At 45.8% G+C, this 63,630-nt stretch overlaps 1 protein-coding gene and 2 long non-coding RNA genes across 3 annotated transcripts; all 3 read right to left on the reverse strand.

The window, feature by feature from the left end:
- Positions 1-3,444: 3,444 nt before the first annotated feature.
- Positions 3,445-7,926, reverse strand: LOC142819558 (uncharacterized). The gene is made up of 3 exons (XR_012897463.1): positions 7,893-7,926; positions 4,116-4,148; positions 3,445-3,477 (listed from the first exon to the last, which is right to left on the reverse strand). It is a non-coding gene; the product is annotated as an uncharacterized LOC142819558 (long non-coding RNA).
- A 1,289-nt stretch (positions 7,927-9,215) lies between these two features.
- On the reverse strand, positions 9,216-11,975 carry LOC142819499 (uncharacterized). Its single transcript, XR_012897419.1, has 3 exons — positions 11,942-11,975; positions 10,204-10,236; positions 9,216-9,654 (listed from the first exon to the last, which is right to left on the reverse strand). It is a non-coding gene; the product is annotated as an uncharacterized LOC142819499 (long non-coding RNA).
- Positions 11,976-16,932: 4,957 nt separating this feature from the next.
- Positions 16,933-40,020, reverse strand: LOC102459398 (uncharacterized). The gene is made up of 18 exons (XM_075908241.1): positions 39,993-40,020; positions 39,637-39,666; positions 37,687-37,719; positions 37,049-37,081; positions 36,416-36,448; positions 34,728-34,757; positions 32,607-32,639; positions 32,251-32,280; positions 31,650-31,682; positions 29,980-30,015; positions 29,054-29,089; positions 27,308-27,340; positions 26,732-26,764; positions 24,984-25,016; positions 24,401-24,433; positions 22,653-22,685; positions 17,076-17,234; positions 16,933-16,977 (listed from the first exon to the last, which is right to left on the reverse strand). The coding sequence occupies exons 3-18, from the start codon at positions 37,711-37,713 to the stop codon at positions 16,933-16,935; spliced, it is 660 nt and encodes a 219-aa protein (XP_075764356.1). The 5' UTR covers positions 37,714-37,719; positions 39,637-39,666; positions 39,993-40,020.
- Positions 40,021-63,630: the final 23,610 nt, after the last annotated feature.

Consider the following 63,630-nt stretch of genomic DNA (forward strand, 5'->3'; position numbering starts at 1 on the left):
ATGAAGGAAGTTACTTGATCCTGCCGTTTCTCCCGTATCCTTTATATATTGACAATTCCCTCCCAAGTTGCGCAGTTTAGCTACGGCAAGTCAAAACTTGGAGCCTTCTCAGCGCAGCTGTCGGGGCACTGTGCCAGAACAATTCTATAGGGCACACGTGACTGCAGACAGCTCTGTAACAGGCTGCTCTTCTTTTTCAATGCTAGGATTAATTGCCAGCGCTTGAGGCAATTTATGCATTGCAAAAATTAGAATGAGACTTGGTTGACTGTTTCCAAAGATTCCATTTGAAAAGATGTCTATTTTTCCCGTTTTTTTCCGTTTTGTGTGAAAATCAAAACAGAGAGTGGTTCGCAATTTTCTCATCTAGGATTCCAACCATCTTTTCGAGATTGCCATCCATTTTCCCCTTTTACAAACGCTGTTTGACAAAGTAGTGTTTCAGTCCATTTCCATGCAAAATATCGCAGGGCTTCTACACATTCCAAAATGTTTTAAACTGTTTTTTTTTTATGAAAACTGGAGCATTTCCCCCGTTCCTTAACTTTCACACGGAAAAAAGGAGGCTAGAGCGAGCTGGAGGAGGGTGGGAAGAAAAAGACGTCGAGGATGAAGAGCCAGAATGTTCCTCGTACTTCGGGTTAGTTCTTTTTGATGCAAGATTAGAAAAATTGGAGGCGACTTTAAATACTCACACCAAGAGTGCTTTCAGAGGTGTCCACAAAAGCGTGTTAAAGACAACAAAAATCTCACCATTGCAGTGAACAGCACCCCTGAACGTGTATGACATCAGCATGGAGTTGTTCGTAACGGGATATCAAGAACAGAGCCCTACAGAATCTCAACAAGAGAAGGGGCACTGCAAAGAACATCATTATCAGTGCTGATACTCCCGTTAGAACTTAGAATCCCGTTGATTTGTCCTTTGCCCCGATCCTGCACATCTCTGCAGGCTATACCAATTGAGAAGTGGCTTGGGATTTGGGCTTCTTAAGAACTGCTGCGAGAAGAGAAACCAGCCCAACAACAAATCAGGAATGGAACACTCACCGTAACGACGGTTTCAACCAGGTTGCTCACGGGCTGTAAGAAAAATGAAGGAAGTTACTTGATCCTGCCGTTTTTCCCGTATCTTTTATATATTGCTACTTCCCTCCCAATGACCGTAGTTTTGCTACGGCAAGTCAAAACTTGGAGCCTTCTCAGTGTAGCTCTCCTGGCACTGCGTAGGTGCAGGTAAAGAAAGCGTTTGATGGCCAACCACAGGCCTGTCCTTGCAAGCCATGACCCGGACTTAGAAAACTTGTCATCTAGACCATCCTTAAGAGATGTTTGTCTAACCTTCTCATGTGTAATCCTAATGCAGTGGAGACCGTGTGTCTAAGGGTGGAACGTGATACTGTAATATCCACTGCAACGGTGAGCATTGCAGTTAACTGCACGACCCAACATGTATGACGTTAGCGTGGAGTTGTTCCTAATGGGGTATCAAGAACAGACACCTGCAGAATCTCAACAAGAGAAGGGGCACTGCAAAGAACATCATTATCAGTGCTGATACTCCCGTTAGAACTTAGAAGCCCGTTGATTTGTCCTTTTGCCCGATCCTACACATCTCTGCAGGCTTTCCAATTGAGAACTGGCTTGGCATTTGGGCTTCTTAAGAACCGCTGCGAGAAGAGAAACCAGCCCGACAACGAATCATGCATGGAACACTCACCGTAGCGACGTTTTCAACCAGGTTGCTCACGGGCTGTAAGAAAAATGAAGGAAGTTACTTGATCCTGCCGTTTCTCCCATATCCTTTATATGTTGCTACTTCCCTTCCAATGTCCGTAGTTTAGCTACGGCAAGTCAAAGCTTGGAGCCTTATCAGCGCAGCTATCCCGGCACACGTGAGTGCAAACAACTCTGTAACAGGATGCTCGTCTTTTTCAAAGCTAGGATTAATTGCCAGCGTTTGAGGCAATGTATGCGTTGCAAAAATTAGAATGAGACTTAGTTGAGTGTTTCCAAAAAATCCATTTGAAAAGATGTCTATTTTTCCTGTTTTTTCCATTTTGTGTGAAAATCAAAACAGAGAGTGGTTCGCAATTTTCTCATCTAGGATTCCAACCATCTTTTCTAGATAGCCATACCTTTTCCCCTCTTACAAGCACTGTTTGACAAAGTAGTGTTTTGGTCCATTTACGTGCAAAATATTGATGGGCTTTTACACGTTCCAAAATGTTTTAAACTGTTTCCTTTATGAAAACTGGAACGTTCCCGCCCCCCTTGACTTTCTCACGTAAAGAAGGCGTTAGAGCGGGGTGGAGGAGGGTGGGATGAAAAAGACGTCGAGGATGAAGAAGCAGAACGTTCCCCATGCTTCGGTTTAGCTCTTTTTGATGCAAGATTAGAAAAATTGGAAGACGACTTTGAATGCTCACACCAAGAGTGCTTTCAGCAGTGTCCACAAGAGGGTGTTAAAGAAAACAAAAATCTCACAATGACACTACTCTATTTCACAGAGAGTGGAAATGTGAAAGATTTACATATTGGACTGGTCACTTCATTTCTCTGTGTCTCTCCTTTTTCTCTCCGCCTTCCTTCAGTAGGCTGAGCAGTAACACTTCAGTATACCAGAATCAAAGGATCACAGAACTAGAAGTGACCTTCAGAGCTCATGATGTCCAGGCCCACGCGCTCCTGCAAGGGCCAAGCGCCATCCACATTAGAAGTTTGCAAACTCTGAGATGCTCCAGGTCAGGACAAGCCGCTGATAGCACGCGAGACCCTTGGTTTACCTGTTCAGGTATGGGCGATCGTCGCTCCCGCTGACCACAAATCACCGTGACTGGCCAATGGGAGCGGTGGAATGCGGTGTCCCGTTCCGCACCGTATACTGCAATTCCAATGGGCAGCAACAGAGATCCGTGGCCAACTGGAGCTACGAGCGCCCGTACCTGCGTAAGTGCAGGTAAAGAAAGTGTTTGATGGCCAACCACAGGCCTGCCCTTGCAAGCCATGACCTGGACTTAGAAAACTTGTCATCTAGACCATCCTTAAGAGACGTTTGTCTAACCTGCTCACGTCTAATCCTAATGCAGTGGAGACCGTATGTCTCAGGGTCCAAGGTGATACTGAAATATCCACTGCAACGGTGAGCATTGCACTGAACCGCACTCCTGAACGTGTATGACGTCAGCATGGAGTTGTTCTTAACGGGATATCAAGAACAGAGCCCTACAGAATCTCAACAAGAGAAGGGGTACTGCAAAGAACATCATTATCATTGCTGATACTCCCGTTAGAACTTAGAATCCCGTTGATTTGTCCTTTGCCTCGATCCTGCACATCTCTGCAGGCTTTACCAATTGAGAAGTGGTTTGGGATTTGGGCTTCTTTAGAACCGCTGCAAAAAGAGAAACCAGCCTGACAGCAAATCAGGCATGGAACACTCACCGTAACGACCGTTTCAACTATGTTGCTCACGGGCTGTAAGAAAAATGAAGGAAGTTACTTGATCCTGCCGTTTTTCCCGTATCTTTTATATATTGCTACTTCCCTCCCAATGACCGTAGTTTTGCTACGGCAAGTCAAAATTTGGAGCCTTCTCAGTGTAGCTCTCCTGGCACTGCGTAGGTGCAGGTAAAGAAAGTGTTTATTGGCCAACCACAGGCCTGTCCTTGCAAGCCATGACCCGGACTTAGAAAACTTGTCATCTAGACAATCCTTAAGAGATGTTTGTCTAACCTTCTCATGTCTAATCCTAATGCAGAGGAGACCGTATGTCTAAGGGTGGAACGTGATACTGTAATATCCACTGAAATGCTGAGCATTGCAGTTAACTGCACGACCCAACATGTATGACGTTAGCGTGGAGTTGTTCTTAATGGGGTATCAAGAACAGACACCTGCAGAATCTCAACAAGAGAAGGGGCACTGCAAAGAACATCATTATCAGTGCTTATACTCCCGTTAGAACTTAGAATCCCGCTGATTTGTCCTTTTGCCCGATCCTACACATCTCTGCAGGCTATACCAATTGAGAACTGGCTTGGGATTTGGGCTTCTTAAGAACCGCTGCGAGAAGAGAAACCAGCCCGACAACAAATCAGGCATGGAACACTCACCGTAGCGACGTTTTCAACCAGGTTGCTCACGGGCTGTACGAAAAATGAAGGCAGTTACTTGATCCTGCCGTTTCTCCCGTATCCTTTATATATTTACACTTCCCTCCCAAGTTGCGCAGTTTAGCTACGGCATGTCAAAACTTGGAGCCTTATCAGCGCAGCTATCCCGGCACACGTGAGTGCAAACAGCTCTGTAACGGGATGCTCTTCTTTTTCAAAGCTAGGATTAATTGCCAGCGTTTGAGGCAATGTATGCGTTGCAAAAATTAGAATGAGACTTGGTTGAGTGTTTCCAAAGAATCCATTTGAAAATATGTCTATTTTTCCTGTCTTTTTCCGTTTTGTGTGCAAATCAAAACTGAGAGAGGTTTGCAATTTTCTCATCTAGGATTCCAACCATCTTTTCTACATTGCCATACCTTTTCCCCTTTTACAAGAGCTGTTTGACAAAGTAGTTCCGTGCAAAATATCGAGGGGCTTTTACACGTTCCAAAATGTTTTAAACTGTTTCCTTTATGAAAACTGGAACGTTCCGTCCCCCCTTGACTTTCTCACATAAAGAAGGCGTTAGAGTCAGGTGGAGGAGGGTGGGATGAAAAAGACGTGGAGGATGAAGAGCCAGAACGTTCCCCATGCTTTGGTTTAGTTCTTTTTGATGCAAGATTAGAAAAATTGGAGGCGACTTTGAATACTCACACCAAGTGTGCTGTCACCGGTGTCCACAAGAGGGTGTTAAAGAAAACAAAAATCTCACAATGACACTACTCTATTTCACAGCCCGCTAGACCCTTGGTTTACCTGTTCAGGTATGGTCGATCGTCGCTCCCGCTGACCACAAATCACCGTTACTGGCCAATGGGAGCGGTGGAATGCGGTGTCCCATTCCGCACCGTCTCCTGCAATTCCCATGGGCAACAACGGAGATCCGTGGCCAACTGGAGCCTCGAGCGCCCGTAACTGCGTAGGTGCAGGTAAAGAAAGTGTTTGATGGCCAACCACAGGCGTGCACTTGCAAGCTAGAACCTGGACTTAGCAAACTTGTCATCTAGACCATCCTTAAGAGATGTTTGTCTAACATGCTCACATCTAATCCTAATGCAGTGGACACAGTGTGTCTCAGGTCCAAGGTGATACTGTAATATCCACTGCAACGGTGAGCATTGCAGTGAACCTCACGACCCAACATGTATGACATCAGCGTGGAGTTGTTCTTAACGGCGTATCAAGAACAGACCCCTACAGAATCTCAACAAGAGAAGGGATAGTGCAAAGAACATCGTTATCAGTGCTGATACTCCCGTTAGAACTTAGAATCCTGCTGATTTGTCCCTTGGCCCGATTTTGCACATCTCTGCAGGCTTTACCAATTGAGAACTGGCTTGGAATTTGGGCTTCCTAAGAACCGCTGAGAGAAGAGAAACCAGCCGGACAACAAATCAGGCATGGAACACTCACTGTAACGACGTTTCCAACCAGGTTGCTCACGGGCTGTAAGAAAAATGAAGGAAGTTACTTGATCCTGCTCTTTCTCCAGTATCGTTTATATACTGCTACTTCCCTCCCAATCTGCATAGTTTAGCAACAGCAAGTCAGAACTTGGAGCTTTGACTTTGGCAAATGCTGATCTAGACCATTCTTAAGAGATGTTTGTCTGACCTGCCCATGTCTAATCCTAATGAAGTGGAAACCGTGTGTCTCAGGGTCCAAAATGATACTGTAATATCCACTGCAAAAGAGAGCATTGCAGTGAACCGCACCCCCCAACATCTATGAGGTCAGCGTGGGGTTGTTCGTAATGGGGTATCAAGAACAGAGCCCTACAGAATCTCAACAGAGAGAAGGGGCACTGCAAAGAACATCATTATCAGTGCTTATACTCCCGTTAGAACATAGAATCCCGCTGATTTGTCCTTTGCCCCGATCCTGCACATCTCTGCAGGCTTTACCAATTGAGAACTGGCTTGGGATTTGGGCTTCTTAAGAACCGCTGCAAAAAGAGAAACCAGCCTGACAGCAAATCAGGCATGGAACACTCACCGTAACGACGTTTTCTACCAGGTTGCTCACGGGCTGTAAGAAAAATGAAGGAAATTACTTGATCCTGCTGTTTCTCCAGTATCGTTTATATATTCCTACTTCCATCCCAATCTGTGGAATTTAGCTACAGCTAGTCAAATCCTTGGACCTTGTCAGTGCAGCTCTCCCGGCAACCTGCCAGAACAATTCTATAGGGCACACGTGAGTGCAAACAGCTCTGTAACGGGCTGCTCTTCTTTTTCAAAGCTAGGATTAACTGCCGGGGTTTGAGGCAATTTATGTGTTGAAAAAATTAGAATCAGGCTTGGTTGAGTGTTTCCAAACAATCCATTTGAAAAGATGTCTATTTTTCCCATTTTCTCCATTTTTAGTATGCAAATCAAAACTGAGAGAGGTTCGCAATTTTCTCATCAAGGATTCCAACCATCTTTTCTAGATTGCCATACCTTTTCCCCTTTTACAAGCGCTCTTTGAAAAAGTAGTGTTTTGGTCCATTTTCCTGTTAAATGTCCAGGGGCTTTTACATGTTCCAAAATGTTTTAAACCGTTTCCTTTATGAAAACTGGAACATTTCGCCTCCCCCCTTGACTTTCTCACGGAAAAAAGGGCGTTAGAGCGGGATGGAGGAGGGTGGGATGAAAAAGACGTGGAGGATGAAGAGCCAGAACGTTCCCCATGCTTTGGTTTAGTTCTTTTTGATGCAAGATTAGAAAAATTGGAAGACGACTTTGAATGCTCACAGCAAGAGTGCTTTCAGCCGTGTCCTCAAGAGGGTGTTAAAGAAAACAAAAATCTCACAATGACACTACTCTATTTCACAGAGAGCGGAAATGTGAAAGAAGTATTAGAGTGGTCATTGCCCCTCTCTGTGTCTCTCCTTTTTCTCCCCACCTTCCTTCAGTAGGCTGAGCAGTCACACTTTAGTATACCAGAATCAAAGGATCACAGAACTAGAAGTGACCTTCAGAGCTCATGATGTCCAGGCCCACGCGCTCCTACAAGGGCCAAGCGCCATCCAAATTAGAAATTTGCAAACTCTGAGTTGCTCCAGGTCAGGACAAGCTGATAGCCCGTGAGACCCTTGGTTTACCTGTTCAGGTATGAGCGATCGTTGCTCGCGCTGACCACAAATCACCGTTACTGGCCAATGGGAGCAGTGGAATGCGGTGTCCCGTTCCGCAACGTCTCCTGCAATTGCCATGGGCAGCAATGGAGATCCGTGGCCAACTGGAGCCGCGAGCGCCCGTACCTGCGTAGGTGCAGGTAAAGAAAGTGTTTGATGGCCAACCACAGGCCTGTCCTTGCAAGCCATGACCCGGACTTAGAAAACTTGTCATCTAGACCATCCATAAGAGATGTTTGTCTAACATGCTCACGTCTAATCCTAATGCACTGGAGACCGTGTGTCTCAGGTCCAAGGAGATACTGTAATATCTACTGCAACGGTCTGCATTGCAGTGAAGCGCACGACCCAACCTGTATGACATCTGTGTGGAGTTGTTCTAAATGGGGTATCAAGAACAGACACCTGCAGAATCTCAACAAGAGAAGGGGCACTGCAAAGAACATCATTATCAGTGCTGATACTCCAGTTAGAATCCCGCTGATTTCTCCTTTTGCCCGATCCTGCACATCTCTGCAGGCTTTACCAATTGAGATCTGGCTTGGGATTTGGGCTTCTTAAGAACCGCTGCGAGAAGAGAAACCAGCCGGAAGTCAAATCAGGCATGGAACACTCACCGTAACGACGTTTCCAACCAGGTTGCTCACGGGCTGTAAGAAAAATGAAGGAAGTTACTTGATCCTGCCGTTTTTCCCGTATCCTTTATATATTGCTACTTCCCTTCCAATGTCTGTAGTTTAGCTACGGCAAGTCAAAACTTGGAGCCTTATCAGCGCAGGTATCCCGGCACCGTGCCAGAAGAATTCTATAGGGCACACGTGAGTGCAAACAGCTCTGTAACGGGATGCTCTTCTATTTCAAAGCTAGGATTAATTGCCAGCATTTGAGGCAATGTATGCGTTGCAAAAATTAGAATGAGACTTGGTTGAGTGTTTCCAAAAAATCCATTTGAAAAGATGTCTATTTTTCCTGTTTTTTTCCGTTTTGTGTGAAAATCAAAACTGAGAGTGGTTCGCAATTTTCTCATCTAGGATTCCAACCATCTTTTCTTGATTACCATACCTTTTCCCCTCTTACAAGCACTGTTTGACAAAGTAGTGTTTTGGTCCATTTCCGTGCAAAATATCGATGGGCTGTTACACGTTCCAAAATGTTTTAAACTGTTTCCTTTATGAAAACTGGAACGTTCCCGTCCCCCTTGACTTTCTCACATAAAGAAGGCGTTAGAGTGGGGTGGAGGAGGGTGGGATGAAAAAGACGTGGAGGATGAAGAGCCAGAACGTACCCCATGCTTCGGTTTAGTTCTTTTTGATGCAAGATCAGAAAAATTGGAAGACGACTTTGAATATTCACACCAGGAGTGCTTTCAGCGGTGTCCTCAAGAGGGTGTTAAAGAAAACAAAAATCTCACAATGACACTACTCTATTTCACAGAGAGTGGAAATGTGAAAGATTTACGTATTAGAGTGGTCATAGCCCCTCTCTGTGTCTCTCCTTTTTCTCTCCACCTTCTTTCAGTAGGCTGAGCAGTCACACTTTAGTATACCAGAATCAAAGGATCACAGAACTAGAAGTGACCTTCAGAGCTCATGATGTCCAGGCCCACACGCTCCTACAAGGGCAAAGCACCATCCAAAGTAGAAGTTTCCAAACTCTGAGTTGCTCCAGGTCAGGAGAAACCGCTGATAACCCGTGAGACCCTTGGTTTACCTGTTCAGGTATGGGAGATCGTCGCTCCCGCTGACCACAAATCACCGTTACTGGCCAATTGGAGCGGTGGAATGCGGTGTCCCGTTCCGCACCGTCTCCTGCAATTCCCATGGGCAACAACGGAGATCCGAGGCCAACTGGAGCCGCGAGCGCCCGTAACTGCGTAGGTGCAGGTAAAGAAAGTGTTTGATGGCCAACCACAGGCCTGTCCTTACAAGCCAGGACCCGGACTTAGAAAACTTGTCATCTAGACCATCCTTAAGAGATGTTTTTCTAACATGCTCACGTCTAATCCTAATGCAGTGGAGACCGTGTGTCTCAGGTCCAAGTTGATACTGTAATATCCACTGCAACGGTGAGCATTGCAGTGAACCGCACGACCCAACGTGTATGACATCAGCGTGGAGTTGTTCTTAACAGCGTATCAAGAACAAGAGAAGGGATAGTGCAAAGAACATCGTTATCAGTGCTGATACTCCCGTTAGAACTTAGAATCCTGCTGATTTGTTCCTTGGCCAGATTTTGCACATCTCTGCAGGCTTTACCAGTTGGGAACTGGCTTGGAATTTGGGCTTCTTAAGAACCGCTGAGAGAAGAGAAACCAGCCGGACAACAAATCAGGTATGGAACACTCACCGTAACGACGTTTCCAACCAGGTTGCTCACGGGCTGTAAGAAAAATGAAGGAAGTTACTTGATCCTGCTCTTTCTCCAGTATCGTTTATATACTGCTACTTCCCTCCCAATCTGCATAGTTTAGCAACAGCAAGTCAGAACTTGGAGCTTTGAGTTTGGCAAATGCTGATCTAGACCATTCTTAAGAGATGTTTGTCTGACCTGCCCATGTCTAATCCTAATGAAGTGGAAACCGTGTGTCTCAGGGTCCAAAATGATACTGTAATATCCACTGCAAAAGAGAGCATTGCAGTGAACCGCACCCCCCAACATCTATGAGGTCAGCATGGGGTTGTTCTTAATGGGGTATCAAGAACAGACCCTTACAGAATCTCAACAGAGAGAAGGGGCACTGCAAAGAACATCATTATCAGTGCTTATACTCCCGTTAGAACTTAGAATCCCACTGATTTGTCCTTTGCCCCGATCCTGCACATCTCTGCAGGCTATACCAACTGAGAACTGGCTTGGGATTTGAGCTTCTTAAGAACCGCTGCGAAAAGAGAAACCAGCCCGACAACAAATCAGGCATGGAACACTCACCGTAGCGACGTTTTCAACCAGGTTGCTCACGGGCTGTAAGAAAAATGAAGGAAATTACTTGATCCTGCTGATTCTCCAGTATCGTTTATATATTCCTACTTCCATCCCAATCTGTGGAATTTAGCTACAGCTAGTCAAATCTTGGAGCCTTGTCAGCGCAGCTCTCCCGGCAACCTGCCAGAACAATTCTATAGGGCACACGTGAGTGCAAACAGCTCTGTAACGGGCTGCTCTTCTTTTTCAAAGCTAGGATTAACTGCCGGGGTTTGAGGCAATTTATGTGTTGAAAAAATTAGAATAAGGCTTGGTTGAGTGTTTCCAAACAATCCATTTGAAAAGATGTCTATTTTTCCCATTTTCTCCTTTTAGTATACAAATCAAAACTGAGAGAGGTTTGCAATTTTCTCATCTAGGATTCCAACCATCTTTTCTAGATTGCCATACCTTTTCCCCTTTTACAAGCGCTCTTTGAAAAAGTAGTGTTTTGGTCCATTTTCCTGTTAAATGTCCAGGGGCTTTTACACGTTCCAAAATGTTTTAAACCGTTTCCTTTATGAAAACTGGAACATTTCGCCTCCCCCCTTGACTTTCTCACGGAAAAAAGGGCGTTAGAGCGGGATGGAGGAGGGTGGGATGAAAAAGACGTGGAGGATGAAGAGCCAGAACGTTCCCCATGCTTTGGTTTAGTTCTTTTTGATGCAAGATTAGAAAAATTGGAAGACGACTTTGAATGCTCACAGCAAGAGTGCTTTCAGCCATGTCCTCAAGAGGGTGTTAAAGAAAACAAAAATCTCACAATGACACTACTCTATTTCACAGAGAGCGGAAATGTGAAAGAAGTATTAGAGTGGTCATTGCCCCTCTCTGTGTCTCTCCTTTTTCTCTCCACCTTCCTTCAGTAGGCTGAGCAGTCACACTTTAGTATACCAGAATCAAAGGATCACAGAACTAGAAGTGACCTTCAGAGCTCATGATGTCCAGGCCCACGCGCTCCTACAAGGGCCAAGCGCCATCCAAATTAGAAATTTGCAAACTCTGAGTTGCTCCAGGTCAGGACAAGCTGATAGCCCGTGAGACCCTTGGTTTACCTGTTCAGGTATGAGCGATCGTTGCTCGCGCTGACAACAAATCACCGTTACTGGCCAATGGGAGCAGTGGAATGCGGTGTCCCGTTCCGCAACGTCTCCTGCAATTGCCATGGGCAGCAATGGAGATCCGTGGCCAACTGGAGCCGCGAGCGCCCGTACCTGCGTAGGTGCAGGTAAAGAAAGTGTTTGATGGCCAACCACAGGCCTGTCCTTGCAAGCCATGACCCGGACTTAGAAAACTTGTCATCTAGACCATCCATAAGAGATGTTTGTCTAACATGCTCACGTCTAATCCTAATGCACTGGAGACCGTGTGTCTCAGGTCCAAGGAGATACTGTAATATCTACTGCAACGGTCTGCATTGCAGTGAAGCGCACGACCCAACCTGTATGACATCTGTGTGGAGTTGTTCTAAATGGGGTATCAAGAACAGACACCTGCAGAATCTCAACAAGAGAAGGGGCACTGCAAAGAACATCATTATCAGTGCTGATACTCCAGTTAGAATCCCGCTGATTTCTCCTTTTGCCCGATCCTGCACATCTCTGCAGGCTTTACCAATTGAGATCTGGCTTGGGATTTGGGCTTCTTAAGAACCGCTGCGAGAAGAGAAACCAGCCGGAAGTCAAATCAGGCATGGAACACTCACCGTAACGACGTTTCCAACCAGGTTGCTCACGGGCTGTAAGAAAAATGAAGGAAGTTACTTGATCCTGCCGTTTTTCCCGTATCCTTTATATATTGCTACTTCCCTTCCAATGTCTGTAGTTTAGCTACGGCAAGTCAAAACTTGGAGCCTTATCAGCGCAGGTATCCCGGCACCGTGCCAGAAGAATTCTATAGGGCACACGTGAGTGCAAACAGCTCTGTAACGGGATGCTCTTCTATTTCAAAGCTAGGATTAATTGCCAGCATTTGAGGCAATGTATGCGTTGCAAAAATTAGAATGAGACTTGGTTGAGTGTTTCCAAAAAATCCATTTGAAAAGATGTCTATTTTTCCTGTTTTTTTCCGTTTTGTGTGAAAATCAAAACTGAGAGTGGTTCGCAATTTTCTCATCTAGGATTCCAACCATCTTTTCTTGATTACCATACCTTTTCCCCTCTTACAAGCACTGTTTGACAAAGTAGTGTTTTGGTCCATTTCCGTGCAAAATATCGATGGGCTGTTACACGTTCCAAAATGTTTTAAACTGTTTCCTTTATGAAAACTGGAACGTTCCCGTCCCCCTTGACTTTCTCACATAAAGAAGGCGTTAGAGTGGGGTGGAGGAGGGTGGGATGAAAAAGACGTGGAGGATGAAGAGCCAGAACGTACCCCATGCTTCGGTTTAGTTCTTTTTGATGCAAGATCAGAAAAATTGGAAGACGACTTTGAATATTCACACCAGGAGTGCTTTCAGCGGTGTCCTCAAGAGGGTGTTAAAGAAAACAAAAATCTCACAATGACACTACTCTATTTCACAGAGAGTGGAAATGTGAAAGATTTACGTATTAGAGTGGTCATAGCCCCTCTCTGTGTCTCTCCTTTTTCTCTCCACCTTCTTTCAGTAGGCTGAGCAGTCACACTTTAGTATACCAGAATCAAAGGATCACAGAACTAGAAGTGACCTTCAGAGCTCATGATGTCCAGGCCCACACGCTCCTACAAGGGCAAAGCACCATCCAAAGTAGAAGTTTCCAAACTCTGAGTTGCTCCAGGTCAGGAGAAACCGCTGATAACCCGTGAGACCCTTGGTTTACCTGTTCAGGTATGGGAGATCGTCGCTCCCGCTGACCACAAATCACCGTTACTGGCCAATTGGAGCGGTGGAATGCGGTGTCCCGTTCCGCACCGTCTCCTGCAATTCCCATGGGCAACAACGGAGATCCGAGGCCAACTGGAGCCGCGAGCGCCCGTAACTGCGTAGGTGCAGGTAAAGAAAGTGTTTGATGGCCAACCACAGGCCTGTACTTGCAAGCCAGGACCCGGACTTAGAAAACTTGTCATCTAGACCATCCTTAAGAGATGTTTGTCTAACATGCTCACGTCTAATCCTAATGCAGTGGAGACCGTGTGTCTCAGGTCCAAGTTGATACTGTAATATCCACTACAACGGTGAGCATTGCAGTGAACCGCACGACCCAACGTGTATGACATCAGCGTGGAGTTCTTAACAGCGTATCAAGAACAAGAGAAGGGATAGTGCAAAGAACATCGTTATCAGTGCTGATACTCCCGTTAGAACTTAGAATCCTGCTGATTTGTTCCTTGGCCAGATGTTGCACATCTCTGCAGGCTTTACCAGTTGGGAACTGGCTTGGAATTTGGGCTTCTTAAGAACCGCTGAGAGAAGAGAAACCAGCCGGACAACAAATCAGGTATGGAACACTCACCGTAACGACGTTTCCAACCAGGTTGCTCACGGGCTGTAAGAAAAATGAAGGAAGTTACTTGATCCTGCTCTTTCTCCAGTATCGTTTATATACTGCTACTTCCCTCCCAATCTGCATAGTTTAGCAACAGCAAGTCAGAACTTGGAGCTTTGACTTTGGCAAATGCTGATCTAGACCATTCTTAAGAGATGTTTGTCTGACCTGCCCATGTCTAATCCTAATGAAGTGGAAACCGTGTGTCTCAGGGTCCAAAATGATACTGTAATATCCACTGCAACAGGGAGCATTGCAGTGAACCGCACCCCCCAACATCTATGAGGTCAGCATGGGGTTGTTCTTAATGGGGTATCAAGAACAGACCCGTACAGAATCTCAACAGAGAGAAGGGGCACTGCAAAGAACATCATTATCAGTGCTTATACGCCCGTTAGAACTTAGAATCCCACTGATTTGTCCTTTGCCCCGATCCTGCACATCTCTGCAGGCTATACCAACTGAGAACTGGCTTGAGATTTGGGCTTCTTAAGAACCGCTGCGAAAAGAGAAACCAGCCCGACAACAAATCAGGCATGGAACACTCACCGTAGCGATGTTTTCAACCAGGTTGCTCACGGGCTGTAAGAAAAATGAAGGAAGTTACTTGATCCTGCTGTTTCTCCAGTATCGTTTATATATTCCTACTTCCATCCCAATCTGTGGAATTTAGCTACAGCTAGTCAAATATTGGAGCCTTGTCAGCGCAGCTCTCCCGGCAACCTGCCAGAACAAGTCTATAGGGCACACGTGAGTGCAAACAGCTCTGTAACGGGCTGCTCTTCTTTTTCAAAGCTAGGATTAACTGCCGGGGTTTGAGGCAATTTATGTGTTGAAAAAATTAGAATCAGGCTTGGTTGAGTGTTTCCAAACAATCCATTTGAAAAAATGTCTATTTTTCCCATTTTCTCCTTTTAGTATGCAAATCAAAACTGAGAGAGGTTTGCAATTTTCTCATCTAGGATTCCAACCATCTTTTCTAGATTGCCAGACCTTTTCCCCTTTTACAAGCGCTCTTTGAAAAAGTAGTGTTTTGGTCCATTTTCCTGTTAAATGTCCAGGGGCTTTTACACGTTCCAAAATGTTTTAAACCGTTTCCTTTATGAAAACTGGAACATTTCGCCTCCCCCCTTGATTTTCTCACGGAAAAAAGGGCCTTAGAGCGGGATGGAGGAGGGTGGGATGAAAAAGACGTGGAGGATGAAGAGCCAGAACGTTCCCCATGCTTTGGTTTAGTTCTTTTTGATGCAAGATTAGAAAAATTGGAAGACGACTTTGAATGCTCACAGCAAGAGTGCTTTCAGCCGTGTCCTCAAGAGGGTGTTAAAGAAAACAAAAATCTCACAATGACACTACTCTATTTCACAGAGAGTGGAAATGTGAAAGAAGTATTAGAGTGGTCATTGCCCCTCTCTGTGTCTCTCCTTTTTCTCTCCACCTTCCTTCAGTAGGCTGAGCAGTCACACTTTAGTATACCAGAATCAAAGGATCACAGAACTAGAAGTGACCTTCAGAGCTCATGATGTCCAGGCCCACGCGCTCCTACAAGGGCCAAGCGCAATCCAAATTAGAAATTTGCAAACTCTGAGTTGCTCCAGGTCAGGACAAGCAGATAGACCGTGAGACCCTTGGTTTACCTGTTCAGGTATGAGCGATCGTTGCTCGCGCTGACCACAAATCACCGTTACTGGCAAATGGGAGCAGTGGAATGCGGTGTCCCGTTCCGCAATGTCTCCTGCAATTGCCATGGGCAGCAACGGAGATCCGTGGCCAACTGGAGCCGTGAGCGCCCGTACCTGCGTAGGTGCAGGTAAAGAAAGTGTTTGATGGCCAACCACAGGCCTGTCCTTGCAAGCCATGACCCGGACTTAGAAAACTTGTCATCTAGACCATCCATAAGAGATGTTTGTCTAACATGCTCACGTCTAATCCTAATGCACTGGAGACCGTGTGTCTCAGGTCCAAGGAGATACTGTAATATCTACTGCAACGGTCTGCATTGCAGTGAAGCGCACGACCCAACCTGTATGACATCTGTGTGGAGTTGTTCTAAATGGGGTATCAAGAACAGACACCTGCAGAATCTCAACAAGAGAAGGGGCACTGGAAAGAACATCGTTATGAGTGCTGATACTCCCGTTAGAATCCCGCTGATTTGTCCTTTTGCCTGATCCTGCACATCTCTGCAGGCTTTACCAATTGAGATCTGGCTTGGGATTTGGGCTTCTTAAGAACCGCTGCGACAAGAGAAACCAGCCGGACATCAAATCAGGCATGGAACACTCACCGTAACGACGTTTCCAACCAGGTTGCTCACGGGCTGTAAGAAAAATGAAGGAAGTTACTTGATCCTGCCGTTTCTCCCGTATCCTTTATATATTGCTACTTCCCTTCCAATGTCTGTAGTTTAGCTACGGCAAGTCAAAACTTGGAGCCTTATCAGCGCAGGTATCCCGGCACCGTGCCAGAAGAATTCTATAGGGCACACGTGAGTGGAAACAGCTCTGTAACGGGATGCTCTTCTATTTCAAAGCTAGGATTAATTGCCAGCATTTGAGGCAATGTATGCGTTGCAAAAATTAGAATGAGACTTGGTTGAGTGTTTCCAAAAAATCCATTTGAAAAGATGTCTATTTTTCCTGTTTTTTTCCGTTTTGTGTGAAAATCAAAATTGAGAGTAGTTCGCAATTTTCTCATCTAGGATTCCAACCATCGTTTCTAGATTACCATACCTTTTCCCCTCTTACAAGCACTGTTTGACAAAGTAGTGTTTTGGTCCATTTCCGTTCAAAATATCGATGGGCTGTTACACGTTCCAAAATGTTTTAAACTGTTTCCTTTATGAAAACTGGAACGTTCCCGCCCCCCTTGACTTTCTCACGTAAAGAAGGTGTTAGAGTGGGGTGGAGGAGGGTGGGATGAAAAAGACGTGGAGGATGAAGAGCCAGAACGTTCCCCATGCTTCGGTTTAGTTCTTTTTGATGCAAGATTAGAAAAATTGGAAGACGACTTTGAATGCTCACACCGAGAGTGCTTTCAGCGGTGTCCACAAGAGGGTGTTAAAGAAAACAAAAATCTCACGGTGACACTATTTCACAGAGAGTGGAAATGTGAAAGATTTACGTATTAGAGTGGTCATAGCCCCTCTCTGTGTCTCTCCTTTGTCTCTCCACCTTCTTTCAGTAGGCTGAGCAGTCACACTTTAGTATACCAGAATCAAAGGATCACAGAACTAGAAGTGACCTTCAGAGCTCATGATGTCCAGGCCCACGCGCTCCTACAAGGGCAAAGCGCCATCCAAATTAGAAGTTTCCAAACTCTGAGTTGCTCCAGGTCAGGAGAAGCCGCTGATAGCCCATGAGACCCTTAGTTTACCTGTTCAGATATGGGAGATCGTCGCTCCCGCTGACCACAAATCACCGTTACTGGCCAATAGGAGCGGTGGAATGCGGTGTCCCGTTCCGCACCGTCTCCTGCAATTCCCATGGGCAACAACGGAGATCCGTGGCCAACTGGAGCCGCGAGCGCCCGTAACTGCGTAGGTGCAGGTAAAGAAAGTGTTTGATGGCCAACCACAGGCCTGTCCTTGCAAGCCAGGACCCGGACTTAGAAAACTTGTCATCTAGACCATCCTTAAGAGATGTTTGTCTAACATGCTCACGTCTAATCCTAATGCAGTGGAGACCGTGTGTCTCAGGTCCAAGTTGATACTGTAATATCCACTGCAACGGTGAGCATTGCAGTGAACCGCACGACCCAACGTGTATGACATCAGCGTGGAGTTGTTCTTAACGGCGTATCAAGAACAAGAGAAGTGATAGTGCAAAGAACATCGTTATCAGTGCTGATACTCCCGTTAGAACTTAGAATCCTGCTGATTTGTTCCTTGGCCAGATTTTGCACATCTCTGCAGACTTTACCAATTGAGAACTGGCTTGGAATTTGGGCTTCTTAAGAACCGCTGAGAGAAGAGAAACCAGCCCGACAACAAATCAGGTATGGAACACTCACTGTAACGACGTTTCCAACCAGGTTGCTCACGGGCTGTAAGAAAAATGAAGGAAGTTACTTGATCCTGCTCTTTCTCCAGTATCGTTTATATACTGCTACTTCCCTCCCAATCTGCATAGTTTAGCAACAGCAAGTCAGAACTTGGAGCTTTGACTTTGGCAAATGCTGGTCTAGACCATTCTTAAGAAATGTTTGTCTGACCTGCCCATGTCTAATCCTAAAGAAGTGGAAACCGTGTGTCTCAGGGTCCAAAATGATACTGTGATAACCACTGCAACAGGGAGCATTGCAGTGAACCGCACCCCCCTGTCATGATTATGAGGGTTAGCCAGCAGCCTGGGGATTAAGGGGTTAACTACACCTAGCCAGGTGGAGTGACCAATAAGAATGTAGGTGGGATTTTTCAAACTGGGACAAAGGAATTTGGGTTTTTCCTTTGTCCTTTTGTCTCTCTGAGAGTTCTCTGCAGCTACAGAGAGGGACAAGCATGTCTCTCTCTCTCTCCAAGACACCATTCTTCATTTTCTGTAAGTAGGGTAAAGTTTAGGCAGTTTCGTTAGGTTTTATTGTTTTAAGGATTGGGTATGGGATCTGAGATCTGGCACTGTTTAAAAGATGTTTTGGCTTTTCTTTGTAACTAAGTTCTAGGCCCATGGAGTTTCTCCATGAGTATATTTTGTTACCTTCCTCTCCAGTCATTATACTTGCAACCAGAATATTGTTGTAATAATAAAAGTTCTTTCTTTTCTTTTATTAACCTGGCAGTGGTTAATGGTGTGCCCTGATTTTTGTTTTAGGGGGAAGATTTCCCAAATGATCTTTCCCCTGGTTTCTTTAGCAACATTTGGGTGGTGGCAGCGGAAGTTTTATTCCCAAGATCTAGGTTTTTAAGATCTTGGGGGAAGTTTTATACCAAAGCCTGGTAGATAAGGCTTTGGGGTACACTTGCTGGCCCCCACTTCTGCATTTATCATGCCAGAGTGGGGAAGGAGCCATGACATGGTGGCATAGCGGTGGGATTATTTTGAGAACCCAGGATTTTTAAAAGGACACAATTTTTCTTTTGAGTTGCAAGCTTTGCAGTTTTCCTTTTGTTTTTCTTTTGTTTCTGGGCTGCCTCAGGGAGGGGCAGACCTTAAGCCAGACACAGACCTACCCAAACAGTTTGTTTTTTTTCTAGCTTTCGGGACAACTGGATAGCTAGGCTAGTTAGGACAGGATGTCCAACTCTAGGACAGATTCATTCCCCAAGGAGAGAGCAGGAGCAATGTATAGCAGCGCTTCTCCCCCCTCACCAATGCCTTCTACATGGGAAGTTGCCTGTAAGACCAGCAGGCCTCTAACTGACAAGGAGATGGAGTTTTTCCTACAGCTGGAGGACAGGCGTGCACGAGAGGCCAAAAACAGGCGTGCACGAGAGGCCGAAGACAGGCGTGCACAACGAGAGGTGGAGGAGAAGCGTGCCCAACAAGAACATCTGGAGAGGCTAGCAGCAGCACAGGCGAGGCTAGCAGCAGCACAGGCAAGACTAGCGGAAATAAAGGCCGAGACCAGGCGAATAGAAGTGGAAACACAGGAGAGGATTGCTAAAGCGAAGGCCACATCAACTGACTATCCTGCTCCCATGAATGTTCCAGTCCCTGTTCAATATCCCAGGAAACTCCAGATCCAGGGAGTGGAAGAACAACAGAGACTGTATCCTCAGGGGGGTTCAGTGGAGAACCATGTGGGGATGGGGTGTGATTATGGCATGAATAGTATGTATAATCAGGCGGATACCTTAACCCAGCCCCAGAATATGCATGAGGTTTGGGAAGGGGGTGAGTGTGAATCTGGGAAGTTGTCTGTGGCTAGTCAGTCCTATGGGGAGCCAGGTAAAAGTTTTCCTCAATGTTTGCCTGAGGGAGATAGTTGTGTGTCTGTGAGTGAGGCCTCTACATGTCTGCCTGGAGCCTCAGAGGAGAGGCTGGAGTCAGATTTTTGGGCTCTCTCTGCCCTGTTCCGGGAAAGGGTCCCTCTGGTGCAGTCTGGAGTGGCTGGCCAGAGTGAAAGTTTAGTTGGGGAAAAAGATCAAATTCTGGAGGGTGTTCAGTGTGAGCAACCTGTGTGTGTGGAGCCTGGCAGTTTGGCTGCTGAGGAGGGCAGTATGCATGTGGGGGAAGGGTTTCTGCCTAGTTCTTTGTCTACAGGAGGTGCCTGTCAGCCTGGATGGGCTGAGGAGAGTGCTGTGGGCCCAGATTTAGCTCTGGGGGCAGCTGAAGCCCAGAAAGGAGAGGGGGAGGTCTCTGATCTTTCCCCAGAGGAGTCTGTGTGTTTTCCTGAAGGGGGGTTGTGTGAAGACCTGCCTGTTCAGGGGATAGAGGGATCGCAGGAGGAGTTGGTGGTGGCTCAGCAGGGTGATGCTGCTGTAGAGCCAGGGGAAGATAAATTTTTTCTTGCAGAAAGTCATAAGGAAAAGGATCCTTATGGTGAGGCTGGCCAGCAGGTTGCTGTGCCTGAGGGGGGTAAAAGTGACTTGGGGATAGAAAGATCCTGTGAGGAGCAAAGGAATTCCATAGCCATTGTGAGCAGGGGAGCCACACCCAGCCAGGCCTATGTCTGTGTGGGAGGGAGTTCACAACCTAAACCCACAGGGCATGGGGGAGGGGCAAGACTTGTGTTTGCCCAGGAAGGTTGCAACTTTTTAAATGTAAAAAGCCAGAATTGTCAATGTACAGTTGGGGTGGATGTGTTCCTACTGCTTATGTTAACTTGCATAACCACTGTACTGCTGTTACTAAGAATGGTAACGATGTCCACTATGCATGATTTTGTACCAAAACCCTGGAAACTGTTACAAGATGTACCCAAGGACACACTGGATGTTCAAAAGCTTTGGGACCCTGGTATTTCACTGTTAATACTTGTAATTAGTGTTGAAGCTTCTCACCTGAGAAGGGACATTCCAAAATTGATATGCTGTATGGGAAGGGAAACTGAGGCACGGCAACCTTTTGTGCAAAGGGACCCATGTAAGGTGTCTAATGAAAGCTTGTTCACTGTTGATTCTATGTATGAGACATGTGTACAGGTGTGATGTTTATATATGAAGGTTCTCATTAACAATCTTACTCTCGACATTTTCTTCCTTTCAGTAATGTATCTTTAGAGTTTAGATTCTAAAGGATTGGCCCAGCGTGATCTTGTGGGTAAAATCTAAAGTGAAAATTGGCTTGGGACTGTGGCTGAGTCCTTTGGACCAGGAGGATCTGTTTGGAGTTGGTGAGTGGGTTTTGGTAACCTCTCACCTGTGTATGGAGGCCTAAGTCTGGTGATGGCACCGGGAAGCTGAAGTGTCTAAGGGGTTTTGCTGGAGAGGCTTCCGGCTGACCGGGGAGGCAGCTGAAGTGCTCGGTGTAATTTGAGGGGTGCCTGGGAAAGGACCCCAGTTGAGGGCGGTAAATAGCCCTGGTTTTGTGCTCGGTGTAATTTGAGGGGTGCCTGGGAAAGGACCCCAGTTGAGGGCGGTAAATAGCCCTGGTTTTGTGCTCGGAGTAATTTGAGGGATGCCTGGGAAAGGACCCCAGTTGAGGGTGGTAAATAGCCCTGGTTTTAAGCAATTCGCCCTGAGCTGACACTCTCAGTGGTGCCAAGACCTGGCCTGGTGTATGATAGTGGTGTATTTCGCAAGAGGCACAGAACCTGGTCAATTGAACTTTAGATCAAGACCCCACGCTATTCTAAATTTGATTTTGAGACTGAGAGTTTGATTGGTTAATGAGGCATTTCTGGACTCAACTACTTAATATTCTCTGTATAGCTGTGATGGTACTCTATGGATATGGAAGCCTTTGCTTACTTTTTATATCTTCAAGCGTTTAGTCAAGTGTGCATAATGTATTTACTATGTTTTATCTTAAGACCTACAGGAAGAAATCACAGCCAGTGTGGCCAGAAGCTGTCCAGCCCCGTCTGTGATTTGGTGGGCATGTCATGATTATGAGGGTTAGCCAGCAGCCTGGGGATTAAGGGGTTAACTACACCTAGCCAGGTGGAGTGACCAATAAGAATGTAGGTGGGATTTTTCAAACTGGGACAAAGGAATTTGGGTTTTTCCTTTGTCCTTTTGTCTCTCTGAGAGTTCTCTGCAGCTACAGAGAGGGACAAGCATGTCTCTCTCTCTCTCCAAGACACCATTCTTCATTTTCTGTAAGTAGGGTAAAGTTTAGGCAGTTTCGTTAGGTTTTATTGTTTTAAGGATTGGGTATGGGATCTGAGATCTGGCACTGTTTAAAAGATGTTTTGGCTTTTCTTTGTAACTAAGTTCTAGGCCCATGGAGTTTCTCCATGAGTATATTTTGTTACCTTCCTCTCCAGTCATTATACTTGCAACCAGAATATTGTTGTAATAATAAAAGTTCTTTCTTTTCTTTTATTAACCTGGCAGTGGTTAATGGTGTGCCCTGATTTTTGTTTTAGGGGGAAGATTTCCCAAATGATCTTTCCCCTGGTTTCTTTAGCAACATTTGGGTGGTGGCAGCGGAAGTTTTATTCCCAAGATCTAGGTTTTTAAGATCTTGGGGGAAGTTTTATACCAAAGCCTGGTAGATAAGGCTTTGGGGTACACTTGCTGGCCCCCACTTCTGCATTTATCATGCCAGAGTGGGGAAGGAGCCATGACACCCCCAACATCTATGAGGTCAGCGTGGGGTTGTTCTTAATGGGGTATCAAGAACAGACCCGTAGAGAATCTCAACAGAGAGAAGGGGCACTGCAAAGAACATCATTATCAGTGCTTATACTCCCGTTAGAACTTAGAATCCCGCTGATTTGTCCTTTGCCCCGATCCTGCACATCTCTGCAGGCTTTACCAATTGAGAACTGGCTTGGGATTTGGACTTCTTAAGAACCGCTGCGAGAAGAGAAACCAGCCCGACAACAAATCAGGCATGGAACACTCACCGTAGCGACGTTTTCAACCAGGTTGCTCACGGGCTGTAAGAAAAATGAAGGAAGTTACTTGATCCTGCTGTTTCTCCAGTATCGTTTATATATTCCTACTTCCATCCCAATCTGTGGAATTTAGCTACAGCTAGTCAAATCTTGGAGCCTTGTCAGCGCAGCTCTCCCGGCAACCTGCCAGAACAATTCTATAGGGCACACGTGAGTGCAAACAGCTCTGTAACGGGCTGCTCTTCTTTTTCAAAGCTAGGATTAATTGCCGGGGTTTGAGGCAATTTATGTGTTGAAAAAATTAGAATCAGGCTTGGTTGAGTGTTTCCAAACAATCCATTTGAAAAGATGTCTATTTTTCCCATTTTCTCCTTTTAGTATGCAAATCAAAACTGAGAGAGGTTCGCAATTTTCTCATCTAGGATTCCAACCATCTTTTCTAGATTGCCAGACCTTTTCCCCTTTTACAAGAGCTCTTTGAGAAAGTAGTGTTTTGGTCCATTTCCGTGCAAAATATCGATGGGCTTTTACACGTTCCAAAATGTTTTAAACCGTTTCCTTTATGAAAACTGGAACGTTCCCGCCCCCCTTGACTTTCTCACGTAAAGAAGGCGTTAGAGTGGAGTGGAGGAGGGTGGGATGAAAAAGACGTCGAGGATGAAGAGCCAGAACGTTCCCCATGCTTCGGTTTAGTTCTTTTTGATGCAAGATTAGAAAAATTGGAAGACGACTTTGAATGCTCACACCAAGAGTGCTTTCAGCGGTGTCCACAAGAGGGTGTTAAAGAAAACAAAAATCTCACAATGACACTACTCTATTTCACAGAGAGTGGAAATGTGAAAGATTTACGTATTAGAGTGGTCATTGCCCCCTCTGTGTCTCTCCTTTTTCTCTCCACCTTCTTTCAGTAGGCTGAGCAGTCACACTTTAGTATACCAGAATCAAAGGATCACAGAACTAGAAGTGACCTTCAGAGCTCATGATGTCCAGGCCCACGCGCTCCTGCAAGGGCCAAGCGCCATCCTAATTAGAAGTTTGCAAACTCTGAGTTGCTCCAGGTCAGGACAAGCCGTAGATAGCCCGCGAGACCCTTGGTTTACCTGTTCAGGTATGGGAGATCGTCGCTCCCTCTGACCACAAATCACCGTTACTGGCCAATGGGAGTGGTGGAATGCTGTGTCCCGTTCCGCACCGTCTCCTGCAATTCCCATGGTCAACAACGGAGATCAGTGGCCAACTGGAGCCGCGAGCGCCCGTAACTGCGTAGGTGCAGGTAAAGAAAGTGTTTGATGGCCAACCACAGGCCTGTACTTGCAAGCCAGTACCCGGACTTAGAAAACTTGTCATCTAGACTATCCTTAAGAGATGTTTGTCTAACATGCTCACGTCTAATCCTAATGCAGTGGAGACAGTGTGTCTCAGGTCCAAGGTGATACTGTAATATCCACTGCAACGGTGAGCATTGCAGTGAACTGCACGACCCAACGTGTATGACATCAGCGTGGAGTTGTTCTTAACGGCGTATCAAGAACAGACCCCTACAGAATCTCAACAAGAGAAGGGATAGTGCAAAGAACATCGTTATCAGTGCTGATACTCCCGTTAGAACTTAGAATCCTGCTGATTTGTCCCTTGGCCCGATTTTGCACATCTCTGCAGGCTTTACCAATTGAGAACTGGCTTGGAATTTGGGCTTCCTAAGAACCGCTGAGAGAAGAGAAACCAGCCGGACAACAAATCAGGTATGGAACACTCACCGTAACGACGTTTCCAACCAGGTTGCTCACGGGCTGTAAGAAAAATGAAGGAAGTTACTTGATCCTGCTCTTTCTCCAGTATTGTTTATATACTGCTACTTCCCTCCCAATCTGCATAGTTTAGCAACAGCAAGTCAGAACTTGGAGCTTTGAGTTTGGCAAATGCTGATCTAGACCATTCTTAAGAGATGTTTGTCTGACCTGCCCATGTCTAATCCTAATGAAGTGGAAACCGTGTGTCTCAGGGTCCAAAATGATACTGTAATATCCACTGCAACAGGGAGCATTGCAGTGAACCGCACCCCCCCAGGGTGTATGACGTCAGCGTGGGGTTGTTCTTAATGGGGTATCGAGAACAGACCCGTACAGAATCTTAACAGAGAGAAGGGGCACTGCAAAGAACATCATTATCAGTGCTGATACTCCCGTTAGAACTTAGAATCCCGCTGATTTGTCCTTTGCCCCGATCCTGCACATCTCTGCAGGCTATACCAATTGAGAACTGGCTTGGGATTTGAGCTTCTTAAGAACCGCTGCGAGAAGAGAAACCAGCCCGACAACAAATCAGGCATGGATCACTCACCGTAGCGACGTTTTCAACCAGGTTGCTCACGGGCTGTAAGAAAAATGAAGGAAGTTACTTGATCCTGCTGTTTCTCCAGTATCGTTTATATATTCCTACTTCCATCCCAATCTGTGGAATTTAGCTACAGCTAGTCAAGTCTTGGAACCTTGTCAGCGCAGCTCTCCCGGCAACCTGCCAGAACAATTCTATAGGGCACACGTGAGTGCAAACAGCTCTGTAACGGGCTGCTCTTCTTTTTCAAAGCTAGGATTAATTGCCGGGGTTTGAGGCAATTTATGTGTTGAAAAAATTAGAATCAGGCTTGGTTGAGTGTTTCCAAACAATCCATTTGAAAAGATGTCTATTTTTCCCATTTTCTCCTTTTAGTATGCAAATCAAAACTGAGAGAGGTTCGCAATTTTCTCATCTAGGATTCCAACCATCTTTTCTAGATTGCCAGACCTTTTCCCCTTTTACAAGAGCTCTTTGAGAAAGTAGTGTTTTGGTCCATTTCCGTGCAAAATATCGATGGGCTTTTACACGTTCCAAAATGTTTTAAACCGTTTCCTTTATGAAAACTGGAACGTTCCCGCCCCCCTTGACTTTCTCACGTAAAGAAGGCGTTAGAGTGGGGTGGAGGAGGGTGGGATGAAAAAGACGTCGAGGATGAAGAGCCAGAACGTTCCCCATGCTTCGGTTTAGTTCTTTTTGATGCAAGATTAGAAAAATTGGAAGACGACTTTGAATGCTCACACCAAGAGTGCTTTCAGCGGTGTCCACAAAAGGGTGTTAAAGAAAACAAAAATCTCACAATGACACTACTCTATTTCACAGAGAGTGGAAATGTGAAAGATTTACGTATTAGAGTGGTCATTGCCCCCTCTGTGTCTCTCCTTTTTCTCTCCACCTTCTTTCAGTAGGCTGAGCAGTCACACTTTAGTATACCAGAATCAAAGGATCACAGAACTAGAAGTGACCTTCAGAGCTCATGATGTCCAGGCCCACGCGCTCCTGCAAGGGGCAAGCGCCATCCTAATTAGAAGTTTGCAAACTCTGAGTTGCTCCAGGTCAGGACAAGCCGTAGATAGCCCGCGAGACCCTTGGTTTACCTGTTCAGGTATGGGAGATCGTCGCTCCCTCTGACCACAAATCACCGTTACTGGCCAATGGGAGTGGTGGAATGCTGTGTCCCGTTCCGCACCGTCTCCTGCAATTCCCATGGGCAACAACGGAGATCAGTGGCCAACTAGAGCCGCGAGCGCCCGTAACTGCGTAGGTGCAGGTAAAGAAAGTGTTTGATGGCCAACCACAGGCCTGTACTTGCAAGCCAGTACCCGGACTTAGAAAACTTGTCATCTAGACTATCCTTAAGAGATGTTTGTCTAACATGCTCACGTCTAATCCTAATGCAGTGGAGACAGTGTGTCTCAGGTCCAAGGTGATACTGTAATATCCACTGCAACGGTGAGCATTGCAGTGAACCGCACGACCCAACGTGTATGACATCAGCGTGGAGTTGTTCTTAACGGCGTATCAAGAACAGACCCCTACAGAATCTCAACAAGAGAAGGGATAGTGCAAAGAACATCGTTATCAGTGCTGATACTCCCGTTAGAACTTAGAATCCTGCTGATTTGTCCCTTGGCCCGATTTTGCACATCTCTGCAGGCTTTACCAATTGAGAACTGGCTTGGAATTTGGGCTTCCTAAGAACCGCTGAGAGAAGAGAAACCAGCCGGACAACAAATCAGGTATGGAACACTCACCGTAACGACGTTTCCAACCAGGTTGCTCACGGGCTGTAAGAAAAATGAAGGAAGTTACTTGATCCTGCTCTTTCTCCAGTATTGTTTATATACTGCTACTTCCCTCCCAATCTGCATAGTTTAGCAACAGCAAGTCAGAACTTGGAGCTTTGAGTTTGGCAAATGCTGATCTAGACCATTCTTAAGAGATGTTTGTCTGACCTGCCAATGTCTAATCCTAATGAAGTGGAAACCGTGTGTCTCAGGGTCCAAAATGATACTGTAATATCCACTGCAACAGGGAGCATTGCAGTGAACCGCACCCCCCCAGGGTGTATGACGTCAGCGTGGGGTTGTTCTTAATGGGGTATCGAGAACAGACCCGTACAGAATCTCAACAGAGAGAAGGGGCACTGCAAAGAACATCATTATCAGTGCTTATACTCCCGTTAGAATCCCGCTGATTTATCCTTTTTCCCGATCCTGCACATCTCTGCAGGATATACCAATTGAGAAGTGGCTTGGGATTCGGGCTTCTTACGAACCGCTGCGAGAAGAGAAACCAGCCTGACAACAAATCAGGCATGGAACACTCACCGTAACGACGTTTCCAACCAGGTTGGTCACGGGCTGTAAGAGAAATGAAGGAAGTTACTTGATTCTGCTGTTTCTCCAGTATCATTTATATATTCCTACGTCCCTCCCAATCTGTGTAGTTTAGCTACAGCTAGTCAAATCTTGGAGCCTTGTCAGCGCAGCTATCCTGGCAAAGTGCCAGAACAATTCTATAGGGCACATGTGAGTGCAAAAAGCTCTGTAACGAGCTGCTCTTTTTTTTCAAAGCTAGGATTAATTGCCGGCATTTGAGGCAATTTATGTGCTGAAAAAATTAGAATGAGGCTTGGTTTAGTGTTTCCAAACAAACCATTTGAAAAGATGTCTATTTTTCCCGTTTTCTCCTTTTAGTATGAAAAAGAAAAACTGAGAGAGGTTCGCAATTTTCTCATCTAGGATTCCAACCATCTTTCCTAGATTGCCATACCTTTTCCCCTTTTACAAGCGCTCTTTGAGAAAGTAGTGTTTTGGTCCATTTCCCTGCGAAATGTGCAGGGGCTTTTACACGTTCCAAAATGTTTTAAACCGTTTCCTTTATGAAAACTGGAACATTCCCGCTCCCCCCTTGACTTTCTCACGTAAAGAAGACGTTAGAGTGGCGTGGAGGAGGGTGGGATGAAAAAGACGTTGAGGATGAAGAGCCAGAATGTTCCCCATGCTTCGGTTTAGTTCTTTTTGATGCAAGATTAGAAAAATTGGAAGACGACTTTGAATGCTCACACCAAGAGTGCTTTCAGCGGTGTCCACAAGAGGGTGTTAAAGAAAACAAAAATCTCACAATGACACTACTCTATTTCACAGAGAGTGGAAATGTGAAAGATTTACGTATTAGAGTGGTCATTGCCCCTCTCTGTGTCTCTCCTTTTTCTCTCCACCTTCCTTCAGTAGGCTGAGCAGTCACACTTTAGTATACCAGAATCAAAGCATCACAGAACTAGAAGTGACCTTCAGAGCTCATGTTGTCCAGGCCCATGCTCTCCTGCAAGGGCCAATCGCCATCCAAATTAGAAGTTTGCAAACTCTGAGTTGCTCCAGGTCAGGACAAACCGCTGATACCTCGCGAGACCCTTGGTTTACCTGTTCAGGTATGGGCGATCGTTGCTCCCGCTGACCACAAATCACCGTTCCTTGCCAATGGGAGCGGTGGAATGCGGTGTCCCGGTCAGCACCGTCTCCTGCAATTACCATGGGCAGCAACAGAGATCCGTGGCCAACTGGAGCCGCGAGCGCCCGTACCTGCGTAGGTGCAGGTAAAGAAAGTGTTTATTGGCCAACCACAGGCCTGTCCTTGCAAGCCATGACCCGGACTTAGAAAACTTTTCATCTAGACAATCCTTAAGAGATGTTTGTCTATCCTGCTCACGTCTTATCCTAATGCAGTGGAGACCGTGTGTCTCAGGTCCAAGGTGATACTGTAATATGCAATGCAACATTGCAGTGAACCGCACGACCCAATGTGTATGACGTCAGCGTGGAGTTGTTCTTAATGTGGTATCAAGAACAGACCGCTGCAGAATCTCAAGAAGAGAAAGAGCACTGCAAAGAACATCATTATCAGTGCTGATACTCCCGTTAGAACTTAGAATCCCGCTGAATATGTCCCTTGCCTCGATCCTGCACATCTCTGCAGGCTTTACCAATTGAGAACTGGCTTGGGATTTGGGCTTCTTAAGAACCGCTGCGAGAAGAGAAACCAGCCCGACAGCAAATCAGGTATGGATCACTCACCGGAATGACGGTTACACCTACGTTGCTTACGGGGGTCTGTAAGAAAATGAATGAAGTTACTTGATCATGACCTTTCTTCCGTATCGTTTATATATTACTATTTCCCTCCCAATGTCCGTAGTTTAGCTACAGCAAGTCAAAACTTGGAGCCTTGTCAGCGCAGCTCTCGGGGCACTGTGCCAGAACAGTTCTATAGGGCACACGTGACTGCAGACAGCTCTGTAACGGGCTGCTCTTCTTTTTCAATGCTAGGATTAATTGCTGGCGTTTGAGGCAATTTATGTGTTGCAAAAATTAGAATGAGGCTTGGTTGAGTGTTTCCAAAGAATGCATTTGAAAAGATGTCTCTTTTTCCCTTTTTTTTCCCTTTTTGTGTGAAAATCAAAACTGAGAGAGGTTTGTAATTTTCTCATCTAGGATTCCAACCATCTTTCCTAGATTGCCATACCTTTTCCCCTTAACATGCTCTCTTTGAAAAAGTAGTGGTTCGGTCCATTTCCATGCAAAATATTGATGGGCTTCTACACTTTCCAAAATGTTCTAAACTCTTTCCTTTTTTGAAAACTGGAACATTTCCACCTCCTTGACTTTCTCACGGAAAAAAGGGGGTTAGAGCGGGGTGGAGGAGGGTGGGATGAAAAAGACGTGGAGGATGAAGAGCCAGAACGTTCCACATGCTTCAATTTAGTAATTTTTGATGCAAGATTAAAAAAATTGGAAGGCCGCTTTGAATACTCACACCAAGAGTGCGTTCAGCGGTGTCCTCAAGAGGGTGTTAAAGAAAAGAAAAATCTCACAATGACACTACTCTATTTCACAGAGAGTGGAAATGTGAAAGATTTATGTATTAGAGTGGTCATTGCCCCTCCCTCTGTCTCTCCTTTTTCTCTCTGTCTTCCTTCAGTAGGCTGAGCCGTAACACTCACCGGAACGACGGTTTCACCTAGGTTTTTCACGGTGGTCTGTAAGAAAAATTAAGAAAGTTATTTGATCCTTACCTCTCTCCCTCACCCTTGATATATTGCTACTTCCCTCCCAATGTCCGTAGTTTAGCTCCATCAAGTCAAAGCTTGGAGCCTTGTCAGCATAGATCTCCCGGCACTTTGCCAGAGCAATTCAATCGGGCACACGTGACTTCAGACTGCTCTATAACGGGCTGCTCTTCTTTTTCAAAGCTAGAATTAATTGCCAGTATTTGAGGCATTTTATGTGTTACAAATTAGAATGAGGATCACAGAACTAGAAGTGACTTTCAGAGCTCATGATGTCCAGGCCCATGCTCTCCTGCAGGGGCCAAGTGCCAGCCAGAATAGATATTTGCTAACTCCGAGTTGTTGCAGGTCAGGACAAGCCGCTGATAGGCCGTGAGACCCCATTCTGGTGCACCATGAGGTAAGAAGCTTACAGAGGGAAAAGCAGTTTTGCTGCTATCATTGTCTACATGAGAGGCTTCTGTCAGCTCAGCCAAGTGAGTGTGGGACCAAACACCTTTGCACCCCAGACTGGCATCGCTACAGCATGAGAAATCTGCAGGATAGACAAGACTGCAGAGTCTACATTCCCATTGCTCTTCTTTGTCAGGACTGTTGTTGACCTCCCAATAATGGCAGTTTCTTTGCTACTGAGGACAAATAGAGCTTGTGGAAATATTTCCCTGAATGTGACCTTTCTTAGCCATCCAGTTGATTTCCACGGTCCCTTCTAGTGAAATATCTCCTAGATGGCTGCTTGCATGCTTCACTGGTGCCATGCTAGGAATGTTTTTGTCAAGTGGGACAAATTTTATTGCAGTGTATATTGCCACTACAGGAGACCCTGGTGATTCGTGAGTTCCTCGTGGCTGCCCAGAAGCAGAGATCTCACCACAAATGTGAGGAGCCACAGTGAGTTCTTTCCCAACTCCAGCAGCTGCAGTGAGTTTTCTGGAGCTGCCAGGAACCAAAGTGAGTTTCCCACAGCTGCCAAGAGCCATGGTGTGTTCCCTGTGATACTTGGAAGCTTCAGTGATTTCCCTACAGCTCCTGGCCTCACTGCAGTGAGATCTGCAGCCACAGGGAGCTCATCGTGGGAGTTGGGAGCCCCACCACTCAGTGTTCTCAAATTTTCGCCGTTCCCGATGGAGGCCGGGATGCATGCACTGCGAATGGTGAGCATTTCCTGTACTCTGTTGACATCAGTATAGAAAGGTTGTGGATCTGCTGATCTACTCCTGTGCTTGTGATTGTCTATTGTGATACTATTACCTTAAATCCCTATGGAGTAGTCACAGGATTCCTTGTGGGATGATTCAGTTGGGATTGGTCCTGATTTTTATGTATGACAATTCACAGTATGTGTGACTCCACTGGGAAGTGGTTCTTAAGGGGGTTATGAAGAAGAGGCCCACAGAGATGCAATAAACCAGCTTCAACTATAATAGGAGAAATGAAACTGCAAGAAGTGTCTGGATTAACTCGGATACGCCCCTTTGGGAAATAGAAATTCCTTGCTCTGTCTTTTGTCCCAATCCTTGTATATCTCTCCAGGCTATTCCAACTTTCTATTCCAGGCTTGCTTGACACAGGTGTCTGACAACAATGCAAATTAAAATACTCACCATACAAAGGATCATAGGTTGTCCCTTAGAAATCTGCAAGCAAAATGAGGATAGTTACTTGAGCCTCGTCTTTCTCCAGTACCACCAATATTCACTCTCTTTGACCATAGCCTAATCACACCATGTCTACACTAAGAGCATCTTGTCAGTATAGCTATTCAGGCACTTGTGTGTACAGTATTCTGTCCAAGCCAAATTGCCTAAAAAGCAAATACCCCTCAAGCAGTAGAAACCACGTGTATGATACTCCAGGGTGATGCTATTATCCCCACCCCAAGGGTGACAGCATGGCAACAAACTGCAGCTCCCATGGGTAGGACACCACCAGAAAGTGGATTTTTAACCTAAGTAGAAGGAACAGACCCGATGAATCTTCCCAGACTGTCTACTAATACATTGGAAGAATGGACCCAGCAAAGAACATCAGCATTGATTCTAACACACCCATTCAGATTTAGAATCCGATTGCTTCGTTGTTTGCCCAGACATTGCACATCTCTTCATTCTCTTCCACCTCACCCCCAGCTCGGGCTTCAGGCATGCGAAGAGCCATTGCAAGAACAGAAACCTGCCTGACAAACATTAAACATGGAACACTCACCCTGAGGATTCTGACAGCTGCATTCACAATCTGTAAGGGAAAAGCTGAGAGTTACTTTTTCCTGCATCTTCTCCGGTGTCATCAAAACAGCAGCTACCCTCCCACAGTCAATAGCTTAACCCCTCCACGTCCATGCCTGGCAGTGTAGCTATCGCAGCCTTCTAGTGCGCTTTTGAATGTGAAAACTCTTCTAGCGCATTCAGATATACACATTCTACAGCGGAAATGGCAGTTTTGGTGCTGTCATTGTGTGACAATGTTATACAAGCCCTCATCCAGAAGCTTGTTTCTCTGCCAGGGAAAGCGATCGGGTTCGCTTGACAAGTTTTGTTCCCAATCAGATGTGGAACACTCACCCCAGGCCGGCTCTGAGCTATGTCAGGAAGATTCTGCAAGGAAAATGCTGAGAGTTACTTGATGCTACACTTTCACCAGGATCATCAAAACATAGCTACCTCCCTCCCATTGTCCATAGCTTAACCACACTGTGTCCACACGCAGGGGCGGACATAGGGCAGGGCAAGCGAGACGGCCGCTCCGGGCCCCGCACTTCAAAAAGCCCCGCACATGCGCCGTGGCAAAGGGAGGCCCCGTGAAATTATGCTGCCCTGGGTCCTGCAAAATCGTCATCTGCCCCTGTCCACATGAGGAGCACTTTGTCAGCGTAGCTATCCCAGTATACTAGTGCGCTTTGAATGAACATTATTCTGGTCCACTACGAGGTAAAAAGTTTACAGAGGTGAATGCAGTTTTGCTGCTGTCACTGTCTACATGAGAGGCTTTTGCCAGGTCAGCCATGTGAGCCAGGGACCAAACACCTTTGCACCCAAGACTAGCATCACTACAGGAGGAGAAATCTGTAGGGTAGACAAAACTGCAGAGTCAGCATTCCCACTTCCCTTCTTTGTCAGAGCTGCACTTGACTTCCTTCTTCTGGCAATTTCCTTGCTCCTCAGGACAATTAGAGCTGGTGGAAATATTGCCCTGAATGCGACCTTTCTTAGCCATCCAGTTGATTTCCACAGTCCCTTCCTCTGAAATATCTCCTAGATGGCCGCTTGCATGCTTCACTGGTGCTGTGCTAGGAATGTTTTTGTCAAGTGGAACAAATTCTATTGTAGCGTAAACTGTCACTGCAGGAGCCCCTGGGGATTCATGAATTTCTTGCGGATTCCTGGAAGCGGAGAACTCACCTCAGCTGTGAGGAGCCACAGCGAGTTTTCTCCTGATCCGAGCAGTTGCAGTGAGTTTGCTGCAGCTGCCAGGAACCAAAGCGAGTTTCCCACAGCTTGGGAGCCACAGGGAGCTGGGAGCTGGGAGCCATGGCTTGCAGCATTCTCAAATTTTGCCATTCCTGGTGCAGGCAGGAATACATCCACTGTGAATGGTGAGCGTTTCCTGTACTCTGTTGACCTCAGTATAGAGCGGCTGTGGATCTACTGATCTGCTCCTATGCTTGTGATTATCTGTGGTGATTCCATTATTTTGAGCCCCTTTGGAACAGAGCCACTGGATTCCTAGTGGGATGATTCAGTTGGGATTGATCCTGATTTTTATGAATCACAATCCACAGTATGTGTGACTCCACTGGGGAGTGGTTCTTAAGGGGCTTAGAAAGAAGTGGCCCACAGAGATGCAAGAAATGAGCTACAAGTATAATAGGAGAAATGAAACTGCAAGAAGTGTCTGGATTAACTCGGATACGCCCCTTTGGGATTTAGAAACTCCTTGCTCTGTCTTTTGTCCCAATCCTTTTATATCTCTCCAGGCTCTTCCAACTGACTCCGGGCTCAGAGTCCAGGCTTGTTAAGGCAGGCTGGGTAACATAAGACTGCCTGACAACAAAGCAAATTATAATGCTCATGTTACAAAGGATTACAGGTAGACTCCTAGAAGTCTACAAGGAAATTGAGGGTAGTTAGTTGACCATGGTCTTTCTCCAGTACCAACAAAATTCCCTCCCCTTGTTCATAGCTTAACCACACCATGTCTACACTAAGAGCATCTTGTCATTATATCTATTCTGGGATATTAGTACACACTTGTATGTGTACCGTATTCTAGCTCTGTCCAAGCCAAATTACCTAAAAAGCAAATACCCTTCAAGCAGTAGAAACCACGTGTACAATGCTCCAAGGTGATGCAATTATCCCCACTCCGAAGGTGACAGCATGGCAATGAACCACAGCTCCCATGGGCAGGACACCACTAGGGAATGGATTTTTAACCTGGGTAAAGGAACAGGCCCGAAGATTCTCCCCAATATGTCTACTAATATGTTAAAATAATGGACCCAGCAAAGAACATCAGCATTGATTTTGACACACCCATTCGGATTTAGAATCCCATTGCTTCATCTTTTGCCCATACATCTTTCTAGGCTACTCCAACTGACCTCCGGCTCGGGCTTCAGGCATGGTAAGAGCCGCTGCAAGAATAGAAACATGCCCCACAAACATTAAACATGGAACACTCACCCCAAGCAGTCTGCCAGCTGCATTCACAATCTGTAAGGGAAAAGCTGAGAGTTACTTTTTCCTGCATTTTCTCCAGTGTCATCAAAACAGCAGCTACCCTCCCACAGTCAATAGCTTAACCCCTCCACGTCCATGCTTGGCAGTGTAGCTATCCCAGCCTTTTAGTGCACTTTGTAGTGCAATTTTGCTGCCAAAACTTTGTCTCTACACTTGGGGTTTTTGCCAACACAGTCATATCAGCCAAGGTCCAATCATCTTTATATGCGCAACTAACACCGCTATGCCAGGGGAAATCTGTAGCGTTGAACTGGCTTGGACAGTTCTGTGCTGGATAACTTTGCCACGGCTCTTCTTTATTACCACTTGGATTAACCTCCAGAGTTTGGGAGATTACTTTCTGAGTCTGATTCCACAAGAGAAGAATTAGAGATGGTTAGAAAATTTCCAAATTATTTTTTTGAGAAATCTTGGTGGGGGGAGGGGGCTTAAGTTTTTTCACTTTCTGGAAAAAATGTAGAAATAAAATGTTTTGCAGGATTTTCACTTATATTGCCACCTCCCTTCTTCTCATTACGTACATTCCTTATTTCATTTTTCTGTAGAAGTTGTTTAATACTAATATTTGCTTGAGGGAAAATTACAGGTGTCAAATTATTCACAATTTTTTGAAAGAAAAAAATTGAAAATGCTTCTTTTGCTTTTCTAATGATAAAGGGGAAATGGAAGGGTAGTTTTGAAGAAGAGCCGAGTTCAAAAGCTGAATCTTTTTCCTCTTTTGATCTTTATTCTTTTTGTTAAAAATACAGAAAAATATTTTCTCTTAAAATCTTCATTTTAAACAAAAAATATTTTTGTCTTAGTGAAGCTGCGTACAATTTTTTTCATCAACATGAATTTTAAGTCGAAAAACAGATTTTTAACCAAAGTCAAACATTTTCAAGAAAATTATTTAGGATCTGATTTTGGGGGGGGGGGGGGGGGGACAGGACGGGATGGAGAATGTTGCTGTTTTTGTTTTTCCAAAAGAATATATTTATATTGAAAAACCTCATAAATTTAATCACAAGGGTTTTGGTTTTTTTCAATTTTTCCTGCAATGGGAAATTTCCCACTATCCAGTCAATTTACACTGACCCTTCCATGGAAGTATCTGGCAAATCTCCGCTTGCATACTTCATTATCTGCCATGCTAGAAAATTATTTTGTGTGTGGCCCAAGTTCTAGTCTGGTGTAAGCTGCCATACCCTGTTGACTTCCGTGAACAGAGGCTAATGTATACAAACTGGGCATGTGTTCTATTGTACAATTAAGCGTGTGTTTGTGCTTGTCCATGGTGATGCTATTATCCTAAGCCCTCATGGAGCAGAGCCACAGGATTCCCAGTGAATCACAGTTCACAGTATGTGTGACTCAACTGGGAAGTGGTTCTTAAGGGGGTGATAAAGAAGAGGTCCATAGAGATGCAAGAAACCAGCTACAAGTATAATAGGAGAAATGAAACTGCAAAAAGTGTCTGGATTAACTCAGATTCACCCCTTCGGGATTTAGAAACCCATTGCTCTGTCTTTTGTCCCAATCCTTGCACATCTATCCAGGTTATTCCAGCTGACCCCTTGCTCAGGGTCCAGGCTTGCTAAGGCAGGCTGGGTAACGTGACACTGTCTAACAAAGGAAATTATAAAACTCACCTTACAAAGCTTTCTAGGCAGCATCGCAGGAACCTGCAAGAGAATTGAGGGTAATTACTTGATTCTGGTCTTTCTCCAATACCCTCAAAATGCCTCCATTATCCATAGGTTAACCCCACCACGCCTAAGCTAAGAGCACCTTGACTGTATCGCTATTACAGCGTGCTAGTGCACCTCCACCTGTGTCCTTTCTTCTAGCTTTGGCCGAGTGAAATCGTCTATATGGCGAATGCATGATGTTGTTGCTATAAGTGTATTAGTGTTAGGGACTTTTGCTGGCACAGTTATGTCAGTTAGACGTCAAACATGGTCAGTCCCCAGACCCACACCTTCTCCAGAACCTTAGCAATGGGCAACACCCCACTGTCCTTCTTCCTCAGTGCTGAGACGCTACCAGAGTTTGGAGTTTCCTGCCTCCTCAGGATAAGAGTTAGAGACGGTTGAAGTTTTTTCCCAAATGAATATTTTGAAATTTTTTCCCCCTCTTTGGCCAAAACGAGAAATGACTGTGGTTTGCAGTTCCCACTGCTTTGACCCCAATCCTGCACATCTCTCCCAACTGGCTTGGGATGTGGGCTTGTTAAGAACCGCTGCGAGAAGAGAAGCCAGCCACATCAGATGTGGAACACTCACCACAGGAAATCTTCCAGCTACGTTCTCCAAAGTCTGTAAGAAAAAATGCTGAAAGTTACTTGATCCTACAATATCGTTTATCTATTGCTACGTCCCTCCCATTGTCCATAGGTTACACATACCAAGTCAAAACTTGGAGCCTTGTCAGCATAGCTACCCCAGCACTATGCCAAAGAAGGTCTCTAGTATACATGAGTCCAGACAGCACTTTAATGGCCTGCCCTTGAAACTAAGATTAACTGCCAGAGTCTGAGGGTTTCCTAAGTGCTCTGAATAAAAATTAAGAGTTTCTTGAGTATTTCCAAACAATCCTTTGAAAAAAATGTATATTTTTTCTATTTTTTTCCTCTTTGTGTGACTCCACTGGGAAGTGGATGTTAAGGTGCTTATAAAGAAGATGCCCACAGAAATTCAAGAAACGAGCTACAAGTATAATAGGAGAAATGAACCTGCAAAAAGTGACCGGATTTACTTGGATAAGACTCTGGGATTTAGAAACCCATTGTTCTGTCTTTTGTCCCAGTCCTTCCACATATGTCTAGGCTATGTCAGCTGACCCCTTGCTCAGGGTCCAGGTTTGCTAAGGCAGTTCAGGCAATGTCAGAGTGTCTGACAACAATACAAACTATAATACTCACCTTACAAAGGATTACAGGTATTTTCATAGACGTCTGTAAGGAAATTGAGGGCAGTTATTTGATCATGGTCTTTCTCCAGTACCACCATAATTCCCTCTCCTTGTCCATAGCTTAATGACAACACGTCTACACTAAGAGCATCTTGTCAGTTTAGCTACTCCAGCGTACTAGTACACACCTGTCTGCGTACCTTACTTTAACTTTGTCTAAGCAAAATTGTCTACTGCAAATGCACGATGTTGTTAGTATACATGTATCTATACTAGGGACTGTTGTTGGCACAGTCAAGTCCGTTAGATGTCAGACTTCTTCAATCCCCAGACTCATACCATTTTCAGACAGCTCTGTGATGAGCAACTTTCTCACCATCCTTTCTCAGTGCTGGGACTCATTTCCCGAGTTTGGGAGTTTCCTCACTCTGCCGGATAGAAATTGGAGCTGGTTGAAATTTTTCCAAATGAGATTTTGTGAAAAATTTTGATTGTTTTTCAAACGTTTCCTCTTTTTGGACACAATCAGAAATAGTTTGTAATTTTCTCATGTATGTTTCCAGGGCCTTTTCTTAGATTGTTCAAAATAGTTGAGTCGATTTTTTTAATGAGAAACTGAATATTTCCCCCTTTGTTCTCCCTCTGAAAAGGGGAGGTGAAAATGTGGGCAGATGGGAGTGGAGGGGGGGGACACGAGGGAGCAGGAGGCTCAAAAACAAAAATATTCCTCATATTTTGGAGATGGTGGTAAGATCCCAGAAAAACTGGAAGGCAACTATGAATGCTCACACCAAGAATGTCTTTGCCTATGTACTCAACAGCCTGTAAGGAAAAATGTAGGAGTCATTTGATCTGATCTTAACCTCAGAACATAGCTGATTCTCTTACAATGTCAGTACTCTATTTTAGAGAGGGAAGTCAGATGATTTCAACATTAGAGAAGTCATTCCCCCTCTCAGGGCCTCTCTTTCTTCACTAACATATACCTATCTCATAGGTATATGAGCTGGAAGGGACCTTGAGAGGTCATCAAGTCCAGACCCTTGTCCTTAGGGTAGGACCAAGTACCATCCCTGACAGATTTGCCACACATCCCTAAATGGTCTCTTCAAGGAGTGAGCTCACAACCCTGGATTTAGAAAGCTAATGAGCAAAGTACTGAGCTATGTGATCAGCCACTGTTTAAACTGCCAGAATTGCTTCAGAGCCTCAAAGCCAGCTGTGTTTGGCGTGCGGCACTATTAGAGCTCAGTGTGCCCCCAAGCCACTAGAAAGAAAAAGTCAGGAATGTTGAATGTTGTTGATTCTTTAGTCTCATTGAAATGATGCGGGTTTCCTCATAGCGGCAGTGGCAAGACAGGCAGTTCCTGGGGATGAGACACCTCCCAGATAACTATTTGATTTCCATCCTCCCTCCCACGGGAACAACTCCTATATTCTGATTTGCATGCTTCATTATTGGCTATGTTAGTTAATCCCCTTTTAAATGGGCCAAGAGCTACACTGATGTAAGCCAGCATTACTCAATTGATTGCAGTGGTATGAGGATGATTTATAACTCCCACATGAGCTTCCCTAGCCTGCAGTAGAAACCACATGTATGATGCTCTCAGGTGATACTATTATCCCCATCTCAAAGATGACAGCATGGCAACGAACCACAGCTCCCATGGGTACGACACCACCAGGGGAGTGGTTTTTAATCTGGTATAAGGAACAGACCCAATGATTCTCCCCAGACTGTCTATTAATACAATGAAAGAATGGACCCAGCAAAGAACATCAGCATTGATTCTGACACACCCATTTAGATTTAGAATCCCATTGCTTCGTTGTTTGCCCAGACCCTGCATCTCTCTCCAGGCTGTTCCACCTCACCCCCGGCTCGGGCTTCAGGCATGCGAAGAGCCACTGAAAGAACAGAAACCTGCCTGACAAACATTAAACATGGAACACTCACCTTAAGGACTCTTCCAGCTGCATTCACAATCTGTAAGGGAAAAGCTGAGAGTTACTTTTTCCTGCATCTTCTCCGGTGTCATCAAAACAGCAGCTACCCTCCCACAGTCAATAGCTTAACCCCTCCACGTCCATGCTTGGCAGTGTAGCTATCGCAGCCTTCTAGTGCGCTTTTGATTGTGCAAACTCTTCTAGCGCATTCAGATATTCACATTCTACAGCGGAAATGGCAGTTTTGCTGCTTTCACTGTGTGACAAAGTAATACAAACAATCATCCAGAAGCTTGTTTCTCTGCCAGGGAAAGCGATTGGGTTGGTTTGACAAGTTTTATTCCCAATCAGATGTGGAACACTGACCTCAGAAATGCTCTGAGCGGCACCCGGAACAATCTGCGAGGAAAATGCTGAGAGTTACTTGGTGCTACATTTTCACCAATTTCAACAAAATATAGCTACTTCCATTATCCATAGCTTAACCACAGCGTGTCCACACAAGGAGCACCGTGTCAGCGTAACTATCCCAGCATACTAGTGCGTTTTGAATGTGAACACTATTCTGGTGCTGTACGAGGTAAGAAGCTTACAGAGGGAAAAGCAGTTTTGCTGTTATCACTGTCTACACAAGAGGCTTTTGCCAGCTCAGCCAAGTGAGCCTGGGACCAAACACTTTTGCACCCTACGGCAGGAGAAATCTGTAGGGTAGACAAGACAGCAGAGTTCACATTCCCACTTCCCTTCTTTGTCAGGGCTGCTGTTGACCTCTGAATTCTCGCTGTTTCCTTGCTCCTCAGGACAATTAGAGCTGGTGGAAATATTGCCCTCAATGTGACGTTTCTTAGCCATCCAGTTGATTTCCACTGTCCCTTCCACTGACATATCTCCTAGATGGCCGCTTGCATGCTTCACTGGTGCCATGCTAGGAATGTTTTTTGTCAAGGAGGAGAAATTCTATTGCAATGTAAACTGCCACTACAGGAGATCCTGTTGATTCGTGAGTTCCCCGCGGCTGCCTGGAAGCGGGGAATTCACCGCAGCTGTGAGGCACCACTGCGAGTTCTCTCCCGATCCCAGCAGCTGCAGTGTGTTTGCTGCAGCTGCCAGGAGCCAAGGCGAGTTTCCTGCAGCTGCCAGGAGCTATGGTGAGTTCCCCGTGGTACCTGGCAGCAGCAGTGATCATAGAATCAAGCCTGGAAGAGGCCTCAAGAGGTCATTGAGTCTTGCCCCCTGCCCAAAGCAGGACCAATCCCAACTAAATCAATTTTGCCACAGCTCCCAGCCACTCCCCGCAGTAAGAGCGGGAGCCACGGGAAGCTCATTGTGGAGCCAGAAGCCACCACTCGCAGTATTCTCCAGGAATGCATCCACTGCGAATAGCTGTTTCCTGTACTCGGTTGACATCAGGATAGAGAGGCTGTGGATCTGCTGATCTGCTCCTGTGCTTGTGATTGTCTATGGTGCTACTGTTATGTTAAGCCCCTTTGGAGCAAAGCCACAGGATTCCCAGTGAATCACAGTTCGTAGCATGTGCGACTCCACTGGAAAGTGGTTCTTAAAGTGGTTATATAGAAGAGGCCCACAGAGATGTAACAAACCAGCTACAAGTATAATAGGAGAAATGAAACTGCAAAAAGTGTCTGGATTAACTCAATTCGCCCGTTTGGGATTTAGAAACCCATTGCTCTGTCTTTTGTCCCAATCCTTGCACATCTATCCAGGTTATTCCAGCTGACCCCTTGCTCAGGGTCCAGGCTTGCTAAGGGAGGCTGAGTAGAATCATAGAATGTAAGACTATCTGACAACAAAGCAAATTATAATCCATGTTACAAAGGATTACAAGTGGTCCCCTAGGAGCCTGCAAGGAAATTGAAGGTAGTTACTTGACCCTGGTCTTTCTCCAATGCCACCAAAATTCTCTCCCCTTGTCCGTAGCTTAATCACACCACACTACACGAAAAGCATCTTGACAGTTTAGCTATTCCAGAGTACTAGTCCACACCTGTCTGTGCACCTTATTTTAGCTTTGTCTAAGCAAAATTGTCTACTGCAAATGCACAATGTTGTTGGTATAAATGTATCTATGCTAAGGACTATTGTTGTCACAATCAAGTCGGATTGATGTCAGACGTCTTCAGTCCCCAGACTCACACCATTTTCAGACAGCTCTGTGATGAGAAACTTTCCCACGGTCATTTCTCAGTGCTGGGACTCACATCCTGAGTTTGGGAGTTTCCTCACTCCGCCGGATAGAAATTAGAGCAGGTTGAAAATTTTCCAAATGAGATTTTGTAAAAAATTATGACTGTTTTTCAAATGTTTCCCCTTTTTGGACAAAATCAGAAATGGAAATAGTTTGTAATTTTCTCATTTATGATTCTAGAGAGTTTTCTTAGATTGTTCCAAGTAGTTGATACTTTTTTTAAAAAATGAGAAACTAAAGATTTCCCCTTTGTTCCCCCTCCGAAAAGGGGAGCTGAAAAATGGGGGAGGGGAGGGAGAGAGAGCAGAAGAATGAAACACTAAAATATTCCCCATATTTTGGAGGGGGTGGTGAAATACTAGAAAAACTGGAAAGCATCTATGAATGCTCACTCCATGAATGTCTTTGCCCATGTACTCAACAGCCTGTAAGGAAAAATGTAGGAGTCATTTGATCTGATCTTAACCTCAGAATGTAGCTGATTCTCTCACAATGTCAGTACTCTGTTTTGGAAAGGGGATTGGGTTGATTTCGACTTTAGAGAAGTCATTTCCCTCTCTGTGTCGGTCTTTCCTCTTCTCCTTGCCTTTCTCCATTAGCCTGACCAGTCCCTGTTTAATCAGCCAGAATTCCTTCAGAACATTAAAGCCAACTGTGTTTGGTGTATTTGTGGCTACAGCGCCACTACCAGAGCTCAGTGTGCCCCCAAGCCACTACAAGGAAAAAAGCAGAAGTTATTGAATGCTGTTCGTTCTTCAGTCTCATTGAAATGATGCTGGTTTCTTCATAGCGGTAGTGGCAAGACAGGCAGCTCCTGGGGGTAAGACACCTCCCAGATATCCTTTTGATTTCCACCCTCCCTCCCACCAGAACAACTCCTGCATCCTGATTTGCATGCTTCATTATCGGCCATATTCGGTAATCCCCCGTTTAAATGGGCCAAGTGCTACACTGATGTAAACCAGCGTTAATCGATTGATTTCAGTGGTACAACGATGATTTACATCTGCTACATGAGCAGCCTCCTCATGCAGTAGAAACCACATGCATGATGCTCCAAGGTGATACTATAATCCCCACCCCAAAAGTGAACAAGCATGGCAACGAACCACAGCTCCTATGAGTATGACACCACCAGGGAGCAGTTTTTAGCCTGTGTATAGGGAACAGAACCGAAGAGTCTCCCCAAAATGTCTACTAATACAATGAAAGAATGGACCCAGCAAAGAACATCAGCATTGATTTTGACATACCCATTCAGATTTAGAATCCCATTGCTTCGTTGTTTGCCCAGACCCTGCACCTCTCTCCAGGCTATTTCAACTGACCCCCGGCTCGGGCTTCAGGCATGCAAAGACCCACTGAAAGAACAGAAACCTGCCTGACAAACATTAAACATGGAACACTCACCCCAAGGATGCTGCCAGCTGCATTCACAATCTGTAAGGGAAAAGCTGAGAGTTACTTTTTCCGCATCTTCTCCGGTGTCATCAAAACAGCAGCTACCCTCCTATGGTCAATAGCTTAACCCCTCCACGTCCATGCCTGGCAGTGTAGCTATCACAGCCTTCTAGTGCGCTTTTCAATGGACAAACTTTTCTAGCACATTCAGATATACAAATTCTATAGCGGAAAAATACAATTTTGCTGCTATAACCTTGTCTCTACACTTGGGGTTTTCGCCAACACAGTCACGTTAGCCAAGGTCCAATCATCTTTATATGCGCAACTAACACAACTATGCCAGGAGAAATCTGTAGTGTTGAAATGCCTTGGACAGTTCTGTGCTGGGTAACTTTGCCACGGCCCTTCTTTATTATCACTTGGATTAACCTCCAGAATTTGGGAGTGTGCTTTCTGAGTCTGATTCCTCAATAGAAGAATTAGAGATAGTTAAAAAAAATCCAAATGATTTTTTTGAGAAATCTGTTTGTTGTTGTTGTTGTTGTTTGTTTTAAAAGTTTTTTCACCTTCTGGAAATAAATTTTTTTACAGGATTTTCACTTATATTGCCACCTCCCTTCTTCTCATTACATACATTCCTCATTTCCTTTTTCTGTAGATGTTGTTTAATACTAATGTTTGCTTGCGGGGCAATTACAGGTGTCAAGTTATTCACAATTTTTGAAAAAAAATTAAGATGCTTCTTTTGTTTTTCTAATGATAAAGAAAGGGGAAGTGGAAAGGCAGTTTTGAAGAACAGATGAAGTTCAAAAGCTGAATCTTTTTCCTTTTTTGATTTTCATTCTTTTTGTTAAAAATACAGAAAAAATGGTTTCCCTGAAAATCTTCATTTTAAACAAAAAATATTTTTGGCTGAGTGAAGCTGAGTACAATTTTTTCATCATTAATTTGATCATTAGTTTTCAGTTCAAAAACAGATTTTTAATCAAAGCCAAACATTTTCCAGAAGGTAATGTAGGATCTGAACATTTTTAGGAGGAGGGGAATGTTGCTGGTTTTGTTTTTCCAAACCAAAATATTTGTACTGAAAAACCTCAGAAATGTAATCACAATGTTTTGGGTTTTTTTCCAATTTTTCCTAATGTGGGAAATTTCCCAGCTATCCAGGCAATTTCCACTAAACTTCCAACTGAGTGTGTTTGTGATTGTCCATGGTGACACTATTATCCTAAGCCCTCATGGAGGAAAGCCACAGTATTCCCAGTGAATCACAGTTCACAGTATGAAACAAAATACAAGACTATGTAGCACTTTCAAGGCTAACAAGATGGTTTATTAGATGATGAGCTTTCGTGGGCCAGACCCACTTCCTTTTGATCTGAGGAAGTGGGTCTGGCCCACGAAAGCTCATCATCTAATAAACCATCTTGTTAGTCTTTAAAGTGCTACATAGTCCTGTATTTTGTTTTAGCTACACCAGACTAACACGGCTACATTTCTATCACTAGTTCACAGTATGTGTGACTCCACTGGGAAGTGATTCTTAAGGGAGTGATAATGAAGAGGTCCACAGAGATTTATCAAACCAGCCACAAGTATAATAGGAGAAATGAAACTGCAGCAAGTGTCTGGATTAACTCGGATTCGCCCCTTCGGGATTTAGAAACCCATTGCTCTGTCTTTTGTCTCCATCCTTGCACATCTATCCAGGTTATTCCAGCTGACCCCTTGCTCAAGGTTCAGGCTTGCTAAGGAATACTGGGTAACATAAAACTGCCTGACAAGAAAGGAAATTATAAAACTCACCTCACAACGCGTGCTAGGCAGCATCGCAGGAGCCTGCAAGGAAATTGAGAGTAGTTACTTGATGCTGGTCTTTCTCCAATACCCTCAAAATGCCTCCATTATCCATATATTAACCATACCATGCCTATGCTAAGAGCACCTTGACAGCATAGCTATTGCAGTGTGCTAGTGCACCTGCACCACCTGTGTCCTTTTTTCTAGATCTGGCCCAATGAAATCGTCTTTACAGCTAATACACGATATTGTTGCTTTAAGTGTATTAGTGTTAGGGACTTTTGCTGGCACTGTCGTGTCGGTTAGACGTCAAACATGGTCAGTCTCCAGACCCACACTTTCTCCAGAACCTTAGTAACGGGCAACTCCCCACTGTCCTTCTTTCTCAGTGCAGAGACATTTCCAGAGTTGGGAGTTTCCTGCCTTCTGCAGATAAGGGTGCGTCTAAGACTACACCTTTCTGTCCACAGAGAGATGTAGATTGGGCACATCAAAATTGCTAATGAAGCAGGGATTTAAATATCCCAGGCCTCATTAGCATAAACATGACTGTCGCTTTTTTCAAAACAGAATTTTTTTGAAAAAAATGGCAGTCTAGACACAGATCTGTCGAAAATATAGCCTTTTTCGACAGATCCTGTAAACCTCATTTTTGAGGAATGCAGGATCTGTCGAAAAAGGCTTTATTTTCAACAGATCTGCTTCTAGACTGCCGTTTTTTTAAAAAAAACCTTCCTTTTTGAAAAAAAAAGCTGCGGCCATGTTTATGCTATGAGGTGTGGGATATTTAAATCATTGCTTCATTATCAGGGTTTGCCACGTGGTGAAGAGCCCCACTCACCAGCCTCACGGTCTTCCACGATTCTGCATTCTGCACAGGTGCAGATCGCTCTGCGCTGGCTCTTCCAGGTTGTCGAGCCCTCTTATTTGTTGAGCCCTGTTCATTAGCAATTTCGATGTGCTTGATTTGCATCCCTCTATTGACAGAGGGATGCAGTCTAGATGTAGCCTCAAAGCTGGTTGAATTTTTTTTCCAAATAAAATTTTGAAAAAAGTTGTTCGATATTTTTCAAATTTTTCCCCTTTGGTCAAAAAGAGAAATGACAGCAGTTTTCAACTCCCTTTCTTAGATTTTTCACTCCGTGGTGCTCTTTTCTAAATCTGTTTGATAAATTATATGCGTTTTTGGGGAAATTTTCCACACCAAAAAATTGTAGGTGTCAACCTTTTGTTGAAAAATTTAAATTTTTTTAATGAAAAACTAAAAAATCCTTCCCCTGTTTGTTTTCCCACTGAAAAAGGGAAAAGAAAGGGAAAGAAAAGAAGGCAGAAGCACAAAACTGAGTCTTTTTTTCCTTTTTTCAGTTTTCAATCCTTTTGTTTAAAATTCAGAAAAAAGGGAAAAAAATGTTTTCCATGAAAATCTTCATTTTGACCAAAAAATATTTTTGAGTAACGCCGAATGAAATGTTTCCATCCAAAAAAAATTTTAAATTGAAAAATGGGTTTTCAAACAAATCCAAAACTTTTTAAAAAATCACTTAGCTGAAAAATTGGGATCTGAGCATTGGTGTGAAAATGTTGTTCTTTCTGGTTTGCCAAAAGAAAAACTTTGTATTGAAAAACTATTTAAATTTTATTACATGTTTAGATTTTCTCTAAAGTGGGAAATTTCCACTGTCCAGTCAATTTCTACCCACTAGCCATACCATTGGATTATCTCCTGGATTCCCCCTTGCAGTGCTTCTTTATGTGCCACATGGGAAACCCTTTTTCTAATAGGCCAAAGTCTGATTGGTCCTGCCTAGAGCAGGGGGCTGGACTTGACCTTCTGAGGTCTCTTCCAGTTCTATGATTCTATGATAAGGGGATGGTTGGATGAAATAACATGATCTTGGTAACTAATTGGCCATTCATTATCAGTTGGAAATAGGTCAATGGAGGGATGATAGGAGTTGCTATAGGGAACTTTCTGGGTGTCTGGCTGGTGAGTCTTGCCCACATGCTCAGGGTTTAGCTGATCGCCATATTTGGGGTCGGGAAGGAATTTTCCTCCAGGGTAGATTGGCAGAGGCCCTGGAGGTTTTTCGCCTTCCTCTATAGCATGGGGTACAGATCACAGCTGGAGGATTCTCTGCATGTTGGGTCCTTCAAAGTATTTGAAGGCTTCAATATCTGAGACATAGGTGAGAGGATTATTCTAAGAGGGGTGGGCGAGATTCTGTGGCCTGCACTGTGCAGGGGGTCAGACTAGATGATCATAATGGTCCCTTCTGACCTTAAAGTCTATGAGTCTATGAGTTCTGGTGTAAAATGGCACTTCCCAATTAACTTCGGTGGAGCTTGGCCCATTTACCTGTGCTGGAGATCAGTTCTCTTGTGTATGTGATTGTTCAATAGTAACAATAGCCCTAGTTCCAGTGGCGCAGAATGACAGGATTGCTAGTGAATGCCACTTCCTACTGTGCGTGAGTCCACTAGGAAGTGGTTCTTGTGGTTGTAAAGAGGAGAGGTCACACAAAACCCAACCAAATGGATTTTAGTATAAAAGGAACCATTTAGTATAAAAGCTTTTAGAATAAAAGGATGAGGTTCAACAAGGACAAGTGCAGAGTCTTGCACTTGGGACGGAAGAATCCCAAGCGTTGTTACAGGCTGGGGACCAATCAGCTAGGTAGTAGTTAAGGATCTGGGGAAAAGGACCTGGGGGTTACAGTGGATGAGAAGCTGGAGATGAGTCAACAGTGTGCACTTGTAGCCAAGAAGGCTAATGGCATGTTAGGTTGCATTAAGAGGAGCATTGCCAGCAGATCCAGAGAAGTGATTATTCCCCTTTATTCGGCTCTGGTAAGGCCACATCTGGAGTACTATGTCAAGTTCTGGGCCCCCCGCTACAAAAAGGATGTGGACGCATTGGAGAAGGTCCAGCGGAGGGCAACCAAAATGATTAGGGGACTGGAGCATATGACCTACAAGGAGAGACTGAGGGAGTTGGGTCTCTTTAGTTTGCTGAAGAGAAGAGTGAGGGGGGATTTGATAGCAGCCTTCAACTTCCTGAAGGGGGGTTCCAAAGAGGATGGAGAAAGGTTGTTCTCAGTAGTGACGGATGGCAGAACAAGGAGCAATGGTCTCAAGTTGTGGCGGGAGAGGTCCAGGTTAGATATTAGGAAAAACTATTTCACTAGGAGGGTGGTGAAGCACTGGAATGGGTTTCCTAGGGAAGTAGTGGAGTTTCCATCCCTAGCGATTTTTAAGTCTCGACTTGACATAGCCCTGGCTGGGTTGATTGAGGGTATGTCTAGACTACCGCGTTTTGTCGACGGAAGTTTTGTCGACAGATACGGTCGACAAAACTTCCGTCGACAAAGAGCGTCCAGACACATTGAGTTCTGTCGACAAAGCAAGCAAGCTGTTATGTCGACAGAACTCAGCGGTAGTGTAGACACTGGTATAGTTTTGTCGACAAAAGTCCACTTTTGTCGACAAAACTAGGTAGTCTAGACACGCCCTTATTAGTTGGGATTGGTCCTGCGTAGGACAGGGGGCTGGATTTGATGACCTTCTAAGGTCTCTTCCAGCTCTATGGTTCTATGATTCTATGATTAAACTTGAAACTGCAGAGAGCCTCCGGATTAATTTTGATAGATCCCTTTGAGATTTAGAAAACCATTCTTTGTCTTTTGCCCCAGTCCTTCCACATCTGTCTAGATGATTCCAACTAACCACTGGTTCAGGTTTTGGGCTTGCTAAGAAGTCCTGTGATCATATAAAACAGCCTGATAGCAAATAAAATTTGGTCACCAAAGGACCTCTCCTAAGTGGGTTCATCTGAGCCTGAAAGGAAAAAGCCGGGAATTACTTGATCCTATGCTTTCTACTATGTCATCAAAATATAGCAACCGTGTCTACACAAAGGGCTTTTGCTAGCACAGCCATGTCATTCAGTAGGGTAAACATGGGCTCATACGATCAATATTCTCACAGTACAATGTAGACATAGCCAGAGGCTCCATCGCATCCTAGGTTAGTTGTTCCAATGGTATTTTTAATATGGCTTAAAATGTGCATGTCTAACTTCACTTTTAGACTATTGGCTCTCATCTTCCTGTCACTACAGAGCTATCTCCCATCAGAAATCTCGTCCCCAGCAATTACATTTATACCAAGATCAAGTCACCCTTTAACTGTCTTGTGTGATAAACTAAATAGATTGTGCTTCTTGTCTTTGGACTCCTCAGCCTCTCTCAGCCTAAGCTCTGAGCACACCTCTGGAGGACAATGGGCTTCCTATGATTAATATGATTTAAAGGCGAATGTAAAAGCTTTAAAGGAAAGTAAATGCTGAACACTCACCAACATTTCACGTGAAGCGCTTTTATCAAACTACAAGAAAAGGCAAACCCGTTACTAAAACATTTATCACTTGTTGCTGCTCTTTCTCTGGCAGCAGTAAATGAAAATGATGCCCTAAAAGGAACAGGACTCAAATGTCTGCTGGTTGCAAATGGGAGACAGGGTGCTCTGGTATAAAAGGGAACTGGGCTGGGACACAAGAGCTCAAGGATCTATTCTGGGCTCTGCTGCTGAATTTTGGAGTAACTTTATATGAGTCTCTTCCTTTCTCTGTGCCTGTCTTTCTTCTCTTTGCCTTCCTGCCTTTAGTTGACTGGGCACTATACAATGATCCAGAATAGCTTCTCGGACTCTCACAGAGCGTTTATGGACAACACACCACCAGCAGGGCTCCAAGATATTAAATGAAGTTAATGGGTAGCAGGTTTAAAACTAATAAAAGGAAGTTCTTCACACAGCGTGTAGTCAACCTGTGGAACTCCTTGCCAGAGGAGGCTGTGAAGGCTAGGACTATAACAGAGTTTAAAGAGTAGCTAGATAATTTCATGGAGGTTAGGTCCATAAAAGGCTATTAGCCAGGGGATAGAATTGGTGTCCCTGGCCTCTGTTTGTCAGAGGCTGGAGAAGGATGGCAGGAGACAAATCGCTTGATCATTGTCTTCAGTCCACCCTCTCTGGGGCACCTGGTGCTGGCCACTGTCGGTAGACAGGCTACTGGGCTAGATGGACCTTTGGTCTGACCCAGTACGGCCGTTCTTACATTCTTATGTTCTTACGTTAAGTGCCCCCAGTGCACTATAAAGGAAGCGGAAGGAGTTGTTTAGTGCTGCTCTTTCTCTACGATCAGAAATGATGCCAGTTTCATGACACTGGCTGTGCATGACAGCTCCTGGGTGAGGAAATTTCCAAGCCACCTGCTCAATTTCCACTCTCCCTTCTATTGACATCTTTCCTATATTATCTCCACACAAAGATTCTCAGCAAATCACAGCTCCTGCTGTGTGTGACTCCACTGGGAAGCGGCTCTTATCATGGCTGTAAAGAGCAAAGCCCGCAGAGGCCCAAAACACCATCTGCTTGGGAGAACTGAAAGTGCAAAGAGCATCTTCCTTAACTGTGACACCCCCCTTTGGGATTTATAAGCCCATTCCTTAGTCTTTTGCCTTCATCTTTGCACATCTGTCTGGACTTTTCCAAATGACCGCCATGCTCACAGCTGGGGCATCTGAAGAGTTCTGCAACAATACAGGTACCTGGCCAGTTCAAAACAAGAGAATTTTCCAGACCATGGGAGGTCAGTATTCTCTAGCAGCATTACCAGTACTTGCACTGCTTACAGGGCTGTTAGAGAACCTTTGGGGTAAGTTAGAGCTAAATAAGAGAACAGAACACTCACAGCCACGCCTGGTGGCTATAAACAAACTTTATGGAACCGCGGGAAAAGTGGCCAGATCCAGGAAAAGTGAACATCCAGTTCACTAAAATCATTCCGGACGACGCATGTTTCCAGACCAGAGAGTTCTGGATTAGAGAAGTTCAACGTGTATAACAGTGTTTCTTAAACTGTATTCTGGGGCACACCGGTGTGCCATGGAGAACAACAGAATTCAAAATGGCTGACCTTAAAGAGGCGGGCAACTTTTTTGTTGTTGTTTTTGCTCAATAACTTCCCCTGACCCTTTTTTTCCTCAATAACTTCCCCCCGCCTGACACTTTTGTTTTCTCAACAAAAAATCTTTGGTGTTTCCCATTAAAAAAAATATTGTTTGGTGTTCCTTGGTTTTAAAAAGTTTAAGAAACACTGGTATATAAGATAGCTGGACAGGAAACCAACTTGGAATACTCACCCCAAAACCTCTTTCAGCTGAGTGCGCAGAACCCTGCAAGGAAAGGTCTGGGAGTTACATGATCTTCCTCTTACTCAATACCCTCAAAATGTAACTGATTGCTTCCCACTCTCCATAGCTCAGCCGCACCATGGCTACACTCGGCACACTCTGGCTTCGGCTACACTATGACTTTTGCCGCAAGAGACAATGCAAATGAAGCATGAATTAGCATTTTCTCGTGCTTCATTTGCATACTCTCCTTCGTTTCGTTTTTGCACAAGGGGTTTTTGCACAAAAACAAACAGTGTGGACATTTCCTTTTTGTGCAAAAACCCCTTTTTGTGCAAAATCCTTATGCCCGTCGTCCACTGCCAAACTTCTTTTCACTCTACAGCAACAGTTATGCCAGTGGACTGCAATGTGAAACCTTCCACTACTGTTCTTTGTCGCTGTTGGGATTAATCTCCAGAATCTGGGAGCTTCTTTACTGAGCCTGACCCATCTGCATCAGAATTAGAGGGGGTTGAAATTTTTCCTGTAAAAAAATTGTCCATTTACTTTTCAATAAATGAGAATGTTTGATCATTTTTTGATTCACGATAGCCACCCCGATTTCTTTTCTTTCCCCCCATTTTTTCCCTTTTTCTAGAACAGTTTGTAAAATTGTGTTTTCAGAAATTCAAAACATTTGGGTTTCAACTTTTTTGGAATTTTTTTAAAACTGTTTGAATGAAAAACAGAAAATATCCCCCCCTTTACTTTCCTACTGGAAGAGGGAAGGGAAAGGGGGGAAAATAGCATCTGGACATCAAAAAGCAAAACTTTTCCCATTTTTTGGTCTTAATTCTTTTGGATTAAAAACAGAATTAGTGTAAGAAGCAAATTTTTCCATTAAAAATTTAATTTTGAGCAAAAATTTTGTTTGTTTGTTTAACTAGAACTGGAAGAAAGTTTTTACTGTTTTTTTTTTCCAACTGAAAGGTGCGGGGGGCGGGGGTGGGTTTCAACCACAGTTGAAGCTTTTACAGAAAAAAACATTTAGATGAAAAACTAGAGTCTAAACATTTTATGGGAAATTTTGACAATTTTGTTTTTCCAAAGCAATATATTTTTATTGAAACCCTCAAAAAATTAATCACAGCCTCCTGCCTCATGAGTGGCTTTTGAAAACCTAAAGTTGTTGTTTTCCTTTTCACTTGAAAACCCCAAAATGTTTCATAGGCCATTTTTAAAACTCAATGAAAGAGAACAATTCAGAAGCTCTTTCCCTGAATTTTCTCTTTCCTCCTGACGAGAGTTGAGAGTCATTTCTGGACTCTCACTTAGGCACGTCTACACAACAAAGCTATTTCAGGATACTGGAGATATCCCAAAAGAGCTACCCAGCATCTACACAAGCCACCTGTTATTTTGAAATATTTTCCAAAATAACGGGTGTTCTATTTTGCCATCCCTGTAAACTTCATTGCACGAGGAATAAGCCATGGCTCAAGATAGCACTTTATTTTGAAATTTAGCACTGTGTAGATGCGCCAAATTTCAAAATAAGCTATTTCGAAATAAAATCGAAATGAGATTTTATTGCCCATCTTATGTCAAGTTTAGGGTGCAGTGCAGATGCACCCCAAGTGATGTTCTGCCATATAGGACACTGTATCTTTTAGTGCACGTGTCACTGGATAAGCAGGCACAAGCGCTCGGTTCTGGCTCCAGCCATACCACTGACAGTGCCGATGAAAACATGCCATATTTGGATGCTTACCCTACGTTTCAGTAGTGCGCTGCTTTCTTTAGGGCAAAGGATGGAGACGAGGAGAACCACAGCCACAATCAGGAGCTTCATCTTGGATTCTGTTTGGCTCTTCCAAGTCCAGACAACCACGGCATGAGGCTATGGGGTTTAGCAGCCGTATTTATACAATGCATTGGGTGTGCCATTACAAGCTTGACTGCCCAAACCCAATGCTCACACTGTCAAGGAGACCAATCATCTTTATCTATCGGAAAAGGTCAGAGGCTTCATTAAACTCCACCATGTGGAATCAGCTTGCTGTTTCCAAGGCTGGGAGCCAACCTCAGGTTGAAGAATGAATTGCATTATTCTGCTCTATGATGGGTCTTGAGATGACTCATCTTACTGTCATTGTACAGGCCAAAAAACGCTTTACCTCCACTTCTTAATCTCCTCCCTACACGTGAAGGCTGGGTAACAGGCAGGGAACATGTTTTATAATAAGGTGCATGTATCTTATGCCCTTTAACAGACAGTAACAGGAAGAAAGGCACCATGTCGCTAGGTGGTATGAATTGGCCATTGCTACGTTGGCATCAATGGGGCCAGATTCCCAGCTCAGGTAAATCAGCTGTGGTTCTGCTGCTTGTAGTGAAGTCAGATCACCAGCTGGTGTGAATTAGCCTCTTCTCCACTGGAGTCAATGGGGTCCGATTCCCAGCTCTCACAAATCAGCTGTTATGTTGGGCTCACAGGGGCCAGAATCAAAACTGGTGTAAATGGGCCATTACTCCATGGAAGTCAACATGGAAGCCTCCTCTAGTGTAAACCACCAGTGCTCCATTGGGAGCAGTTCCTCAGCTTGTGTAAATTGTCCATTGCCTTCCAAATTCACGGGGGTAGAGTCCAGCTTGGGTAGCTACCTCCACGGAAGTCAATGACCATTGCAACTGATGATCTAGCCCAGTTACTCTCTAGAGCCTGTTAGTATCTGAGTGACAGTAATGCTTAGAGGACTCAGCCTAGTTCAGAGGTGTAGAATCCACCCTAGTCGGAGAGCTAGGAGACATGAGGGATGATGTGGGGGTACGTCAGTTCTCTCTTTCAACACCTGAACTCTGTTTCATCTTATTAGACCAGGCGTGGCCAACCCACAGCTCGTGAGCTACATGCAGTTCTTCTCCCCCCCGTCAGCCACGTCCCCCCCTCCTGGGGCTCCCCTGTGCTCACTGGGGCAGGGGAGCCATGCAGATCCAAAATGGCAGCCATGGATGGGAGCCTGCTGAGGCCAAAAAGCCTTCTTAAAGGGCCAGTCTTTTTTTTTTTTTTTTTTTTTTGCTCTACCATCTTTTGGGGGCTCCTTTAAAATGGGGGCTCCTTTTTTTTCTCTACCATTTTTTTGCCCCGGCTCTTTGCGCTGGATCCAGCTGGATCTTGGTTCTTTGTTTGGAACAAGTTGGCCACCCCTGTATTAGACTGTAGGCGTTTTGTGTCAGGGAGGTTTCTTGCTGCGTGTGCAACGTTGGCACAACAGATCCCTGATCTCATCTGGGGCAGGAACTCTCTTGCCGTGTATCTGTGCAACACCTGGCATGATGCACCCTGATCTGGATCACATCCTCCATGGACTAGGTTAATAGAAATGACAACAAAAACCGACAGCTCTGAAGTCTGTGGGAGATCAGCAAGTGTGAAAACCTGGCCCAAGTTGGAACGGTTGCACATGGAGTTAGCCAGAATCAGTGGCCAGTTTAGAAACATAGTGGCCCTTTATCTTCCAGGCAAGAGGAATGGACTCTGGTGGAGTCATGGAGGCTGTTAAAGGGGATGGAAGTCAAGATGCCTGAGACCTGGGTTCTCAACTGTACCATAATGATGCTAGCCAGTATGGGCTACATTAAAGTGGGCTGTAAGTACCAGTGTAGATAAGACTGAGATGTGCTTTGGGCTCAGTAGGGATTGCTAATATGAATTCTCTCAGACGGAGCACCCTCCCTGAAGAGCCAGCACCCACTCCCAGCCCCACACAAACTCTGGAAGGCGAGTTGTCCCTTGTCCTCCGTGTTCCTGAGCTGGTGTGTGTTGTCAGATGTTCAGCTGGGTGCCTGTGTTCTTTCTGCAAGTGGCACTGACTCTGGCCATCAAACTGCCCAATAAGACCCCGCGTCTTGGTTCAGTAGCGAAGACACTTGGTCAGGTTTATTGCCGATGGAGCACAGTGCTAAGGCCTCCGTTCAGTCGTGTGCTTACAAACGTTTGCACGTACTAATGACCCAGGTGAGTCAGGGGCAGAACTTTCCGCTGCCCCCTAGGCCAGACGAAGGTTTAAGGAAAAGTATCCCAACATTTATGGACTGAGACAAACAGTTTGGGATAAGCATCTAACGTAGCACCTCATGCTTTTCACAGCGTGGTTGTTACTCCCTGCTGTACTTCCTTCCCCATGTATCCAAGTGTCACTATCCATTGCTGTTCTCCAACCATCGTGGTCAGGTTGGGGTGTCCTTGTGCTGACTTGCTGAAATGCACGGACATCTGCAGTATGTTTTAGCCGTGCTAGCAACACGGCTGTGGGCTTCTTGTGCTGGACACTGACTTGTGGCAGGCATCTGCTTTTGTCAGGGTTGGACTGTTGCTCACAATATGACTTTTCCTGGCTTTAGTTCAGACCTCAGGCCTTCCACCGGGCTTTCTCTCCTACAGCGTGATGAGCATGTCCTGTCATTCAGAGAGCTGAACAGATGCGTATTGTTCTTTAACTGGGCTGCTGACTTGTTCTGGAGATCAGGCAGAATAATCCAAAGCCCTCCTCTCCTCTTATCAGCATGAGGTGGGTGGCTGCCAGAAGTGAACAAAAGGGGATATTCTTGATGGGTGGTTTTTAGGACGAGTTCTTGCATCAGAGGTGATGTCAGGCAGATGTCCCATCATGGAGGGATTTGCCTCAGGTGACAAGTTAAATGTCCCATAAGATAAAGTCTCACAAGCTCTTTGTTGCTCTAGGGTTATTTCCTGATTCTGACAAGTGGGCAGAGACGGACCCAACAGGAAGAGTCTTTGTCTTCCAGGGTATGTCTACACTACCCCGCTAGTTCGAACTAGCGGGGTAATTTAGGCATACCACACTTGCAAATGAAGCCCGGGATTTGAATTTCCCGGGCTTCATTTGCATAAGCGGGGCGCCGCCATTTTTAAAACCCCGCTGGTTCGAACCCCGTGCAGCGCGGCTACATGGGGCGCGAACTAGGTAGTTCGAACTAGGCTTCCTAGTTCGAACTACCATTACTTCTCGTGAAAAAAGAAGATTAAGGGGGGACATGATAGCGGTTTTCAAATATCTAAAAGGGTGTCACAAGGAGGAAGGAGAAAATTTGTTCCTCTTGGTTTCTGAGGACAGGACAAGGAGTAATGGGCTTAAAGTGCAGCAGGGGAGGTTTAGATTGGACATTAGGAAAAAATTCCTGACTGTCAGGGTGGTCAAATATTGGAATAAATTGCCAAGGGAGGTGGTGGAATCTCCCTCTCTGGAGATATTTAAGAACAGGTTAGATAGACATCTGTCAGGGATGGTGTAGACGGAGCTTGGTCCTGCCTTGAGGGCGGGGGGCTGGACTCGATGACCTCTCGAGGTCCCTTCCAGTCCTATTATTCTATGATTCTATGATTCTACCCTCCTAGTTTGAACTAGGAGGGTAGTGTAGACATACCCCGAGAGAGGAGTGGGAAGTCATGCAGCAGGAGCTACGCTGCTCTGTATTTCTGATCCTATCAGGGACAGATCCGTAGGTGGTGTGAATTGCCCATTGCACCATTGGAATCAGTGGGACAGATCCCAGTTTCTGTAAATGGTGGTGGCAGATGGCAGAACGAGGAGCAATGGTCTCAAGTTGAGTAAGAGAGGTCTAGGTTGGAGATTAGGAAAAACTATTTCCCAAGGAGGGTGGGGAAGCGCTGAGACAAGTTACCTAGGGAGGGAGTGGAATCTCCATTCCTAGAGGTTTTTAAGGCCTGGATTGACAAAGCCCTGGCTGGGATGATTTAATTGGGGTTGGTCCTGCTTTGGGCAGGGGGCTGGATTCAAGGGCGTCATGAAGTCTCTTGCAACCCGAGGATTCTATGGTTCTATGAGCCCCATACTCGTTCTATTTCTGCAGTGCTGCCTTCAGAGCTGGACAGCTGAAGAGTGGTAACGGCACCACAACCCCACAACTACACTCACCTTGCGATCCCCCAAACTCCTTTTGGGATCTGGACCCCTAACATTAGAGCACTGGGACATTTCAGGCTTAAATATCTGAAATCATGACAATTACAAGTTTTAAAATCCTATAACCATGAAATTGACCAAACTGGATCATGAATCTGGTAGGGTCCTACCCAGACCTCTTGTGAAGTCAGCAGAGCTACACGGGTCCTTGTGAGCCTATGATTTAGCCCTGAGCCTGTGGTGTGAGCCACAGTAATCTAGAGCACCATGCAAGTTCAGTGGGACAGAGCCCTGGGTTCAATTTCTAGCCTGCTGAAACTGACGAGCAGCGGCTGAATCAGGACGCCTGGGGCAGAGCAGCTGGGGTGCTGCCGGGTTGGTCCAGTAGTGCCCATAGCGGCGCTACGGGACCAACCGGCAGCGCCCCAGATGCTCTACCACAGGCGTCCGGAGAAAAGCCTGGTCTGCTCGCGGGCGGGGGGGGCACACTAGCTGCCTCCCCCCCCCCCCCCGAGCAGACCAGGGAGACGCAGACGGTGGACCGAAACGCACCGCTGTCCCGCCGCCCAGGTCCTCCGTGGCTTTGCTCCCCGTCTCCCTGGTCTGCTGGTCTCCAGCAGACCAGCAGACCAGGGAGAAGGGGAGCAAAGCCACGGAGCACGCGGGCAGCGGGACAGCCCAGACACGCCATGGCTCTCCCGCTGCCTGCGTGCTCCGCGGCTTTGCTCCGCGTCTCCCTGGCCTGCTGATCTGCTGGAGACCCCCCCAGCAGACCAGGGAGACCTGGAGCAAAGCCGCGGAGCACGGGGGCAGCGGGACAGCCACGGCACATCTGGGCTGTCCCACTGCCCGCATGCTCTGCGGCTTTGCTCAGCCTCTCCCTGGTCTGCTGGGGGGGGCTTCCCCTCCCCCCCCAGAAGACCAGGGAGACGCGGAGCAGCTTTTCTCGCCCTGGAGGACGCGGGCGGCGGGACCGCGGCGCATCTGGGCATCCCGCCGCGCCCGTCCTCCGGGGCAAGAAAAACCCTGTCCGACATAAGTCGGATCCGCGTAACTCAGGGACTGCCTGTATACAGGTTTGTCTATAAGCCTGGGACAGTCCCCCATGCTGTAGTCTTCACTCCTCTAAGCATTCTTGTTGCTTGCAACGTAGGCAGAGGGAGTGGAAAAGGCAAAGCATAGGGCCCCTGTGTTCTGTTTTATACCCTTACTCCATGTGCTCAGAGAACACCAGTCCAGGTACGTCTGGTGGGCATCACTGAATCCCAAGGTAAAACACCATCCTGGTGTGTCTTTTGGCCAACTGTAACTCCTCGGTTGGCCAATGGCTAGTGATGTCTGTTCAGCACCCAACCGGTTTCCTACTTGGTTGTTTTCTCTTGGAGAACTAGTATTTGGGTGCTTCCCAAACCCACAGCAAATTATAGTGAAAACCATACTGCACAATTCCTTTAACTTCCTAACCTCAGGAAGATTCTTATTCACAACCACAGGGCATACATCCCACATTAATACTAACCCTGGAACTTTCCTTGCAACAAACCCCATTGCCAGCTTTGTCCAGATATTTATTCTGGAGACGCCATCACTGGACCTAACCATGTCAGTTATACAATCAAAGGCTCATATTCCTGTACGTCCAGCAATGTGATATATGCCACCATGTGCCAGCAATGTCCCTCTGCGATGTATATTGGACAAACTGATCAGTCACTTCACCAGAGAATCAATGCTCACAAATCAGACATCAGACATCTCCACACACAGAAACCTGTTAGCTGCCATTTCAACCAAACTGGCCATTCCCTTAAAGACCTGACAACATGCGTCTTACTTCAAAGAGACTTTAACACCAGAATACAGAGGGAGACTTCAGAACTTTTATTTATGCTGAAATTCAACACTTTGCAAATGGCCGTTAGTTTAGATGATAATTACCTTACACATTACAAAGACAGCCTTCCCGCCTTTTGATATTCGTAGTAACTCCAGATTAGCCACTTAATTGACTCTTACAATAAGCAATTTCCTCCTTCTTTGTCTCTTCCTCATCCCCTCACCCCCACTTTCTGTTCTATGTAGCTGATTTGTTTACTTCTTCATTGTATCCCTCTGCTATATAACAGTCATTCCATTTCACTTTCAGAATATGATCTGAAGAAGTGGGCCTGCCCCATGAAAGCTCATCACCTAATAAGTCATCTTGTTAGTTTCTAAAGTGCAACATGCTTTTTTTGGTTTGGTTTGGTTGGGTTGGGTTGTTGTTTTTTTTATTATGACAGGGTCAGGCCAGATGGCTATAGCAGAGTAATAGAAGGCAGGTATATTTGCCCCAGATTAAACCGGTCTCCTCTCGATGGGTAAGGTAAAAAGAGATCATGCAGAACAATCAGGAACATGCCAGAGTCAATTAAGGCAGTCAGGCCAACGGAGACACCTGAAGTCACTCAGGGACTTCCTGAAGACAATTAAGACAGATTGATCAGGATACCTGGAGCCAATTAAGAACCAACAAGTCCTGGCTAAAAAAAACTCCCCTTCCTTAGCTCACCGCACGCATGGGGCTGGGGGTAAGAGAGTGCTTGGGAAGGCCTGGAGGTACGAACGCTATCACGCACCAGGAAGAAAAGCCAGCAGTAAAGAAGGTGCTGGAGAGGCCCAGGGAATCACAGCTGTTCAACAGCTGATTCAGGGGAAAATAGAGACAATTGCTATTCCAGGGTCCTAAGCTAGAACCCAGGGTAGAATGTGGGCCCAGGTTCCCTCTATCTCCCGACTCCCTGCATGACACACCCCAAGGAAAGGACTGATTTGGGGGAGAGCCTGACTGGTCCAGAACCACGGGGAGGGGCAGCCGAGACTATGAGGTCTAGTCTCCTTTCTTTCGCCCCCTGCTGGCCAGTGATGGAAGTGACCAAGTAAATGGGTAGGACCACCCAATTCAGTACTGTATATAGCTTCCTCTTATCATAACCTATCACTGTATTATATAGGGGGGGTTATAGGACGCAATATGATGATCCCAGCAGGGGCAGGGCCTGTCTCTGGTTGTGTCTGTGCAGCACCCGACACAACAGGCTCCTGATCTCATCCAGGGCAGGATCTGTCTCCTGTTGTGTGTCTTGGCCGTGCTTGGCACAGCGGGGCCTTGATCTCAGCTGGGCTCTCTAAGTGCTAGGTGAACACATTCCAAGAAATGCTACATTGCCGGCGTCAGAGGGATCAGCACCTCTGGCCTAAGATGGGACCGCTGCATGCAGAGTCAGACAAAAATCAATGGCCTCCTTGGGAAAGTGTGGGCCTGTATCTTCTATGCAAGAAGGGTGGACTCTGGAACAGTCCATTAAAGGCTATTAAAGAAGGTGGGAATGAGGACTCCTGAGTCCTCGAAACGCTGCCATAATGATGCCGGGCGCTGCACACGCAGGGATGAGAGACAGGCCCTTCCGCCAAAGAGTTTCCAATGCGAGTGGGCCCGGGAAGGATTATTAGCCCCGATTCACAGGCTCCCAGTGATGCAGAAACTTGCAAAGGCCGCACAGGGGTCTGCGGGAGAGAGGAGAATTAACCCCAAGTCTCCTCCGGGTGCTGATCCTGCCTTTCCAGCCTCCTAAGATCACAGCCCAGAGAAGCTGGTTCTCAGTGCCACTAACACCCCTTAAAGCGATTGCATTTCACAGGCACTTTAAATGTGCCCGTCAGAGTGGCAGAGGGCTCGGGGGTCTTAGCGGAACTGAGGATCTGTTGCATACCGGGGGGTTGGCAGCCCCACTCTCGCGAAGGTTGAGCTCCGATTTGGGGGCAATACACCAAGGATGCTGATCTGGGCTCTGACATAACACCGCCCTGGAAGAGCCAGACCCTTACTCCCTGCTCCACACAAGCTCAGGAAAAGTGACATGTCCCTAGTCCGGAGTTGGCCTGATGAGCATGTTCTGTCATTCAGGGAACTGAACAGATGGGTATTGTTCCTCAGCTGCACAGCCGACTTGTTCAGAAGACCAGGAAGAACAATCCAAACCCCTTATCTGCTCCGTTCTGCGCAGGGTGGATGGCTGCCAGAGGCGAACAAGAGGAGGTATTGTTGATGGGTGGTTTCGAGGAGGAGATCTTGCATGGGGGTGAAGGTGGGGAGATGACCCATCACAAACGGATTTGCCTCAGGCGACAAGTTCAATGCTCTGTGAGGCAAAGTCAAAGAGGAGCGTCACAAGCTCTGTTGTTCTGAGGTTGTCACATGTGAATAGTGACTGACACATCATGGAGAGCCTCTGTCCACTAGGTACATGTGTGAGGTTATTCACGGTGAATTGCTAAGCCGCTCTGTCAGGCCCACATGGACAGCTGGTGAGAACTGACCATCACTGTGTTGGACTTAATAAGGTCACATCCCCAGATGGAGAGAATTCACCGCCGTATCTTCAATGGGGTCAGATCCCTAGCTGGGTTATGTCTACACTGGTGCAATCTTGCACCAGAAGTATGCAAATGAGGCTAAGCGTGGAATATCGCCGAGCCTCATTTGCATATCTAATGAGCCGCCATTTTTGCAGAAGAGGCTCTTTGCGCAAGAAGGAGCTGTCTACACGGCCCCTTCTTGTGCAAGAAAAACCCTCTTGCGCAATGTCGCTATTCCTGAAAATAATCAGCGTAGCGGCATTGCACAAGAGGGTTTTTCTTGTGCAAGAAGGCAGTGTAGACAGCTCCTTCTGGCGCAAGAGCCTCTTCCGTAAAAATGGCAGCTCATTAGATATGCAAATGAGGCTCGGCGATATTCCACACAGCCTCATTTGCATACTTCTGGTGCCCGATTGTGCCAGTGTAGACATAGCCTTGGTGTGAATGGACCGTACCTGAATTGGATCCATGGTGCCAGATTCCCTGCTAATGTCCACAGGAGCTCCACTGAGTGTGTCTATGTTCTCAGGTGTATCAGAAAGCACCATGGAAGGGGCTCCAGCCACGGCTATAAAGACCAGGGCCATAACAATATGGACTATACACTGGGAACCAATGCTGCAACCAGCTCACGGTTACCCCAGCTCCTTCTGCACCCCATTGGTTCATATCCTGTATCGAAACACTATCTCTGCAGGGGGACTGGTCTGATTATGAATTACTCTGTCCAAGGAGCATTCGTGCTAGGAATTGGCACAGCAATCGAGTCAGAAAGAAGAAGGGGAGCAGGAGCCATTGGTGGAGAGATGGGACTAATTCAATACTCCTGATTGAGAGAAGGATAAAATGTTTTATTTCTCGGAATTAATCTCAAACATCACTGCTTCCATCCCTGAGAAGCCACAGCTGCTCAAAATACAAAGTGCAGGGTGGCAAAGGGTTATTTTCTGAGATTTACTTTGGAGCTTAAATACCAAGATTTTCCTTTCATCTGCTGAGGGTCCCTCCTCGGTTCCAATCTCACCGTGCAGTTGTACGGATGCTACTTGATTTGGTCTGAAATTCCTGCCATATTGGCAACAGGGATTCTTCTTCCGTGGCTTCTATTGCTTTACCCTCGCGGGAGATCAAAGTGCCTAGACCGGGGTGGGGAATAATTTTTGGCCAGGAGCCACTTCAAACATTTTTGAAGGCTGGAAGGGGCGGGGCCAGGATGCTTCTGGGCTTCCCCACCCCCCTTCCCACTAGGCACCAATGCCCCTGGCAGGGCCGGAAGAGGCCCTGATTGGCCTTGGGGTGGGGGAAGCACAGGAAGCCTCCTCCCACCCTGCGAGCGGCGTGCGGTGCTTCAAAGCGCTGTGTACTGCTCACAGGTGGGAGGAAGCTTCGCGTTCTCCCCCACCCCAGCCCTGATTGGCCTGGGGGCGGGGGAGCGGCAGGGCCTCCGTGGGCCGGATCGACCTGCTTGCTGGGCCGGATCTGGCCCACAGAGGCCCTTTTGCCCACCCCTGGCCTAGATGGAGCTGGGGAGGGGTCAGTAATGCCAGCTGTGGGGACCTGACTACAGTGAGACTTTGTGATCTCTTTCGCCCGCCTTGTTATCCAGCAAGGACACCTCTCTAGTGCCCGGGGGGAGTTTCTACTCACAACAGATCCACCATTGAGAAGTACTGACCTCTCCCCAGCTGGGACCTTTCCGGGAACAACTCTCTCCATGGGTGGGGCAGCAGAATTGCCCGGGTCTGGTGCAAGGACTCCTGGGGGCAGGGAGTGGCCATTAAAAGTCCCACCGGAGACAGAGGCTGCGGAAAGGCCAGACGGGACCATTGGGATCTTCCCGACTGACGTACTGCGGCAGAGTCTCATTGCTGCAGGACAGCTTGTGTGCAGAGCGAGGCTCGGCTCTCACTGGGGGCAGGGACGGGTCCTCACTGCCCCGCTGTGCAGCACCCCGCTTGATGGGCACAGCCTCACGCGGACAAGGGGCGGTCTCTCGCTATGTGGCTGTGCTGGGCCAGGGAGCCTCATCTCGGTGGGGGCCACGACCTGGAAGAATCCTGTATTCTGAGCGATAG

The sequence above is a fragment of the Pelodiscus sinensis genome, chromosome 24, assembly GCF_049634645.1.
Source record: "Pelodiscus sinensis isolate JC-2024 chromosome 24, ASM4963464v1, whole genome shotgun sequence".
Taxonomy (NCBI): domain Eukaryota; kingdom Metazoa; phylum Chordata; order Testudines; family Trionychidae; genus Pelodiscus; species Pelodiscus sinensis.

Bases quoted from the DNA above. Each gene is read 5' to 3' on its own strand.
- LOC102459398 (XM_075908241.1), bottom strand. From the start codon at position 37,713: ATGAAAATACCTGTAATCCTTTGTAAG. The intron at 34,758-36,415 runs GTGAGTTTTATA...TTTCCCTTACAG, and splicing joins TGCCTAGAAAGCTTTGTAAG to ATTGTGAATGCAGCTGGCAG. The intron at 27,341-29,053 runs GTGAGTGATCCA...TTTCTCTTACAG, and splicing joins TAGGTGTAACCGTCATTCCG to CCCGTGACCAACCTGGTTGG.